This window comes from Ailuropoda melanoleuca, chromosome 18 (assembly GCF_002007445.2).
Source record: "Ailuropoda melanoleuca isolate Jingjing chromosome 18, ASM200744v2, whole genome shotgun sequence".
Classification (NCBI taxonomy): Eukaryota; Metazoa; Chordata; class Mammalia; order Carnivora; family Ursidae; genus Ailuropoda; species Ailuropoda melanoleuca.
In genome coordinates, this window is record NC_048235.1 from 7124702 (window position 1) to 7196790 (window position 72089).

Below are 72089 nucleotides of genomic sequence, written 5' to 3' on the forward strand. Positions count from 1 at the left end.
AGTATAAAATTAGAAATCTATGAAAACTGCCAATTTTAATTAGGTCTGTTCCAAAGACTCCAGAGGTCTGATGCAATAGTATCAGGCTAACATCAAGGTCCTTGTTCTTAGAATATAACCCTCCCCCCCTTTTAAGCATATTTTCTTCTTTCATTTTGACTCTTTTCCCAATATGACCAACCTGTCAATACAACGCTACAAGAACAAATTGCCAAGACATGCTTCAGTGTGTTTCCTGTTATAGTTAATTCTCATAACAGCATCATGAAACAGATGCCATATTTATCTCATCTTCTCAGATGAGGAAGACAAGCTGACTAAATTGTCCACGTTACATAAGCGGCAAGTGGGGAGGTCAGACCTGGGGACCCGACCTGAGCCAACCTAATTCCACAGTTTTTTAACTGCCGTTCAATATGGCTACTCCCTTCCCTGCCTCTTTGTGGATAAATCTTGAATTCACCTTGCATTTCCTTCTGAAGCCCCTTGCCTTTTGCCCCTCCAGAATTTTGCTGAAATTTTGTACCTTTCAAATTCTGATTATTATTTTATCAACTTAGCCTCATTCTTCGTGACTTCATTTTGACATTTGATTCAATGTCTCCTCCTTGATTTTTGTAGCAGCATGTTCTATGAGTCCTAATATTTCTTTTATCTCTTATTTACTGGATTCAACTACAGTATTTCTTGAAATTTTATCTTTAATCCTTCTTGGTCATCTATCTTGATAGCTACAGCTCTTGTTGCTATCATAATGCCTTTTTTTTTTTTGTCATGAGTCTTGAACTCTCCCTAGATGTCTGCTTTAATATTTTGAATTGTCAAATGTTTACTTTCAGTGGGGATGCTTATTCATCTATTCATTACAAGGCTTATCTAAAATCACAGTCTGACAAAAAGTAAAGCAATGGTTTCATCACTTCGTTGCTAGATGAGAAGGCCTCAAACAAAATTTCATATTATCACTGCCTTCTTAAGATAAAAGTAACACACACAGGAAATATCTACTCTTCTTTCAGTGTACTTGTCTGGATTTCTAGGCCTATCTTATTTTACGTTTTGCTTATCAATCCTTCTCCCCATTCCTCCCTCTTCCCTCTTAGGTTCTTGTGCCCAACCCCCAACTCCATATTCCTTCCATCTCCCTCCACTTTTCTTTCCTTTCATTCTCCAGAAGTCTATCCATTGTCCTTAATTTTATCTCTCTTTTTCATGGTTCTCAGCAAGCACACTTCTTAACTATTCAAGGGCTCATAAATCTTGATGGCAAAAATACCCTCGGTTAGGTGGACTCCGTCTTCTCCCTCTGCCATATTCACCTTCCTCTCCTTTAAATTGTTGAATTGTTTGACATAATTATTTAACCCTTAGTGTAATAGTACATTTTCATCTTACTGACTTGCACATGACAGCATTATTTTTCTTTCCCGTTCCCCGTACAGTGCAACCATGCGAAGCAAACAATAGACATTCAAGTAAGCGCTTAATTGGATGGATTGATTCTTGGTCATAGAATACATACTCCTACTTCTCAGAAAATTAAATGATGACTATTCCTCTTGTACGGGACACAGCAAAAAATCTTGTCTAAGATATGTTACCATGTTGTTACATAATAACTCCTAAAAGTACTTCCACTAATTCTAATGACGGATAACTTTCTAAAAATTAACAATGAATTGTTAGAATTATTCTCAGACTAGAGAAGAAATACATACAAATTCTGTTTCTCCACCGTAAATGAAAAAATCCACACATGTGAACTTGCCCATTGAACCAAACTTTTATGAAGGTCACTATTTGAGACTTTTTATTTGCTTGTGACTTTTACTACCTGATATTTACCATATAATAAACACACTGTCTCATTGTACCAGGTCTTTCACCCTTTATCTACCTTTGGTACCAGGCGCTTATTGTTCTATAGCTACAGTGACTTATTCATATAACTCTGTTACTCATGTCGTCTTTTTAAAAAATTTTTTTATTATGTTAGTTATCATACAGTACATCATTAGTTTTTGATTTAGTGTTCTATGGTTCATTATTTGCATATAACACTCAATGCTCATTACAACACGTCCCCTTCCTTAACACCCATCCCTGGGCTAACCCATCGCCTCACCGCCCCCCCCTTTGAAACCTTCAGTTTGTTTCCTGGAGTCCATAATCTCTCATGGTTCATCTCCCCCTCTGTTCCCACCCCCCCCTTCATTTTTCCCTTCCTTCTCCTGCCGATCTCCATGCTATTCCTTATGTTCCACAAATGAGCGAAACCATATGCTGTCTTTTTCTGCTTGACTTATTTCACTTAGCATAATCCCCTCTAGTTCCACCCAGGTCAGTGCAGATTGTGGGTATTCATCCTTTCTGATAGCTGAGTAATATTCCATTGTATATATGAACTATATCTTCTTTATCCATTCATCTGTTGAAGGGCATCTCGGCTCCTTCCACAGTTTGGCTATTGTGGACATTGCTGCTGTGAACACTGGGGGTGNTTATGTTCCACAAATGAGCGAAACCATACGCTGTCTTTTTCTGCTTGACTTATTTCACTTAGCATAATCCCCTCTAGTTCCACCCAGGTCAGTGCTGATTGTGGGTATTCATCCTTTCTGATAGCTGAGTAATATTCCATTGTATATATGAACTACATCTTCTTTATCCATTCGTCTGTTGAAGGGCATCTCGGCTCCTTCCACAGTTTGGCTATTGTGGACATTGCTGCTGTGAACACTGGGGGTGCATGTGCCCCTTCTTTTCACCACATCTGTGTCTGTGGGATAAATACCCAGTAGTGCAGTTGCTGGGTCATAAGTTAATTCTATTTCTATCTTTTTGAGGAACCTCCAAACTGTTTTCCAGAGTGGCTGTAACAACTTGCATTCCTACCAACAGTGTAAGAGGGTTCCCTTTTTCCACATCCTCTCCAACATTTGTTGTTTCCTGCCTTGTTAATTTTTGCCATTCTAACTGGTGTAAAGTGGTATCTTAATGTGGTTTTGATTTGAATTTCCCTGATGGCTAATGATGTTGAACATTTTTTCATGTGTCTGTTAGCCATTTATATGTCTTCTGTGGAGAAGTATCTCTTCGTGTTTTCTGTCCATTTGTTGACTGGTTTATTTGTTTTTTGGGTGTTGAGTTTAAGAAGTTCTTTATAGATCTTGGATACCAGCCCTTTATCTGTAATGNATCTCTTCGTGTTTTCTGTCCATTTGTTGACTGGATTATTTGTTTTTTGGGTGTTGAGTTTAAGAAGTTCTTTATAGATCTTGGATACCAGCCCTTTATCTGTAATGTCATTTGCAAATATCTTGTCCCATTCCCTGGGTTGCCTCTTTGTTTTGATGACTGTTTCCTTTGCTGTGCAGAAGCGTTTTATCTTGATGAAGTCCCAAAAGTTCATTTTTGCTTTTGTTTCCCTTGCCTTTGGAGACGTGTCATGAAAAATGTTGCTGTGGCTGATGTCGAAGGGGTTGCTGCCTATGTTCTACTCATGTCTTCTTATACTAAGTTGTGTTTCTTTTTGTCTTTAGAAAATGTTGCTGTGGCTGATATCGAAGGGGTTGCTGCCTATGTTCTACTCATGTCTTCTTATACTAAGTTGTGTTTCTTTTTGTCTTTAGGAAGATAATATAAGACAAAAATGTAGCTTTATGCTTTCCTCTAAATGCCCCGTGCATATACTGTGGTCCATCCAAAAGTGGTTTTGATTGTATAACTGCATTTACTGAATAAAACCTTAGCCTGACAGTGAAAGAGTGTTTTTACCATGTGCAGGAGGCCATTTGTCAAAACTGACCTTTTATGTGAAACAGCTACAGTTATTAGTTGATTCAAGTGTCAAAGCCCTGTTGTAAGATAAGGGAGTCTGCTAGGAAATTTTTTCTCATTTGATAATAGGTTGCAGAAAGAGTTATAGATGGATTTGATGTTTCTGTCTAAGGTTGAAAACTTAGCCTGAAATGTACCTAGAACAATTTAGATGACCACCTTTTGTTGGACTGAGTTATATCATAATTTTGGTTTCCTTGTAGATTGTTCATAAAATCATAATAACTGAGCAGTATCCTATTTTCATTTATCTTGTTTTAATGCTAGCACAAGCAAGGAACAACAATAGATTTATAAAATTCCCTATATATGGTGCATTTTAGGATTTATATATAGATAAATAGATGACATTAGAAGCTTTTTCTTTAAAAATGGAGGTTATTTAGCATAAATGCTTTAATGACAATGTGTAATTGATTATAAAATGAAGTGTCATTGTTTTGTAAACAAAAGGTAAAAGACACAAAATTTAAGAAACATGGGAAGTACAAAACCCATAAAAACTGTATCAGGAAAACTTTCAGTGGGATGAACAGGAAAAATTTCTCAATGCAAAAGACTATAGACTTGCTTCTACATATTAATACAATAGTTATTTTAAATGTACAAGGTATGCCAAAATTGTTAGGGCTTGCAGATTTCACAGAATTAAAACATAATCATAGAGAATAGAAGTGTTAAAGGAAAATACCCCAGAAATGTTTTCGATTAAAAATAGAAAGCATAAAAATAACACACTCTACTGCAAAAGATATGACAGTAAGAAAATAATGAAGCTGAAGAAAAGATTTTTTAAAAGGCAAAGAAAGGTATTTAACATTAAAATCATGGAGTGTGATAGGCCTCAAGCCTACTTCCATGATAAAAACACCCCGGCAAGAAACTAATGTGCCTTGTAATAGCTAGAGCAGCATTAAGTCAGCCATATGGAGACCTAAAGGTAAGCTTCTTGTTAAATCCATCTTTGGTGGTGAAGATGTCACCTTGAAGGATAGGATAGCAGAAACATGAACTTTATAGAAACATATTAATTATAACTTTGTCTACATGAAAGCATCAAGTGCTATGGAAATTAGTAAATTGGAACAAAATTGGTACGAATATTTCTTTGTGTCAAAAAATTCTTGATCCAATCTTCTTCCTTCAAGGTTTTGATTATCCTTGAATACACCCTCCCACATGCCTGCCCCCCCAACCACGTGCATATATGCACAGATACGTACATTGCTTTGAATGGTACTCTGGAACCATGAAAATTAGCGTGTAAACTGCAAAGTAATCTTACTAATCAATGGGGAAAGTTATGACTTTTCTATGACCTTTACAAACTTTAGACTAAATAAGAAATGATCCCATACTGTTATTTATAAATATACAGGAAAATGATAAATGGTAAAACATCTTTTTAGTTCACTGTAGTAGTTCACTGTAGTTTAACACATTGAAAACTGAGAATGTGTTTTTGTTTTTGCTTTCATTTTTAACAACAAACTACAATGAATCCTGAACGTTATTCTGATGGTCACCTCGATGTCTCCACACAGTGGAGTGGATGAAATCTTTTGGGTCCTACATACGCTTTCTGTGTATCCTATATCTGCCTGCCTCAGAATCAGGATTGCTATGGGAGGAATATATTTGGTTGCTACATTTAGGGTTGAATGGGACAGCCAACTCTTTGTAAAGGGCCTACCAAGAATAATTTTGAATAGTACATGTGTTTTCCTCATTGTATAGCTTATGAACTGAGCAAGTATCACTTCTGTGCCTAACTAATTGTCCTGCTCATTTCTGAGTTTGGATCAGTTTTTCAATATTTTATCTTTTTGCCTTTAATGTTTTAGAACACTGCTGAGTTTCTTGAATGTGAGATTTTTATCCACTTCTCTTCCTTTGGGACATCTTCGTCCTTTTCTCTATGTCAATGAGTTTACCTTCATCAAATTTCTCTGGCCCTATATCCAGAGTCTCTGAACCAGCAGCCATGACCATTTCTTATAGCCAAATCCTTCTGTGTCTCCATTTACATTTCATTCAAACTGCTAGGGTTATTGCTTGTTTCTTCTTTACTGCACTTCCATCTTTATCAGCTGATTCCTCCTTGAATTGTTCACTTTTGTAAAAATGTTACTTAGGTTTGTCACCGGGAGACAAAGAGGCAACACAACTACATGCTTTACTGTCTGTGCATGAACTGAGTAAAAGAAGCATGATGATGAATTGCCAGCCAACTTTGAGATAGTTGTGATAGGGCACTGATCATGATGAACTATTAGGTACATCACCATGCATCTGTTATTTACATAGGGGTTTGTAGACTGAAGAGCTAGCAGCTAAGTTGGTAATTAGTGCAATGACTCATAATTAATATAATGTGGTAACTGAAATTTGAACTATTGCAGGGGTGATGGTGTTATTTAATTAAACCATTACAACTGCAACCAAGCAACTTAGAGCCAAGCAAAGTAAAGGCAGTCTGTGTATGTGTGTGTTTGTGTATATAATTTTGTATGCTGTGTTCTACTGTTTGGTGCAAACATGTTTTTGCTATTGTATATGCCTGAAATGTTTTTCTCTTAGGATGTGACCTAAAAGTCAGCATAATTATTTTAAGAGATAATTAGAAATACCTTTGAAGCAGATTTTGCAATCTCAACACTGCTTAAGGTGTTATGATTTTTATGACTTTATTTTTTCTAACATCCTGAAAGTAATTTATGCCTGCATTCCCAAGAATACCTTCCACTGGAGAGGAGGATGTTGGAATTTGGGGTTAGGGCATGAAAGTCATTTGATCCTCGCATTTTTGGAGATACAGTTGACATGTAAACACTGTAAGTTTAAGGTGTACAATGCATTATTTTGATATATTCATACTCTGTAATATGATATCACCATAGCATTAGCTAATACCTCTATCACCTCACATAATTATTTCTTTGTTGTAGTGAGAACAGTTAAAAGTCTCTTAGCAACTTCGGGGTACGTAATGAAGTATTGTTGATGATAAGCACCATGTTGTGTGTTAAATCCCCAGAACTTCCTCATCTACTGGTTGCAAGTTGTACCCTTAAACAATATCTTTCCAATTCCCCATCCCCAGCTCCTGGTCACCACCATTGTACTCTGAGTTGGGCACTACGGCCTCAAATTAGGCTGTAACTTTGATTTAAATGACTCTATCAATACAGTCTGAATATATACGGATAAGTTTTAGAAAACATTTTTATTACTACTTACGTTGTTCAACCTGTTCCTTCTATTTTTGGGTAAAAAAAGGAAGAGATTGTAGGCTTCTTCCTCTCTGAAAGTTTCTCTTTACCAGAACATGCCACTTAATATCCTAAAACTTCAGAGCTGTAGGAGATCGTGGACTTCCCTTTCCCCTCACGGATGAGAAAATGGGAGGAATGACACAAAAGTGAAATAAATAGAAGTGGATTCGAAGTTTTTAATCACCTAGTACAGTTAAAATATTTCTGCGAAGTTGACAATCTAGAAAATATTCTTCTATATCTATTGTTGGACTTACACAACTATAGCCCTCCAGGTTGGCTAGCAGGAATTCACTTCACTGTACTAACAGAAAACAGGCGGAGAGGGGTTCAGTGTCTCTGTGAAGTGACACACTCCTGATAGGAGCTCATCTCCTCATCTTGGTGCCCAGGCTCTGTGCCCTACCTGTTGCCTTTGTGTGGAACTGGAAACCCCTTCCACGCATGTGTAGACCCTCATTTACAGAAACAACTAAATCATGCTTCGAGTGACTTTCCACGCATGGGTCCTTCGGAATCTTGGTCTCTTTTCAAAGGTTTACAGGTATTACTCTACACCTGCTGGAACTATTAACTCAGGGTCAAACAGAAAGCTTTCTCTAGCCACATACAGAAGGAAAGTGATGAAATGATTTACTCTAGGAAGGTGGACTGTGTTGCCGCTAAATCATATGCATGCTATTGATGCTTTGCTAATAGACAGGTCCAGGTTGTTTCAGAGGTTTGCTTTCATGAGTTTGCCATCCTTTCTACTGCTGTCTAACCTATGTGATGATGACTTCAGTTAATGCGTTGCCTTCTGCAAAGGGCTTCTAAACCTCTCAGACAAGTTTGTATTGTGTCACATACGCATATTCATAGTATCTTTTGCCGAAATGTTAATAATCAGGTGAGGAAGTTAAAGATAGATTAATACAAATTACATAAATTTATAAAGGAGTTAAGATGTTCGGCAAGTTTTAAGGAAGATGTCCCTTCTTATTTCAAGATATTGAGTTCTTGGTCCATGCTTTGTATGGAAAACAGTCATCCTAAAATAGGAGGAAGCTTACTATAGAAATGATGGTGACATTTTCAAAATCATCATAACTAGTATGTAACAATACACCTGTGATTTCTGCAGTGAATCTTTCATGCTCAACTTCTCTATATACAGGGTTTAAAGATGGCTAAAGTTTTCAAGCAGAAAATTGTATGTCCACAGCAAATTTGACGTGAACGCTAGATCAAAAATACCTTTGGGGAAAAAATACCTTTGAAACTTTTGTGTCAAAAAACGGCAGATACAATAAGAGTGGTAAATGTAATGGGGCAAACACTTTCAGGTATATTTGTGTGATTGAAACACTTGCATTGAGGATGTTACTGATGTAATATTTTCACTAGACATTTTTCTCAGTAGCATATAATCTACAATTTTCCCTTTGTCCTTCATGATTATAAAAAGTCAAATAATTGTTTCTGTAAATAGTAGTTAACATTGAATAATTGCACTAGAATTTGTATGTTTCGATTTTTATCAAACATGCTTTTTATAAAACATTGAGTTGTCATTTAAAATTCATTTAAATTTCTGAAACTTCGTCTCAGAGAATCCTAATTTATGAAGCAGTCCAGTGGGATAATATACATTTAACAGCCAGAGATTCTCCTTGGAGTTTTCTGTATGTAACAAGCAATTCGGTCAAGGTGAAGATTGTTAAGCACACGAGGTTTGCATATTTCCTAGAGGCTCACATTAAATCCATCCAACAGTCTGATGACCTTGCCACCAGCTTCCTCCCAGGAAAATGACACTTAACATTTGTAGGGTTAAACAAAATATATGATAGGAAAACCAAAAAAAGAAGAATGATTATGAATCAAAGCAACATATCTTAGATCTTCTCTTCAGTGATCATATAAATCTTTGTGTAATGATCACATCAAGAACAGTATCTGTTCTTGTGAGTTGTCTGTAGATTGGGCTTGACAATTGAAGTTCAGTGTGACAAACTGAAATAAATGTTTTACATCTGAGAAAGGGTTTAATAAATGAGTTTTTTCTGGGTCCTGGTCTTAAGAAGGGGGCTTTAGTCTCTTCCTGTCACCATAGATTCTTTGCCACATAAAGGCATCTGAAATATGCTGTGAGTAAAAGTAGGGTATCAAGTTGGTAGGATATTTTAGATAATAGTCACAATTCAAATGAAAAATAATTTATTTTTGAATTTGTCTTACAGCTGAGTACATTTAAAAATTTTTTTTTACAGATTGTGAATTATGTAAGTATTTTCACATGTTTTTTAAATTTAGAAATAATTTACATACAGTGAAATCTTCATATTTTAAGTACACGGTCAGATGAGTTTTGTCAAATGTGTATACCTGTTTATTTCACATTCTTGTCAAAACCTAGGCTATTCCCATCAATCTGGAAAATGTCTGCATTGCCATTTTTAGACAATCTTTGCTCCTCCAAAAAGCAACCATTGTTATGCTTTCTATCACCGTAGATTAGTTTTGTCTGTGAAAGAAATTCATATACATTGAAATACAATAGTTTCCCTTTTCTGACTGGCTTTATTTGCTCAATATAGAGGTTTCATGATTTAAACATGCATTACACATATTAGTATATTCTCCTGTTGTATGAATATATATAATTTATATATCAATTCCCAGTTTTTGATGTATTAGAAGAAATTTTTTGTGGTCCTTCTTGTATGTCTCCTTTCATTATAACTTTTGTTGAGATAGTTGTAGATCCCACATGCAGGTGCAAGAAATAATAATGCCTTGTGCACTTTGCCAAGCTTCCTCCAAGTTTTCTTCTATATTTGCAAAAATAGATAATAGTATCACAACCAGGGCATCCTGACATTGATACAATCTACCTGCCATACTCAAGTTTACTTGTACTCACATGTATGCATTCGTGTGTGTTAGGCGTAATTTAAAAACCTTTGTAGGTTAGTTATCTACCGCCACGTTCAAGATACTGAACAGTTCCAACACCACAAGCAATGCCTCCCATCTCCTTTCTTTTTGATGTAATTATCTAAAATAGAAATTAGTTAAAATTTGATTTATGACTTAAACAGATTTGTAAATACACTTCAACATGGCTGGTAAATTAAGAAAGATTAGAACACAAAATGATTAGTGATCATCCTTGATGATTTTTGAAAAAAAATTTGTAAAGGTTAGTTTTTTCTCCCTTAAATTTCCTTGACTCCCACAGACACCCCTCTCTCGATAGTGTTCCAGCTCTGTGCCTGGGCTTAAGTTTCTTCAGATTTCAATAGAACTGTTACTGAATCTCTTTAAGGTATTGGGCATTTAAATACATCTTCATTCTCTTTCATTAATTTGTATGTAGTGTTTCAATTTTTCTCTTTTGAATCATTGGATTCCTTGACAAATGTAAACAATTTGTTTTGTCTTAGTTACTCCCTAAGGAAAACAAGTAACAGTTTATTGTAGTTTTTATTCTGTTTTGTCCTTGTCAGTTTTTCATGTGTTTGACCAATGTGTCTGGATTTTCAGGTGTTTGATGTTGATACTAAGTTGGGTGCTATGATATTTTCTACAGCATGTTTTGTTCACTGTTTGCTGCTGTCTGACCCACAGTTCCATCCCCATCTCTGAGCCCTACTGACTATAGGGGAGAGTTGACTTGGCTGCACTGAAGTCCGTCTGGGAATTGGGTAAGAGTGTTGTCGCACATTAAAATTAGCAGTAGTATAAGCTGACTTATTTCCTGCTATGCAAAGCATTCTAACCGAATGAGTTCTGTCTAAGCTAAAGTCAGTAGTAAGAATGATTCCTAGAGAATCTCAAAAATTTTAATAAAATTGAGTGTATTCGTAGAAAGTTGGTACCTATTATATAAATGGCAAGGTTGTCAGCTCCTTTTGTCACAGGGTTGCATTTCTAGGTCAGCGGGTTATAAAACCTCAGAAGTTGGGGACAATGTTCTTGGCACTTTGCAGTATTGCACTATTCCTAGATACAGCAGGAGAGCCAAGGATGACAAATTGTTCTCTTCTTAATGGTGTTTATAGCTTTCAGCTGTATTATTACTTTTATCTCTCTTCAGATATCTGCTTATCCAGCTTCTAAGACGTTTCCTCATTAATCAGTTCTTCCATTCTTCAAGTAATTTTTAAACTCCTCAAATGATTTTCCTTAATTGTTTCTTATAATTTCAGGAGAACCTAATTTTCTCCTGGCATATTTCTCTAAACATATAGCAAAGACCTATAGTCTACTAGTTAACTATAGCCAAAAGAACATAATTTTTATCAAACGAACTTGGTTAAAAACCACAATAATATTTATGATCTTAAGTATGCATAGGTTTGATGGAATGTGAGTTGGCAGTTAAAATGTGGTGTCAGTGTAAGGAATTTTATTGAGTGGCGTCATGAGGATTGGTGTTTTGACCTATATATATTTAATAACTTTCTTGATTTAGAGTGAAAATGAAGCCTATTCTTAAAGAATATTTGAGGCATAAAAGTATGCAGTGGCACATCAGGGTAGTATAATGGAGAAATTGTTCTTATAAATTAGAAGTAAAAATTCTGCCAATATTGATCATGCAGGTTATAAACTACTTTGGCAAGGAAAAATATGAGAGAGTAAAAAAAAATACACAGATACAACTATACTTTCTAAAATCTTGAGTTTTGAAGAATCACCTCCCTAAAATATCTTAATATTTTTTAACCATAATTGTCTAGTTGTTAGGAATGAATAGTTAGGGGTCTGAATGCTGGGTGGTTTATCCTTTTTACCACTGGGCATGCTATTGGTAAGTTTATTTTATATACCTGTATGAAGATTTCTTCATTTAGAAAGTGGGATGATAACTCTATTTCATAGAGATGATATGGAAATTACATATGGGAACATAGATGTGAAATATCAACTAATGTAATATCGTGAGCTCCCAAAATGTTAACCAGTATTCCCTTTATTATTACTGTGTGCAAGTCACTGTGGGGAATTTAAAACTGAAAACAATATAGCAAGAATGAAAAGCACCCCTCACTTCCAAAAAAGGAAATTGCTTGTTTACAAATGATATAAGGTAGTAAACACAACAAAATGGATAGTGGCAGAGGTCTGACTCTCCTGCTTGGCTGTTACACAAACTTAGAGGTGATTGAAAGCTCTCAGATTACAACTTTACGGATTTATTTTCCAGTCTGGATATTTGATATTGCTTGAAGCAGTTGTTTTTGTGAATCATAATTTTCATTAAATCAAACTTTAATTAAAAAGTTTCTGCCTGGAGACACTTCCCTTGAAACACGAGGCAAGGCTCAGTAGAACTGTTTGCCTGTTTGTGACAATATTAAATGTCAGGCTGAAAAATGTCAGCTCAGCAGATGGATAATTGTATACTTTAAGACTTTAAATGGACAGATGTATTTCAGTATAAAATTTAATCTGTTAATTAAACCCCAGCTCATACAGGAATAATCTTATTTACATATGCTAATGTACATACATAGTACACACTTATCCAGTACCAGTTCAATAATGTCAGTATTGTAAATAAGTATGTATGAATCATTCTTGATATCCAGGAGATTTACAGAAAGGTATCTCAGTTGCATCTCTGAAAGTGAGTCTGAGATTGGGGCAGCGTGCTTGAGACTTCAACAAGTAGGAGTGAGGAAGCCAAGAGAAATGGACGAACAGACGGGCAGCAGTATATCAGTGTCATTGCTGCAGGCACTAGGACTGAATTCTGCAGGGACATCTGAGAAATACACAGTGCTTCCCATATTTGTCTGTAGGCTGCAGCCTCACGCACCAGCTCCCATCCTTAATTGGCTGAGGTACGGTGACTACCCTTAACTTCTGTAATGCACTTATCTAGGGCCTGTCAATCAGAACTTTGGACTCAGAAGAGGACCTTATGACAGAAGTCTAAACGGATTTGGAAAGGCAATGGAGGTGGAATGCTGTCAGTCTGAGGGTCAGTTTGCATGAAGTTGCCAAATCTGGCATCTCTGAAATGAGAGCTGGGCCAAGGAAATAAGGGGCAACAAAAGCATCTTCTATTCTGTGTCATGTCTGCCCTTTGTGCTGCTCAGACCCATCTTTTCGGTCACCAGCTCTGCATGGCATAGTCAGCCAGAGTTTCTTAAAAAGATTTAGGGGCACCTGGTGGCTCAGTTGGTTAAGCGTCTGCCTTTGGCTCAGGTCATGATCCTGGGGTCCTGGGATTGAGCCCCTTGTCGGGCTCCCTGCTCCATGGGGAGTCTGCTTCTCCCTCTGCCCCTCCCCCTACTCAAACCCTCTTTCTCCCCTCTCTCTCAAATAAATAAATAAAATCTTTAAAAGATTTCTTACAGCTAGTCAGTGGAACAAATTTGAGTCCCCATCACTGCATCTGGTTCAAGGGCAATAATGATTACTGATCTCCCTTTTCCATTATCCATGCTAGGTTTCCCTCACTCTTGGCCAACATGTCAGCTTGCTAATGGCAGCTGAGGGACAGAATTTCATCTCTGGAGGACTTGATCTTCTGTCAGGGCCTGAATGCTATGATCTCCAATTCACTTGTGTCAACAGGCATGGAAATAACAAGAGATGCCCTAGGGACCTCCCCAGGTTTTAGACTCCCTGTCCCAGTAGCTAAGAACAATCCTGGGTATTCATGATGCTCGTCAATTACTACCAGCAGTGTAATCTGTGCCGATGACAGGTGAAGTGTTTGGGAGTGAGCATACGCAGCACAACCTTGGTGGGAAGGAGCCTATGTAATTATGTGCATACGTAGTCTCTGTCCCAGCCCATCGCGCAAGTACTGGGGTGGCTGGGGACAGGGTCTGGCTCAAAGTGCCAGACAAATGATCTTGCCAACTAGGTTGCTGTGGAAGACCCTTTCTGGTGGACATTGACCGGAGACCCAAATATTCTCACATTTTATAGTTAATCTCAAATGCCCATTCACATATTTGTTGCCCAAGTCTCCTTGTTTACCATATTAATCTTGATTTTTAAGAACCAGGACCAAATAGCCAAGACCTTTGCCCCTGCCTAGGACTTCATATATTACCTTACTTTAGGCTAATTTACTCTCTTTATACAGACAGCAAAACTTACTTGAGATGCTTGGGTCCACCTCGGCTTGATCACCGACATACCATTTCCATTACATGGAGGATTTGTGCTAACTGCTCTTACAACTTGGAGATCTGAGGATATTCACCTCATGATGGGCAGCTCTGACTTTGTAGTTACTGATATCCCATGGTCAGATGCTCACTAATTATTGGGGTCCAGTAGCCTATTGGGAACTGTTTACTGAAGGTAAATTTCTCTGCTGCAAATTGTATGACTTTGCTCCAGAACCTGTGGGGTCTGTACTGTGACTCTCCTATGGGGGCTCGCCAGGCACTTCTCAGTGCATTTTGAGCTACTACTAAGAGTAGATACTTACAGTAGAATTGACTTCCCCATGTCATGCAGCTCTAGTGGTGGGGATTTAGCATTGTCTGGACCTGACCATGTCTCTTGCTCTGGGCCCCACTTGAAACCAAGGGCCTTTTGAATCCATAAATGAGTCCATAGTATTTACAAGAGTGGCATACGTCACCTTAAAAATCTTAAGGGGCCCATTGAGTTTTGAAACTTTTATTTTGTAGTAAGAGGTTCAAGGTGTACTAACTTATCTTTTTATGTTGGGAGTGCTGTCCTGGAATGTCTTGGATCACTGAACCCCTCAAAACGTCACCAATATAAAAGGGCTGTGAATATCTGTTTTTATTTCCACCTTCTAAAGCACTTGCCACTATATTCTGGTCTAGTTACCATATACTTGTAATAAGATTTCAAATCCTCACAGACTATATTTTTTGGAGAACAGTTAACATAATACTAAGGCAAGACTATATGTGTACTGCTTCCATTTCCATGTAAACATGAACTGTTCTTTGAGGATTGGAGAGACTCTATGCATTGGACCAATAGCCAAATACTGAGTTCCAGAGGTTGTGTTAGTTGATTTCAGGATATGTATCATTTGCATCTTAGCAGCCGTGATAAGGATTTCCACTTGGTTAAGCTTCTTCTAGCCCCCTATCATCCTCTACTGCCCATCTTGTTGATGAAGGAAACTTAAAAGTGAATTCAAAAATGATATGTTGGTAATCACAGTACTTCCGTGATTTAAGTCTGAGGCTGTTGCTAAGCTTTTCATACCCATCTGAGATGAAGCATTTCTCCTGATTTACTAATCAGGCAGTACAGAAGAATGGCAGATTCCAGGGCTGCTACTGGGTCCTTCTTGCCATGTTGACTCTTAATCCAGGTCAGTGTATCAACTGGTGGTTATGATAACTGTCATGTATATCCATCCTAATCAATCATTTGGGGCATGTTGTTCGTTTGGACCCATTGAACCTACAGCAAGATAGACTTGGGCTACTATTCCATTTATCTGGCCTCCATCAGACCCCACTCTACCAGGAGATCACCATTATGGCTTTTTTTTTGGTTTTGTACTAGTTTTCTATTGATGTGTACCAAACTTTCATGAACTTAGTGGCTTAAAAAAACACTGTCTTATCGCTGTCATGGTTACAAATCCAGACATGGCATGACTGCTTCCTCTGCTCAGAGTTTCACGAAACTGAAATCAAAACATTGGTTGGGCTGTGCTCTCCTCTGAGGTTGGGGGTGGTGTCTTTCAAGCTCACTTGTTATTGACAGAATCCATATTCTAATGGCTATGCAACAGAGATTAGTGTTCTTGCTGTCAGCTGGAGATAACTCTGTGTTCCTGGAAGACTTTCTGGTTTTTGCTGCATGTCCTCTGTGGGCCCTCGTGCAATGGCAATTTATTCCTTCGAAACTAGCAAAATTTGATTTCTTTCAAATCTTGTTTTCAGGAAGGACCTAGTCCTTTAGGGGCTCACCTGATTAGGACAGGTTCACTGTGGATAATTACCCTAGTGATTGATTTGGAAAACCTAATTATAGCTAAGATTTTTTTCAACTTGTCATATAATATAACCCCACTCTGAGAGTGAAATTCATATTTCCAGTCCTATCCACACTCATGGACAGGGGATTATATAAGACAAGAGTTTTGGATGTCCTAGAATTTTCTGTCTTCCACATCTAGTATTGCTGTCAACGGCATTGTGCAGCCTTCTGAAAGGTTTGGGTATTTCCTTTGCTCCAGAGTATAGTTACTTGTGAATGGCTGCAGTTCGCACTGGGAAAGGGTTTACATCCCTGATTACATCAGGAAGACCAGCTCCAAAGGAGTGTCTTCAATTGGGATGAATAGGAAAGCTATCAATGTTTTGGTCATGTTACTGCCCCTCTCACTGGTATTTTTTCTGCACAAATAACACAGTGGAAATGATTTGGAGGTTGTAATTGATATCAGTAGCACAGTGGGCAGCAGGTCATTGGTATTTCCAGTTCCTAGATAGAATAACAGAATGAACTATGGTTTAAAAGTAGAAGTCAAGGGGTGTGTGTGTGTGTGTGTGTGTGTGTGTGTGTGTACACGTGTGTACAGGTACCCATACGCTTATCTATACCTTATATTAGCTGTGTGATACTCAGTGATTTATTTGCCTTCCTAGGTAGTTTACCTGCAAAATCAAGTGGGTCCTTCAAATCCAGTGATTCCAACCTGGATGATATTTTCCCTTAACTTCTTGTAGGCACTCAATATGTTTAGTTTATGTATTTTCCTCCTTGATCTGAAGATGGAACCACCAGGACAGATTTAAAATCATAAAATTTTGAGCTCCATCAAGCCTATGGGGTAGGTATTTCCATTGTAGGAGGTCAACCTTCTTACTTTCACGTATGGAGAAAATAGACACCTACAGTGTGCATAACTACAGTGTACATCATTCCAGTGAGATGAGCTCTAAAGAGCTATAACCAACAGAAGGCCCCAGTCACCCTAAATGGAGAAGGATTGTATATATCAAGTCTTTGTGGATGGAGACTCAAGGAGTTACTGGAGATAGAAAAGGGAATAGTATGCATTTCAAATGCAAACTTTCATGGCATAAAACTGTATTTAACAACTTGCAATTATCTAGGAACTTAGTTGTCTGCAAAAATATTTATCTAATGTCCATGTTTACTTTTAGAGGGGTACAGGATAATATTTGTGAAATCACTTTTAACTGTGTAATTAATCATTTTTGTCTAAGGAAATCAGCTATTAAGCTAAGTTCTGGATCTCAAAATGAAGATTCTCAACTGGAGAGCTAGTTTACTAGGTTATTTTCAGAACAGATCTAATGCAACCAAGATTGTTGGTCATTTTGCTTTGTTCCATGACTAAGGTCTGCCTTTATCAGGTGCAGTAGAATCATCTAGGACATGACCTTCCCAGTGGTTTTAGGAAAATTCATCACTACCACCGTGAGTGGGAGAACAAAAACAAAAGACAAGAAGTTGTATTTCTAGTTGTTAATAGTGCCATTGCCTCAGTAAAAATGCACAATATTTTTTGTATTTTGATAAATAGAATTCTAAATACTTTGTTTATTTTCAAGCTATTCTATACTATACACTATAATTAACATAAACAGTATATTTTCCAGAAAAGTATTTGTATAAATCATATTACTTTATATGTCTGCATATTAAACTATATAAGTAAATTACTTTCTCAAACCTTACTCATTGCAAGGAATCTATTCTCTATATTTTTCATGTAATTTTGTATTGTCATTGAATTTGGACAACTTTAAGTGCACAGCTCAGGGATATTTTCACAAAGTAGCTCTAAAGCTCTGAGGGTGTTGGAGACCCCTTACCCTGTTTGCCTTCCCCCTCCATCTTGCTGTTGCCTTTAATTAAAGACCCATAGTAAGTTTACGTATCATTTTTAGTATGTTAATTTTTACTTCCAAACCAAGCCTTCTGGCTTGATAATTCAGTTTCTTACATGAAATTATATGTCATTTTTCTTGAAGTTATTATGATGATTACCTTTTCCTGAAATACATATATTACATGTAAGTTTTATTAGCCCAGGCACTGAAATCACCAAAGTATAGAGCTACGTTTAGAATCTCCTTGTAAATGACACATTTTTATAATAATGCAATGTCCTTTTGTGGTGTCAAATCTGGCCTTTCTGATCCCTGTGGGTCTACAGCTTTATATCTTATATTCATTCTTAAGCTGTGTATTGCACTGGGGTACCTTCCATTCTTTGCTGATCTTCTTGCCTAGTTCTCTATTAAGTATCTTTGCTAATAGTTGTCCAACTTCCTTTGTAGTTTCTCTTAAATTCTGAAAATTCCAAAATAATATTCTACTTAGCCTGGGTGATGAGGTACTCTGTATGGATCTCATGACCTGTCTATTCAGGATACAGAAGATTTAACATTTGATTGTCTTACCTTATATTTGCAATTTTAGGAAATGACCCTTTTCAAAATTCTTAATGGACAGTTATAAACTCAACCAGAATGTTGAAGAATAATAATCACAATCGTTATTACCATATTTGGTTTGGGGTCATGTTTCTCTTTACTCCTGCAAGCATACTGTGCAATTGTTCACGTTGTCTCTAGCCTTCAAGGTTAGAGGTGTATGACTGAATGATCACAAGCTCAGATGGAGAATCAGCCTTTTGTTGAGTGAGCATAGATACCATAAGGAACACTAGGACTAGGAGTAACAGGACTAGATTTAACCTGACTGGGTCATTTCTTGGCATACAGCACTGGGCAACTTAGTTTCCTCTAGCTCATTGTCTTGGTAACATAGGCTACTGTCTACCTTGATGGCTGCTGAGAAGATGAGAGGAGATTTTGTGTACCTAGCAGATTGTATCCTGCCCACCAACCACTGAGTAGGTACTTTGTAAATGATTGGTTTCCTTCCCTGTTCAATGCAGTCAAGTCTTGGAAGAGTTGGTCATTGATAGTGCTACAGGCTTATTCTGATAGAGGATAGTTGCACATGTAAATGAGAGCTGTGGATAGCAGTCAAAAAATGCTAGTTGCAAGTTTTATGTTGGTAATGTTTCTTACAACCACCTCTTTGGACTCCATGACTATAATCTAAGGCTCCCTCATATGTACATTTATGGCCCTCAAACCCCTCCTTTACTTTGTTTGTCTAACCCAACAGTATACAAAGTAAACTTTTCCCAAGAGTGGACAGAGTATTCAGTGTACCTCTTCTTTCCAAATGTATTTGAGATTATAGTGTTCCACTAGGAAAACTGATGAACTTGGCTGCCTTCAGGCTTTGTCTTCCAGAAATCCTTTATAGACCATGCACAAGGGAACATGTGTCAGATGGCACTGCCAATGAGAACTTATGCAAAAACCAGTCAATAGACTTCTGTACATTGGGCAGTTAGGCTGATTACACTGAAATTATGATTAAAGATCTTTGCTTTCGGGGCACCTGGGTGGCACAGCGGTTAAGCGTCTGCCTTTGGCTCAGGGCGTGATCCCGGCGTTATGGGATCGAGCCCCATGTCAGGCTCCTCCGCTATGAGCCTGCTTCTTCCTCCCCCGCTCCCCCTGCTTGTGTTCCCTCTCTCGCTGTCTGTCTCTATCTCAGTTGAATAAATAAATAAAATCTTTAAAAAAAAAAGATCTTTGCTTTCAATATAAGATGGACTTAGAGGCAACAGTATGGATGGAAGCATGAACTTCAAGACTTGTTTTGATGCTGTGTTTGCATGCCATCATCACTGCTGTATTTAGGTTATTTTTGTGGTATGCAGAGTATAGATTAAAGTTAAAACTTCCCTTATCAAGTCACCTCTTGGTGTGACCACTTGTCTTGGCAGTTGGCTCTACATTGTGTAGATTTAGTACTTAAAGTAAAGCAATTGAAGTATTCCTTATTCACGTAGATCTCATTTAGCGGATCAAAGCAGACTTTGGAATGATTTATGCATTGCCAGACAGGCACAGAACCTTGAAAGTCAGTGCTATTGCTTACATTTTGCTGTTTGGTAGTTAAAATGACTGTCATTGCTTGTCATGCTGGCTTTGAATTACGTTACTTTAATCTCTAAAACTATTTTTAGCTTTACTGTTTATTTCTTCACTTGTCACTCTTTTCTGGTCATATAGACATTTTACAAGGCACATACTGTCCATAATTAAGCTGTGTGTTTTTCACTTATGTATAGAAACTGATCTTATTTTTCATGAACACATTTTATACGCACTTTTATTATGCATATAAATCCACATCTGTGAAGCTATACTACTCAACAGCTGTGGCAGAACTTGCAGCTGAAAAGTTCCTTCTTTTCGGCAAAGATTATCACTAATTCTTAAGTATTTCTACATTGCTGATCATTTATTTTTTTCTTGAAATTGTGTTCATTGCCTCCCCCCGCCCCATGACCATAGAATTACATACTGAGTTGGAATACTACACACTACCAGCTCTACAAATATACCTCCAACCTCATTTCCACTTCTTAATGGACTCCAGTCCATGCCTTGGTACTAAAAGCCTTTCATTACTTACTTCACTCTGGCCTGCTTTTATACTTTATTTGCTCAGTCAGTTTTATAGTCGCTCTTTTTTGTCAAGTGGCTTATAACCTATTCTTCCGAGTACAATAGTTCCCCAACTAAAACATCTATAACTTCAATTCATAATGTCTTTCCACTACTATGTTTCTCATGTATTCCTTTTTGGAATAGCTAATAGAAATATGCATTCAACATAATTCCTCTTTTTTGCTAAACCAATGGGGACTGAAGCATGCCCCCCACCAATCTTACTATTATCCCTAGAGCTATCATAAAAAGAAGTGGTATTTGTGAACAATGGCTGTGACGGAAATTTGAGGAATGAAACATTTTTTTAAAACCATATTTTATAGCACCTCTACCATTTCTCTTTTCCCACCCAGCAGACAGGGCACTGCTCATTAATATATGTTCCAAAGCTGTAGTGAGCTTTTGACATGAGGTAAAATGTAGGTGCTCTGTCCTGAAAGTCCATGCTTTGGTTTGATAGCAATGTGTTTATATTGAAAGCATGACAACTTGAGTGGACCACGATGGGTTCACTTATTGAATATCCTAGAGACCTCCAGAGAGGATCAGCCATTTAAACAGTTTACGTAGAAGTTAGGTTGGTTCAGTGTCTGGTATAGTTCAAGAAAAAATGATGAATTCAGAATGTATATACTAAGTGTATTCTGTGTTCCAGATTCTAGGCCCATACCAATAAAACCCATCAGGCCTTCATGGCTACCAATTGATGTGCTAAATTCTATGGGTTTATGGAAGATTTTACCCAGTGTTTTTTAAAAAATAAGATGATTATTGCTATTATGGTGCTGTATCTTTAAAACAACTTCCATGTAGTTATCAACTATTTGATAGTACATGTGAAAGCTCTCTTTTTATTGTATGGCTACTTGGAAAAGCTGAAGCACTCAAGGGAAATGTTGCCTTATCTGTTAAGTTGAAATTTTATCATTAAAGTGCCCCACGTCAATTATTGAACACTTACACAGCCCTGCTACCATGACTTGACTTTAGCTCCTTCAAAGCTGCTTAGCTACCCTGGAGTTACTCCCTCTGTATAGTCATTTCCTTACTGAATTATGCCGCACAAAGCACAACAGTACTAGTGGATTGGCTAAACTACCAAAACTCAATGGGTTTCGTTTTTTTCCCACATTCTTTTGCTGTATCTGGTTGTTAGAAAAATACAGATAAACCAGTTCAGAAAGGTTCTGTATATGCCATTGATCAATATGAACATTTTGATAAAGCTTTTTTTGTGGACCAAATTATAACACTATTTGATACATATATACAATGGAATATTACTCAGCTGTCAGAAAGAACGAGTTCTCAACATTTGCTGCAACGTGGATGGCACTGGAGGAGATAATGCTAAGTGAAATAAGTCAAAACAGAGAAAGACAATTATCATATGATTTCTCTCATCTACGGAACATAAGAACTAGGAAGATCGGTAGGGGAAGAAAGGGATAAAGAAAGGGAGGGTAATCAGAAGGGGGAATGAAGCATGAGAGACTATGGACTCTGAGAAACAAACTGAGGGCTTCAGAGGGGAGGGGGTTGGGGGAATGGGATAGACTTGTGATGGGTAGTAAGGAGGGCACGTATTGCATGGTGCACTGGGTGTTACACGCAACTAATGAATCATCAAACTTTACATCAGAAACCAGGGATGTACTGTATGGTGACTAACATAATATAAAAAAACATTAAAAAAAAAAACCACTATTTGAGTGTAAGTACTATGAGGTTTCGGAATGGAAGACACATAAGCTACCTTTTGATTCTGCCTGGGTTTGCATATAGGGAATATATCCAAGCAGATTGCATTATTTGAGCTTTTTCCAGTCCCATCTTCATTGTTTACACAGTGTAAAGAAGACAGAAGCATAAAGCCCAGTCATCTCATCTAGGCATCATTGTCTTCATGGCAAAAATGTTTGGACTAGATCCTTTAGCAGAATATCAAAATGGTTAAAACACTGGAATTTTCCAAATGGGCATTGGAGTACTAAAGTAAAGGTGGAGAACGGATGAGGTGGGATATCTGATCTAAATATGTACCATATAAACAATTCTGGTCCTCTAAGATTCAAATGCTGTTAGGGAAATAGAACTAAATTGCCCATCTTTCTGCACTGATGCCTCATGTGGATGAAATCCCTTATCTTTCCAATTTAAATATATGTATTTCATTGAAATGTTCCAATGTGTTAATGTTTTGCTTTCCTCTTAGAAAATGTACCTCTCTGAAAGTTACTAGCTCCCAAACATCTGCTTAACCACACCATATATTTTAAGATCATGAGATTTTTTTTCTACAAAGTTTCTTTTTTGTGTACAATTCAGTATCAAAGTTCCGGGTTCTGTTCGTTTAGATTCGGATTTCAGGCATGCCTTAATTATAAAGAGCCAGAGCCACCCATTGAGTCTTTAATACTTTTTTTGATGTGTCAAGGTCAATTTTAAAAATTCCTATTTTCTTTTCTGGAGCCAACATGTATTAGTTGTTGCTAAATATTTTGTATAGCCATGAAAATATTCAATGCCTCACCTGCAGGAGAGTTAGAGGAATGAGTAGAGTCAGTTGGCTTAATGAAGAATTTAATAAAAACTTTCTCATATGCAGGTTATTCTAGATTCATTTTAAACATAGTGTTAGAAGCAAAATAATTTCTTAACAGATTCAGGTAGTTGCTTAATATAACCCATAGATTTGCTTTAACAATGACACACAAAATGTGGAACTTTAATAACTCATAAGTATTAATTTTGCTTCAATGGGTATTGTTTTCCAAGCCTATTTTATCAGAACCAGATTAACTTTCTTGTTTATGTGAAAGCCTTGAAACATTTACATTGTCCCAATTTTTTAAGTGCTATATATTTAAGTTTATGGAACCAATGTGTCAGAGCGCTACTACTGAATGCTTCTTAAGAGCACTGATAAAGTTTCATAATTCTTTGAGGCAGGAGAAATGCTTGCATTTGATAGCTTTACACAGAAATACTTGGAAGGCCTGACATTTGAAGTCAGAATCATTCTGAACCTTTTGCATTTGACTAGAATCAGTCAAATTGACACAGGGTCTTAAAATGAAAAATATATTCTCCTTTCTTCTATTCTCTGACAGATGCACATTCCCTTTTAAAATATAGTTGAACAACTAACTGAACAGATCTCAGAAAGGCTGCACCAATTTTTTTCATCTATTCTTCATTGTTGGCTCAATGGAGTGCAATAAATCAGAGGGAGGCTAAAAATCATGAAGAGCACTCAGTCAGCAAGGACTTATTGAAAGCCTTCAATGTAAAGAGTACTGAACTAGTCATCATAGGGATAAAAGAGAAATAAAGGCATGACTCTGGTCCTAGAGATTTACAGAATGGATGATTCAGTGTTGCAGAAAGACATCTCTTCCTATAAAACAATATTTAGTCTCTTTGCCTCCAAGTTGGGCTGCATAAAATAAATTGAAGATCATTGCCTGTGGATAACATCAGATATATGATTACCCATTTGGGTACCCAGAAGTATGGTCAGTCTGTTGACAAGTTTTCAATCTTTCCATACTGCCTATGGTATTATATACAAATTCCTCTTTCCAGTTACAGCTTTCAATAGAATAAAACTTCAGCTTAGATTTTTAATGTTATATTTTGTTATTCTAAAATGGAACCATCAACCAGTAGTACTAGTTATTCTTAATTTACTTGGTCCTAGACTTTGTGATAAGGGATGAAACAAAGCAATTCTTGCTTTGCATGGCACCATATTAACCAAAACTGAGACATTATGGAACCATGTCCTCCCTTTGCAGTTTACACTTGATTTCAAAAGTTTGGTTTATAGAAGAATCACAAAAATAGTACAGAATTCCTACATAACCCTCACATAGCTTACCCTAATGGTTTCATCTTCTATAACCATGGCCCACTTATCAAAACTATGATGGTCACACTGGTATACTTTTAACAAAACTACTTAGTGTTACTTGGATACCACTAGTTTTTCTATGAATCTCCTTTTTCTGTTCCAAGATCTAATTCAAGATTCTACAGTGCATTGAGTCTTCATGTCTCCATAGTCTAATCTATGAGAGATTTTTTTTTCCTTGTCTTTCATGACCTTGACACTTTCGTAGGCTGATGGTTAGATACTTTTGTCCAGCATCCCTTGACTTGGGTTTGTCTGATGTTTCTCATGATTAACCTGGTGCTATAGATTTTGTGGAAGAATACTATTGAGGTACTCTTAACTCATCCTATTGGGGTGCTATTAATATGATTTACTTTGGATCATGTTAACCTTGACTATTTAGTGAAGAAAGTGTCTTCCAGGGTTCTTAGTGTAAAGTTACTGTCTTTTCCTTTATATACTCTAATCAGTACAAGGAAGTAGCTAAATCCAGCCCATACTCAAGGGGTGATGGTGATTAAACTCCACCTCTTGAGGCAAGGGGTATCAAAGACTTGTGGACATATGTTAAAATTATTGCAATAATATTTTGGGGGTGTGTTAAATATTTGACTACATTTGTTGGTGTTATCTTGCCTGCATAAGTTACAACTGTGGTGTTCCTAGAAACAGTTGCGCTCTAATAGCGATAAGAAACCAAGATCTTGGTTTTCAGATGCCATTCCACAATGAAAGGAACCGTGTTCTTTGGAGGAATAATTGATTTTTAGGTTAGAGCAGGAAATACACAAAAATGAACCTAGAGAATCTTGCAGTGCTAGGAAATAAATAAGTGCTAAGAGGAAAACAAAGAATCAGGGCATTTTAAAAGGACGTGTTCAAATAAATTGTGACAGTAACAGATTATAACCCCCCAAACAAGACTTAAAACCCATGAGTCCATATTGATGATAATAATTGAATAAACGGGAGAAAAGGGACAAACATTTCTTATAGAAGAATTCCAGTTACTAAATGTAGAAACAGTGAAGGAAACAGGTCTTCTATTAATAATTTCCATCCAATTTAATATGTGGCAGAAATATATTTCATATAATTTTTGTCGAATATATGAATGTGCATAGTGCTCTTAGTAATCCAGATTCTTTTTTATGCCATAATACTCTTTTACAATAAAACTAACACTCATTAAAAATTTGAAAACTGTACATATTAAGAAGAAAAATGCAGTCAGGCCATAAATAAATCTGGCTTCTAGTATATATAGTCAGTATTTTTATTTGCATTTCTTTTTTGTGAGCATTTATGTATTCATCTTATATACAAGATTTGAATAATATTGCAGATGCTGTTTTGCTCCTTGAATTTTTTTTAATTTATTTTTGCAAACTGTAGGGTTTTTTTTTTTTTTCCAGTGTCAAGTATTTTGAAAATCAGGATTTTAATGACCAGGTTCTATTATCTAGGAAGCCCACATACATTTAGCTAAAAAATCACCTTTGGAAATTTTGCCTAATGGTATAATGCCCTTGTATGTAAGTCTTTGCCTATACATCATTATAGTTAAGGTTAACTTTTGGCAAGATTAATATTCAAAAATAAAAAAAACACTTAATGTTCTTCTTATGCACAAAACATTACTTTTCAATACTGCCATAAAACTGTAGTTTTAAACTGGACAATAACCATTGTAATATTTGGGATACTTAAATAATTCCAGGTGTGTTACACTATCATCGATGCTAAATGTATTTTTACCCAAATTATTGACTAAATTCTCAAGTGTCTTAAGCTACTAAGTGTTGCTAAGTTGATTTCCAACATAGATTGCACTATAGAAAATTCCCACCATCAGTGGTTCTTTGTTTTATATATCATTGTTAATGTTAACTATAATCATTTTGTTCAAAACCTTGCCAATTTTGTATGCATAAAAGTATCTATTAACTTTAATTTTTATGGAGTTTGAAAATGTAAGATTGAAAAGAATGAAGATGGGTTTGTATCATGACTACATGTGAGCTATATCTCATAGTTGAGCACACATTATTCAGTGGTCAGTAATTGCTAGATTAATTCAACATAACTTGAAAATGGAGTCAAAGTTTTTAATGGAAGCCTACTTTACTTTTCCAGCTTTTCTAAGGTATGATAGAAAAAAAATTGTATATATTTAGGTCCTCTATGAAGTATGCTTATTCTGATGGTGGACAAAGGGAATCTAGAAAACAAAATATAATTATCTTGAAATAGACTATGGAAACTAAGCTGAAAAATACACCCTATGAGATATTTGAGAAATTTAAAACATTTACAGGCACTTTTTAGTTCAAAAGCTTCTATTTTCATAAGGTTCTAATTACTTTATAAACAAATACTATAGAAGCATCAAGAATAATATTCTTAGAGCAGATAATGAAAATTCAGAATAATTTTGTCATTTTAACACAATCCCAATAATAAATGTAATGATTTCAATAAAAGATGATTGAGTAGCTTTTGAAATATGATCTATGTATATATCAGTAATTTGTTGGGGGCTTATAGATATAGGTCAGTTGAAATGTCAGTGCTGTAATGTCATGATCATTAGCCTGTTTAAGTTAGCAGATCTCTATGATCCAATAAAATACATACTTGGATATGTTCTATAGCCTTGTTTGCCAAGAAAAAAAAAAACTATTAAAATAAAATCTTTATTATCGAAGTACCTGAAGAGGCCAGAAGGGACTTTAAGTTCTTTCACCGAAGTGCAAGAAAATGCAAAAATTAAGGCAGAATGCACATTTTCATTGTGTTAATTTCTTTTATCAGCAAAAGTAGAAAAACCATCCATCTGTTGAATTAAAAAACATTTGCCAAGCACTTTTTTCCTTTTAATTTTAATCCTTGTGTATTTTAAGAGAAATGAAATCCATATGCTTGCTATTTTTACTTTCAAATTCTACCAAAGTTAAGCAAGTTTATTCAAGTTCATTCTATTTCCCCTTAATCTGTGTTTTATCAGTTTCAGATTAAATCTTTTAGGTAACGAGGTGGGTAAGTAGACCCTTTAGTGGTTGAATGGATTCTGTCTTTTAATCACTTATTACCCTAATGCTTTATTCATTGAAACATTGAAGTATAGGCTGTGTCACAGGTAACACTAAATCTTCATAAAACTTCAGTCATAGTGTCTGCCTTCAAGTTGCTTACACTCTAATCAAGGGAATAAAATGACACTGCCTTGCAAATCCCATTAAAAAAACAAACACATGAGGAGGGCTGTCTTTTCTTAATGAAATGTAAATAAAAGGATAGTTGACATCGAGAAAATATATAAAGTCACAGTTGTTAAATATATGATCCACAAAGGGCTGCCCTTAACTCTACACTTGACCTGCGGTGTTAGCATACCACATGATGTTACATACCACCATGCCCTTCCAATGACCATCAATATGGTTGCCTGGGCTTTGAGGTCTATGACACGATGACAAAAGAACACCACTGATGATAATGAAAAGGGCATGCAAACAAGAGTATGGCTGGGGGTGCCCAGGAGGCTTGGTCTGTTAAGCATCTGACTCTTGGTTTTGGCTCAGGTCATGATCTCAGGGTTGTGAGATTGAGCCACGAGTCGGACTCTATGCCCCATGCCACAAGTTCAGCATGGAGTCTGGTTGTCCCTCTCCCTCTGCCCCTCCTCCCTATTTTATTTTACTAAAATAAAAATATAAATTTTTTGTGTTGACCAGTGACATTTCTGTGACATAAGTGAATGTCTACTTAGTTTCCTGTTGTTTAGACAGTGAGGAAATGAGAAATGATACAGTAGAATAAAAAGAAATGTAGGATTGATACTGAAAATTAAGCCTTTTAGAATGCATACATGTATGGCATAATCATGCTAACTCTAATCTTCAAATAAAGAAATCCGAGGTAAGATTTAACGTAGGCAGTATTCAGTGTATTAACAAAATTATTAGAGAAACAAATGTTAGACCTGCTTACTTTTTGGTAACTTAAAATTCCAGGAAACAATACATAGGTATTTTAAAGGGAAAAGAGAATGAAGCAAGAATTTGCCATAACTGAACTGTTATCCATGTGTGAAAGCAGCATAAAAAATTCTCATAAGTGGAGGATCTCAGAAAATACACCAGTTTTTCACTAAAGAAATAAGATAATAGAAAGTTTGTCAAAATAACTATTTTTAAACAAATACAACCTTATTACTTAAAACATATTTTGAATGAAATACTTGAGCAGATATCTAAAATGTGCCCATTTTCATTTTAAAATTAAAAATGATAAATATTTGAATAGAACAATGCATGTTAAATTTACACTTTTGTAAAGCGTTCTCATAAAATTAAAGGCATGATATATACCTCAAAATAACTGGAAATGATCAACACAAACCAAGCACAATTAATTGTGATCACAACATATAAAACAAAGGATGAGCAAAGTGAGAAGACATAAAACACCATAAGCATGAAACAGGGACCAGAAAACCAACTACTCTTCTGAGAACACATTTTAATACTTCAAGTTATTGTATTGAAAGCTAGACATGGAAGTTCAGTTAAAAATACAATCCAGACACCTCAGAAGCAAAAATACTTTTAAAAATATAGAGATTAGACAACATTTTATTAAAGAATAAAAGTAAAGCCAGATTGATAGTAGTTTCAGGCAAATTTGAATTTTATATGCCTAAGAGTGTTTTATTTTACTGTGTTTGGAGTAAATCTCAGTGAAGATAGAGTGGTGATGAATCTGAAAACTTGTAACAAAACGTCACAACATAGAGTAAGGAAATGTTAACTTTGTCATTTGAAAATAAAAGTTAAATAAAAATAGTGATGGAAGGGAAACGAAATCCCTGTTTGTCAATCTCTGTCTGTGACAATCCCTAATTGTCACATTTCCAGTGTTAATTGCCTGTTCAGTGTGTCTTTTCCCTTTCTTTTTTGATAATAGATTTGATAGTTGATGTAATTTTTTTGCTATCAATAAAGCCAACCAAAGAACGCTGTTTTTCAGCCTGACTTGCAGTTGGTATGAACATAGAGCTAGGTTCTGACCAATGAGGTGGGAAGCTTATTTTGGATCTCTTTCAGCATAATGTTCTGAGAAGATTTATCAATGGAGCTGGCCGAGTCAGAAGTTGTGCGCCTTCTGCTTTATTCCTCTCCTTCCTTTCAGCTGTCTGGAACACGGATGTGCAGCTGGAATTCTGCGTCCACCTTAGATCAGGAAGAAATTTTGAGAAAGCCAGGCACTAAATAACCAGATAAAAAGAAGAAATTTGGGTTGCTGATGACAATGAACTGCCATTTGGGACTGGATTGCATACCTTCATTTTTTTTTTAAAATATATAGCCAAGAGCTCTCTTTCTAAATCCTCTGTATTTGGAATTTTCTGTTTCATGCATCAAATACAATTTCTAACTAAGACCCATAAAAGTTTTTAGTTCATATAACTAATGTTGAATCCATTTTTATGCTACGCAAAGGCTACATTTTTCTTTCCAACTACTGTAAAGTTTTTTTTTTGAGATGTAACTGACATCTTAGTTTTAGATGTATAGCGTAATGCTTTGATATATGTGTATATTGCAAAATGATCACTACAATAAAAGTTTAAAATCCATCACCACACAGTTACATATTTTTTTCTTGTGATGAAAACTTGTAATATCTACTCTCTTAACTTTCAAATGTAGAATTCAATATTACTAACTCCAGTAATGCTTGACTTTACATCCCTAGGATTTATTTTATTTTTTTAAATTTTTTTATTTTTTTAAAGATTTTATTTATTTATTTGACAGAGATAGAGACAGCCAGTGAGAGGGGGAACACAAGCAGGGGGAGTGGGAGAGGAAGAAGCAGGCTCATAGCAGAGGAGCCTGATGTGGGGCTCGAACTCACAACGCCGGGATCACGCCCTGAGCCGAAGGCAGGCGATTAACCACTGTGCCACCCAGGCGCCCCCCTAGGATTTATTTTAAAACAGAAGCTTGTATATTTTGATAGCTTTTACCCATCAGCCCAACCTCCCACCCTTGCATCTAACAACTACTAATCTGTTCTCAATGAGTTCTTGGGTTTTTTTTTTAATTCTACATATAAGTGAGATCATTCAGTATTTGTCTTTCTCTGTTGGACTTCACCTAGTATAATGTCCTCAAGATCTGTCCATGTTGTCAGAAATGGCAGGATTTCCTTTATTATGGCTGAATAATATTAATTGTATATAAGCATATATAAACATCACAATTCCTTTATCCATCCATCCATGGCCACTTTATGTTTCCTTATCTTGGCTATCATAAAAAATGCTGCAGTGAGCATGGTAGGTATCTGCTCAAATTAGTGTTTTCATTTTTGTCATATAAACACCCAGAAGTGGGATTGTTGGATCATATGCTAGTTCTATCTTTAGTTTTGGGAGGAAACTCCATATTATTTTCCATTCTGGCTGTACCAGTTTACATTCCCAACAGTGGACAGGAGTTCTCTGTTTTCCACATCCTCGCTGACACTTGTTATATCTTGTCTTTTTGATAATAGAAATCCTAACAGATATGTGGTTGATAGCTGATTGTGGTTTTGATTTGTATTTCCTGATTAATAATGTTGGACATCTTTTGATGTACCTGTTGACCAGTTGGATGTAGTCTTTGGGAAAGTGTCTACTGACGCCCTTTACCCATTTTTCATTTGGACTGCCTTTTTTGTTGTATGGGTTATGTATTTTGGATATTAACTCATGATTTGCAAATATATTCTTCCATTTGGTAGGTTGCCTTTTGTTGATGATTTCTTTTGCTGTGCAAGTTTTTTAGTTTGATGTAGTCCCACTCCTTTGTTTTTGCTTTTCTTGCTTTTGCTTTTGGTTTCAGGTCTAAAAGGTTACTGTTTAAGACTGATTTCAAAGAGTTTACTGTGTATGTTTTCTTCTGAGATTTCAGGTCTTAATTTGAGTTTTCAGTCTGTTTTGAGCTAATTTTTGTGTATGGTATAAGAAGGTGGTTCAGTTTGTGTCTTTGGCATGTGGCTGTCTGGATTTCCCAACACCATTTATTGAAGGGATTGTCCTTTCCCCATTGTATGTTCTTGCCTCTTTTGTCATAAATTGACTATATGTGTGTGAGTTTATTTCTGGGCTCTCCATTGTGTTCCTTTGATCTATATGTCTGTTTTCATGACAATACCATACTGTTTTGATGATTATAGCTTTGTAATATAGTTTAAAACCAGGGTGTGTGATGCCTCCAGCTTTTTTCTTTCAAGAGTGGTTTGGAACTTTGAAGTTTTCTGTGGTTCCATGCAAATTTTAGGAATCTTTGTTCTATAAAAAATGCCTTTGGAATTTTGGTGGGGATTGCATTGAATCTGCAGATTGCCTTGGGTAGTATGGACATTTTAATAACATTAATTCTTCTGATCTGTGAACATGAAATACCTTTCTACATATCTGTGTCATCTTTAATTTCTTTCGTGAGTGTTATATAGTTTTCAGTGTACAGGTCTTTAGCTTTCTTGGTACAGCTTATTTCTAGTATTATGCTGTTTTTGATGCTCTTGTAAATGGACTTTTTAATTTCTCTTTTGGATTGTTAGTTTTTAATATATAGAAACACAGCTTTTTTTTGTATATTGATTTTGTACCCTGTAACGTAATTTGTTCATTAATTGTAACAGCTATTTGGTAGAGATTTTAGGGTTTTTCATATATAGTATTATGCCATCTGCAAATAGTGACAGTTTACTTCTCCCTTTCCAGTTTGGATGCCTTTTATTTTTGTTGGCTAACTGCTCTACCTAGGACTTCCAATACTTTGCTGAATAAAAGTGTTGAGAGTGGGCATCCTTTTCTTGTTCCTGGTCTTAAGGATGAAGCTCTAAGCTTTTCATTGTTAGGTATGATGTAGCTACATCCTTATCCTATATGGCCTTTATTATGGTGAGGTATGTTCCCGCTACACCTACTCTATTGAGAGTTGTTATCATAAATGGATGTTGAAAAGTTTTTTTTTAAATAAATCTATACTTGAGTATAAGTTTGAACTTTTAGAAGCAGCAAATGAACATAGTGCAATCCTGAATAAGATCTATCAACTAATAATACATGCTTAACTGAGCTTCAAAAAGTTGCAGCTATTTAGCCAAAGAAATGGCAAAAATGAAAAAATGCTAACTAATTAAATATCAGTCTGAAAAGGGGAAATCCTATCTGCATTCATGACTATAAGCTCCCAGGATCAAGAGCCTTTATCTAGCTCCACAACCTGGGGTGGGAGGGACAGCAGTTCTAGACCCTCTGTCCTCATGACTCCCTGGGAATAGGTTAGAATCACCTTTAATTTTATGCATTGGGTCACGTTCTTAGGGGTGATTCATAGTGTAAGACAAGGTAACTCTACTTCCGGATGTATAATGTAAGAGAAGAAAAGTCAAGATGCAGACTAGGATTTGAGGCAAAGGATATTTATATAGACATGTTTTACAAACTTGTAAATAACCAAAATGTATAATAAGAGAAACACAATTAAATTCTGATAAATAGATTATTAACCAAACATAATGAACAATTTTAGTTGCCTTTAGTATTATAAATCTTAAATATATGGAAATTTGTATAGAATATAATATCTGAACAATGACAAAAAAGGAAGAACAACAAAAATATTATCAATGGTGACTTCTCTTTAGTAGGAAAATAGGTGATTCTTATTCTATTTATATGATTTTGTTTGCTGCTTGTTTTCTATGGGCATGAATTGTTTTTAGTTGCATAGAAAAATTAGAATTTTTGACATAGAACCATAGGCAAGCCAAAAATTAAAATAAGATACAAGAGCATGCTTGGTAAGATATAAAGTATTACATAAACATGAAATTATAACTCAGGGAACTTGATTCTTTGCACTGATTTTATTAACCATATACTATTAAACTTATGTTCTCATGATTAGAGAATTGTTTCACTATATTCTTTCAGCGTCTTCAGAGGGCACCCAACATCATTTCATATGCACTTGCCCATGAGTTGAGAAAGGTGTTTCATTCAAGGCTTACAAGTCCATTCTCCTGTTTTTTAGAAAAAATTTATGCAACCTAGAGAAATTTAGCAGTGTCTTGGTATGGATAAGAAGGACCAGATTCATGAAATAATAACCCAAGTCAAAAGGCAAATGAAATTTTCTGTTGAACTGTGCTTGACCAGAAACCCAACTCAGTCTTCCAAAAAAGACTGTGATTCTAATAACAGTATAATACTTAAAGTTTTCCTATAAAATTTCTCTGAAATTGCTCAAAACTGGAAAACTTCTCAAAGACAATCTAAATGAACAGTTTCCTTGTTTCAGAAAATCTATTGGAGGCAAGACAGTGGGAGTTTAATGGACTGCCTTACCAAGGGGACAGGTGTGGGATATTAGATGGTTTGATTCCTGTGAACTGAACTGAATGGAACTTGCAGTTGTATCTGCGAATCAGTTTGACTTAGAATACTAGAAGCTGTGCTGCTGGAAGAGGGATATTCCAATAGCAAAAGAAAAGAGCTACAGTGTAAGATTTCGCTATCAACATGTAATTGGGATACTATCTGGAGTTACTCTCTAATGGGTTTCTCTAATATTTTCTGTTATTTTGGTACCTCTCCCATTTGGGCTTCAGCATGTAAGCATCTGTTAGCTCGTGGGAGGTTTTCTATAGCAGAATAAAAAAGAATACAATCAAAATTTTGGATTTCTGAATTTCAAAAGGTTCAGTTATAAGAAGAAAAATAATGAAGGAATACACGATTAGATAGTTCCCTTTTCTCTCATCAGAAAACATTGCTGGGCAGGGTTGAGGTGGGAATGAGGCGAATCAGAACTCAAAGCAAGGTTATTCTAGCAGGTCTCATTGGTGGGATTTGAAGGGAAATATGATGCTGGGGAATCTGAGAACAGAGTTGACCTGTCGACCCAGTTTTGGGTTAGTCTTGGAAGGTGAAAAGATCCCACACTGCCAGGAAAGGCTGATGAGCATAGGCTAGGAGGGGCTGCACGTCGTTTTGAGGCAAAGGGACCTGGAACAACCTCCCAGTGTTTGCTTTAATGTAATGGAAATGCACCTGAGTTTTTCTTGTTATCCCCAAAGTAACCCAGATTGCCCAGTCATAGTAGAACTTAGAAAGGTCACAAGGTTGAGAGTATAAGACAATAATCTCCTTGACCCCAGAGATAGACACTTAAGTTCATACAAATTCTATACATCTCAACAGATACCACTGTGGTCCAACAAGGACTAAGGTCTGTATCTGTAGTGCCAATATGTGGCAATCTGAAAAAAAATCACTCAACCCCATAGAGGTCACCTTCAATTAAAGAAAAATAAAATGACATTACTTGATGAATTGAATTAGTGGCTTGACGTGTGTAACTTAGAATTGCAAAGTATGATTCACCATAAATGGCTTCTGGAAGTCTATATTTCTGACTGTATTTCTTATCCTTCTCCAATATTTTTTTGTTCTTTTAATGATAGGTAATGTTAAGAGAGTAATCATGAAAACATTGAAATAGACAACAGTGAAACAGTCTTAATAAAAATAAAAAGATTTTACATAAAATCAAAGTATCTACAGCATAAAGAGTTTAGAAAGAAATAGAATAGACAAATGACAAAGTATTATAGTACTGTTATACACACACACGTGTTACAAATTGATAGAATTCATAATCCCTTTGGTGTAATTTTATACAAATAAGTTTTCCCCTTTAATATCCATCCACTTATCCATCTATGCTTATTCTTATTTGGCCTCCTAAATATTTCTCCATATTCCCTTTTTCATCCCTTCTGCAACTGTAAATCCTTGCCAAGTACCTACTATATTCAGACATGGTGCTATGTGATGGGGAAATGCCGTGTGCATGGTTCCTGATCTTAAAAATACTACAGTATGATATAATGGGTGTTTCTTTGGAGAAATACAAGGGACGGAACAGAGGGTTCTTACATAGCCTATGGTTTCTATGGTTTCAGTGAAGCATTCCCTAAGGAAAGTGGGGCTGACAAGGCGTTTTTTGGGCAAAGGGTCTTTGCAGTGAGGATGGAAATGGCCTAAGAATGGGGACTAGTATGTGTTTAGTGCCTGAGGAAAAAAGATAACTGGGTACTGTCAAAACCTGGCCAGTGCTGTGGAGCAGAGGGGGAGGTCCCAGGAGATAAAGTGGGAGTGGCAGAGCAGCTGGACAAGGGAACAGGTAAGGGTTTGTCCTAATAGCACAGGGAAGCCATCAAGGGTGTTAAGCCCAGGATTGACATAATCTGATTTGTACTTTTAAAAGGGGTGCTGTTGTGAGGAGAATAGAGAGGAGGATGAGACAGGATAAGCTGCGTGAACAGAAGTCAGTTAAGAAGCAACCACAGGTGAGGGATAAGTGACCGGATGAATGTGATTCTATACATACCCATACATAGAGACATAATATACATGTGAATACATAGAAAATGTTTATATTTGTATATTAAGTTAATTTTGAATACCCATAGAACAGTTAAAAATGGCCATACATTAAACACCATTTTCCCGAAAATGTCAATATTATTTTTTGCAATTAATCTAACAGTGCAGATCAGAAATACTGTCTTTTGATCTCATGAGTTTCAAGATGCTCATTCAGGTTCATAGATTAGAGAGAAGATGGAATTCCTATTTTTAGTTAAGAGACCATGATTAGCTCTATTTCTAAGTGTCTTGGGTGTTTGCTGAAATGTCAACAAGGGGTTGCCCATTTCACTAATAGAAAGGACACGACATTTCTTGTAAACCAGTGTAGTATGCTGTGTGGAATCTTTAGTGATGTGGAAACCGTCTGTCACTGTGTCAAGATCTCTGGTGTCAGTGTAGAAATATGCACATTGTGAATTTACAGATGGAAGAATTGGCCACAGAACCTTCCTCAGTGCCTTGTGACCGAGGAGAACCTGAACTGTTAAAGGAGTTGTGGAGAAGACCATAAATGCTGGGCTCATTATGTAAATTAGCAGTCTTTAAATAACTCTATTTTAAGATGAGGGTAGTTGACACAAAAGAGGAGATACCAAAATTCAATATATTGTTGAAAAAGTGCTATGCCTCTGGTTAGATGAAGGGAAAGAAATGGAAAATAATTACTAATTTGGGAAAAATATCACAAAGGTGTTTGAATGTACTATGTTACTATAGAAAAACAACAAAACTATTGTAGTCCAGTCTGAATTATTAATCTATAATCTGTATATAAGAATACTAAATTGAGTAAAAGTATTGGTATTATGGTTACCATTCTTTTTCTGGCAGGACCAATGAAGGAAACAATATGCATGTCCACAGTTTGGTGGTAACCCACATCAGAGACCCACATCAATCAGTGATGGGTATAAAGCATCCACAGAAGGACTTGTGAAACCTGTGTGGAGATCCTTAAGTTATTCTCTCCATCCAGGGAGATGTTGGTAGCCAGATACCATTTGATGTTTATCTTACATCTAATAATCTACATTTTGGAATGTCCTCAGAACTAGTTGAGCTAAAATATATATTATCTATATAACTTTATTTTCTGTCAACTGTATATCTACTTTATATAAAATGTTCTATGAATATTTAGAAGATCCAACTACTCCAAAAAAGAGTACAATTTGAAATTAGCTTGATCCATTTTTGCATTCATTTAGTGTGCTGATGTGAGTCATTTTCAGAAGTCTGTGCCTCCACTGCATCTCCCTGCAAGCAAGTTGGGTTCAAAGTTCAATGGCTGGCTAGACTCCTAATCCTGTGTTTTTCCTGACCCCACCGTAAAGACATGTCGACCTGCCCCTGGCTCTCATGTAGCTTTTCCACACCTTATTGCTCACCTCCCTTTTCATGGAGCCAATTTTGACTTTAGGTTACTTTTTTTTTTTTTAAGGAACCTGATTTTCTTGGTTCAGATATTTCAACATTAAATATTTCTATTCTGAATGCTCACCTTAGAGTCGAATTCCTTGAACTGGTCATGTTGCCATGGTCTAAATGCCATCCTTGAATCAACTTCCCAAGTATTAGCACCTTTGATATCGGTTCTGTGGTATAATAACTTTAAAACTGGCATTTCTCCATGTGACCTGACTTCCAGCTATAAGGTTGTTAGATTCCATCAATTAAGAACCTACTTTGCGATATTTGTAAATTTTCAAGTTCCAATAATTTGAATGCTTCTAGATATTCCCATTTCCTGCCACTAGCTAGTAAGCAATGTTATCTTCTGTGAGTGAAAGCAAAAAGTGTCCGTCCAGGTACAACTCATAGAAAACTCTATGATTCTAGCTTTATGTTCTAAGTGGTGATGACCAGGGCAACACAGTCCAGGTGGTATGGTTGCAACCTGGTGGGGCCATGATCTATTTGGTTTGCAAGTACCTAAAGCAAAAATCCTTGTTGGAACGTATTTGCAGGTTTTGTTTGTAGGATTTGTGCATTAAACTGTTGAAACTTTGGGTTTGTTGCTGTAGCATTACTTTGCAAATGTTCATGGAAAAGAATGTTACATGCTCTTACACAGCCCATAGTGAAGGGGGTGGGAGAAATTTGGGGAGGGGATGGAGATGTTTGTGGCCTTCATGGTAGGGATGGTTTCACAGGTGTATGTATATGGACTCCAAATTCATCAGGTTATACACACTAAGTATGTCAGTCGTATCTTAAAGTGGTTTAAGGAATGGGAAATTTCCATTGTGTCTCTAGATTGCGTCCTGTTGAAGGAAAACACCGAAGGATGAGTAGTAGCTTAGAAGGAAAACACCGAAGGATGTAGTAGCTTAATAAGTGAACTAAGAGGGAGGTTGGATTCCAAGCAGAAGAAACAACAAACTTTAAGACCATTACAACAAAGTAAGAGTACAGTGTTTTAGAGATGAATTATGTCAGAATTATTCTCTCCTCTACTTTCCCACTGTGATCTACATCTCTATCATGGCTCTTTCCATCTAGAGTTAATTTTGTGTATATCTACTTTCTTACTAAATTATGAACTCCTTATGAGTAAGGACATTTTTAAAATTTTGTCTTGTATATTAACTAACTTACTATCTTGTATAAAACAGCTGTCTAATAAGCTCTTCTAAATTTTGGTTATCTAGAGTTAAAGGATTTATCAATTTTATTTCCCCTGAATATTTCACTCCTTTATTTTAGACGATCCTCAGTCAGATACATACTTCTGGGGGGCAGGGAAGTCTAACTCCAAGAAGGCACACAAGACTGTCATGTGCCTTGTGTAAACAAAGTGACTTCAAGCCATATTTTTCTAAAAAGACACATTTGGATTTTTGAGTAATTATAAGCATTGGTTTAAAATATCCTTAAAGTCCTTAAAAATGCTTATAACATTAACAGCTCCCTGTGATATGCATAAATACACACATTAGTAAAATATCACAGGTTAGAGTCCTTAAAAATGCTTAAAGCGTAACTGTTCACACAGCAGTATGCATAAATACACACATTAGGAAAATTTCACAGGATACAATTGTTAAAAACTGCTTATAACATTAGCAGGTCTTACTGTGAAGTGCAGGTAATAGAATTATCTAATCCGTTTTCATGCATAAGTCCTGGGCTTTGCCACAAATCATGTTGCAATCCGCAGCAGTAGACGTATTCGGAGAATTCGGTGGTGCCATATATGCTTCTAGTCTTTTCTTCCAGCTAAACTAGACCTCTTCCGACCTGAAAGCAATCTAAATTACATATATATTTTTGCTACAAATTTCTTTGATCCTGGAACATTTTATCTTTCTTGCCTCCATAGTCTGTTTCTTGAATCCCTTAATGGTTTTAAAGGACTTACATTTATTTTTCATTAAAAACGTTTTCTCTTTATTCTTGGAGGTTCTACCCCTATTGTTTATGTTGGCAAAGAGGGACTTGTGGGTGATTCTCTTTATCCTGGGCATGTGAGAGCTGGCAAACCAGGAACTGAAATTTATTAAATCTTGAATCGATGTGCACAGGCTTTTAAAACTCAAGATAGAGTAACAGGATTATATTTGGACAGTCCTCAGGGCTCTAGAACTAGCCATCAAATTGCAAAGACCTCGATAGCTAGCAAGGAGTGTAACTTTCCCTGCATAGGAGTCCACTAGTATGACCTCTGTTTTCAGCTGTTTTGAGATTGCCTCTAGCCAAGAATCTTTCACACTTAACGTTTCTGTGCTAATTATTTGGTATTTCTTTTAACAAAGAGTGGTGGATTTCTTCTTCCATTCCTCCTTATAATTCAAATATTTTTGTGAAGCTTATTAACAATTTGGGGTAAGTTGTAATAACATAACCTCTGTCTAGGACAAGAGGGACTAGCATACTATAATAGGGAAAGTTGGGTGTTAAGTGCCACAACCAGAGTTGGAAAACCACTGAAAATGTTTTAAATCAGTGATAGATGAAAACCAGATGACCTGTTACCAGGAAAAAGTCGTTGTGGTAAAGTCTTAGCAGAGGTCACAGAGGAAAATTTAGACAGGTTGGAGTGCTCGCTTCACCAAATAATGCTGACCCCACAGGAACCTGGCATGATGGTAGTAGGAGGTGGGACCTTTGTGAGATGATTAGCTCTGCCTCATGAATGAGATCATTGCGCTTCTAAAATATGGTCAGAGAAAGCTCCTTTGTTGTCTCTTTCACTATGTGAGGTCACAGCAAAATGATAGTTTCTGAACAAGGAAGTAAGTTTTCACCAGATACCAAATCTAACAGCATCTCGATCTTTGGCTTCCTGGTGCCAGGACTGGGAGAAATAAATTTGTTGCTTACAAGCTACCCAGTTTCTGGTATTTTCTTACAGCAGCCTGAAAGAACCAAGACAGATGTCTACCATCAGTAATTTCTGATGGCTACTCACTGACTACAGAAAAAGCTCGAAACTTAGCATGATTTGATCTAAGTTCAACCCTTGTGTTCACAATTTGACCCTGTGTTGTAAGATTACTGCCAATATCTGCCTTCCATTTTAGCTCTCAGGCTCTCAAAACTGCAATTTTCCAGGCACATGCGTTTTTATAAAAACTTTCTGTACATGCACTTCCTCTTGCTAGGAATGTGCTGGTTTTCACCAGGTAAACTCCCCTCCAGCCTTCTCAGATAACCAGATGGATGTTGTAATTTTTTGTGTAGATACTGTTAGATGTACAGACCCTTGAGGAAACTGACTATGCCTTATAGAAACCCAATATGTAGCTGAATATGTAGTTGAATAAAGTAATGAAGGAGCTAATACGCTTGAGATCACATTACTCTAGAGAAATAATCTTGATACACATTTAAGAACATCTTTCCTCTTTGTAAGAGGTATATCAGAGTTAATAGAAATACTCTTTGTTTCCTTTTCTTTAGTGGATTTGGGTCATAATTCTTCATGTGTATACATTTCAAAATTAAATAAGTACTGATAAGTATGGGTAGAACTGAATGACAAGTGAAAAATTTGAAATGATTAAATGATAGAATATTTTCTTTTTGGGACTTTCTGTAAAAGATCTAGTTTCAGCTGGAGTAATATTTTCATTTCTATTTCTAAATATTATTTACCTTAGCTTATAATTTTCCTTTGTGATTTCAATGTCACATGGAATTATAACAATGATTAGGTTTCATTAGAAATTTGGAGACCAAGCTATAAAAAAAGGCTGATGATAATAGAGGATTTTCTTGAAACATGTAATCTAGAGTTTTTTTGCAGGAGCCCTTCATGATTGAATTTGGCTGCCTTCTTAAGAGACATTATTATCATAAATATTTTTCATTATTTGTTGAGTAACCACATTTCCCATGTTTCTTGGTCACAGTCTGTTTTTATTCTGCAGAAAAGATTAGGCTCATTATTTGATTGCAGCATATTTTTTTTTTAAATCAGAAACCTGGACTGTGTGACTAAAATAGGTAGCTTTTTTCAAAGCTCCTGTTTTGTGATCATTATGTGAATAATGTCTCCCAAACACTTTTGTTGTTAATATGTCCAATGTACAAAACTTGGTTTGCATATAGGCATAAATATTTGTTCTTCCCTGTGTGATGCGAGTGCAGGGACCCCATGTAAGTAATAATACAGATTTCATTATTTCCCTGGAGCCTCTGAACACAGAAGTATAACTATATCAACCCCATGCAAACGCTAGAAATGGTGGTGGTGGTTAGAGACAAACAGATGGGAGCAGGAGAGACTGAGGAGACAGGGTATTGATTCTGAGGATTCTATTAGTAAGAAGCTCATTGATTTATTCAACAGGTACCTGTTTCCTTACTATTACTGAACCATGAGTTCATGAATTTGGGGGTATATGCCACAAAAATAATGGTTGTACTACTGAGTTTTGCTCTCAAGAACCTTTTCAACTGGATGGCAAGCTAAAGAACTGTATCTTATGACCTCATGGACAAGGATTCAGGAATCTTCCGATATAAATACAATACAGTTAACATGATAAGTACTGTGCAGCCCAGTTTTCTTTCTTGAAGGAGCTCATTCACCATAGCAGCTATTCATGATTCTTCATAAATCTTTCATATTTGGAAACTCAGATCCAGGGCATTTGAACCTCAGCATGTTGGCCTTTATTTCATTTTTGTTGCCTCTACAACTGATAGAATTTGTGTCCCATCACTGTAGATTCTCATTCAACTCCGTAGCTTGGTGAATTCAGCACTTCTCAGTCTCTGATCTGTTTGCCTTTCAACTTCTCAATTCTGACTTCTGCCAACCCTAGGATCTTTTCCTTGCATGAATTCCTGGAAAGATCATTTTCATTCTGGTTTGTTTTTTGGGTAGTTTCTAGATAATGATTTTAAACAAGAAAACTTAATTGCTTTTCCAGTTGCCTCAAGAAAAATCAGATCCAGCGTTTTGTACAATATACAAAATCTTTCCCATTCATGCCCCAGTCCATCGTTCTAAATTTGTTTGCTTTTCTTCAGAAACATGAAATAATTTAACCATTTTCAAATATACCCTTCCATATTTAGTGCAGTCAATTCTCATTATGGTAATTTTCTGTAAGTTGATGTGAGTACTGACTTAGCAAATACTGTACCATTTGTTCTAGGGGAAGTACAGGGTTGGGCTCCTGCAAGCCTGTGGTCACACTATTTTTAACTGATTAATATGTACCTTGTTTTACGTGTTTCTGTTTGAAGACATCTTAGTAATATGTAGTTGATTCATTAACATTGAATTCAGAAGCAACAACACCAAAACACATGCCTGAACAAAGTTTATCTAATAATGTATTCTTTCTGTAACACAATCAGTCTTCTTGTGCTTAGAAAGACCAGACAGCCCTTTAGCACTGACTGTGTTTGGGAGTAATTTTATTTTTATTTATTTAAATATTTTTTAAAATTTATTTATTCGACAGAGATAGAGACAGCCAGCGAGAGAGGGAACACAAGCAGGGGGAGTGGGAGAGGAAGAAGGCAGGCTCATAGCGGAGGAGCGTGATGTGGGGCTCGATCCCACACCGCCAGGATCACGCCCTGAGCCGAAGGCAGACGCTTAACCGCTGTGCCACCCAGGTGCCCCTGGGAGTAATTTTAAATGGGGAAAATCACCAACAAAAATCACAAAAGTGAGAAACGCACACTACAAATGTCAGTAGAAAAAGGCCACTTGTGAACAATATGAAAACTGAAACAAGAAGGCAGAGCGTCACCTTGTTTGACCTCCACTGGTGTTGGTTTGAAAGCTCAGGAGCTTCCCAGGTGTAATTTTAAACTGTCCTCCCAACTCAGGGCAGCGGGGGACAGGAGAAAGAGGCCACTGCAGGTTGGTAGGTGGGTTTAATAAGGAAGGGAACTTAACATATGATGCTTGTTTTGGGTAGTAGCATGACACGTTGATCCCCCTCACCCCCATTAAGTCTTCAGTCTTAATACCACATCGCTATTGCAAGGCTGGGTCTTTGGGGCAGCCTCTGGGAGTGGGGAAAGGCTAGTGGAACCCATAGCCAAGGACAGCAGAGGGGATGAGCAGTCTTTGATTGTCAGGGTCCAGCTCATGGGTCAACTGGTGGCCATATTCTCTCCATGACCTCCCCCAACAGCTAGGAATGAATGTGTCTGGCAACGCAAATGTTTTACCACTCTGCATGTCTCTGAATGACTGTTAAAGCACCACAAGTACTAATTTTGGGGTTTCAAATAAATTTCTACAAATTGGTGCATTTACAAAATACCACATCCACAAATGAGAATTGACTATACTTCTAAGTGATGTATAAGCAGAAAGTTGGAGATGGACTAAAAAAGATGGTATTTTGGGGGTGCCTGGGTGGCACAGCGGTTAAGCGTCTGCCTTCAGCTCAGGGCGTGATCCCGGCATTATGCGATCGAGCCCCACGTCAGGCTCCTCCGCTATGAGCCCGCTTCTTCCTCTCCCACTCCCCCTGCTTGTGTTCCCTCTCTCGCTAGCTGTCTCTATGTCTGTCAAATAAATAAATAAAATCTTAAAAAAAAGATAGTATTTTGGCAGAAATTTTAGATTTCTTACACTTCAGAGTATTCAGACATTCTTACCACAAGGTGAGAGTTTTTGGCCAACATACACTGAATTCGTATGTAACCAGGTTGTGTACCAGCTACTTCATGTGTGTAAGTTCATTTAAGCCTAACCCTAGGCATGAGTTGTAGAAGAAAAGTCACATCTTACTGGATTATGTGTTATGTGTACAGGGAAAAGCAAATAATTTGCTCGCCAAGCAGGTGCCATAAAGGTGAGCTGAAGTAGAATGTGTGACCCCAGTGGGTTCACCAGGATCCCCCCCAGCAGAGCAGATTGGATCAGAACCTCAGGGTGTATCAAGAGCAAACAGTTACAGGACCTGTCGACAGCACTGCACATAGTCTCACACTGTAAACTCAAGAATTATGAGTAGACCCTTGAATATGACAAAAGCATTACCTTCTTTGCAAAAGAATTGTCTGCTCTGAGCTTTTAAGGAAGGATTGCCCCCAAGAAGTCTACATTATATACACGCTAAATATCAACTTCTGCGAAAATAAGTTAATCTTTTGTAGGATTTTTTTTTTTTGTCTCCATTTTTCTGCATGTGGTATAACAGCCTTTTCCACTGTGTGGGAATGGGTGAAATGTGAGGCATTCATCTACATGAAACAAAATGAATATAAAACTTTTATCTTGATTATATCTTGACTAGCATTTTTCTGAGAAATGTTAAGTGCAGGCCTGGCCTTGTATCCTTCACCCAGGATTCCAGGAAAATTAAAAAAAATTGCATGGATTACCAATGCATTTAAAGTATGGCCTTTTAAAGATAACTCCAAGTAGAATATTTTTTTAAGAAATGTATTTTTCTTATTTTTCCAAAGTAGAATATTTTTATTAACTAGATGTAGTTAGGTAATCAAGAACATTTCACCTAGAAACTCATTTTTTTTTAACTACTATAGTATAGGGCTAACTTTCTTTTGACCTCAGAGGTGTAATAGTTTCATATCTTAAAGCTCCCACTCAGATGTACTTTTATTTCCAGTGCTGTATTTTATCTTCACACCATTGCCGCTTCCCTTAAAGAGAGTCATTATACTCTTGACCTGATTTTATCAGGTGCGCTGTTGTAAACCACCTTATTCCATTAACAAGTCTATGAAAATAGGGGCGAGGAGGGCAATTCTCTTAATTAGCAAGTTTCTTTTGTACCACAATATAATGGGACTACCTTGAAAGCAAAATTAACAGCTCTAAGTAGGTTACCTATGAAATGCTTAGAAAAAAGAGGGAAAGAATGAAACAATACAAAAGTGAGTGGGCTTCCTCCTCAAAGGAAGGTTCCTGTATGTCTATCACTTGCAGTGAAGCTCTCCCAGTGTACCCAAATATTTCATCCAGTACAGCAAATAGAGGTGAGGTCTTAAAAAGATGAAAAAAAAAATCCAACCGTGACCCATTCCACAACTTTTATTTCATCCCTTAGTCTCATATGTTTTCCCCACCTTTTTCCTACCCTGCATTTTGCATGTTACATCACTTCCTATGCTTTCTTTGCCATTCTCTGCAGAACAGGTTTCCAAAAAGAAACCTTACAATTGTTAACTGTGGTTAACAAGTTTAGTCCTCCCAATTCTTTTTTTTTTTAAAGATTTTATTTATTTATTCGACAGAGATAGAGACAGCCAGGGAGAGAGGGAACACAAGCAGGGGGAGTGGGAGAGGAAGAAGCAGGCTCATAGCGGAAGAGCCTGATGTGGGGCTCGATCCCATAACGCTGGGATCACGCCCTGAGCCGAAGACAGACGCTTAACAGCTGTGCCACCCAGGCGCCCCAGTCCTCCCAATTCTTAATTCCACTTCATTCAATTGATTTGGTGTTTTGTTTTGTTTATTTTACCTTTTTTCCCCCCTAATCACAAAACTATCTTCTTTAGTAACTATTAAAACAAACCCCTGGTCTCAGTATACATGCAAATTTTGACGGTTGATTCACTCATGCATTCACCAGTAAATATTTAAGGAATGCCTACAATGCTTCAGAAACTGCTAAGTTCCAATTGGGTACTAGTAAGGAGATAAAAAAACAGGTGTGTCCTGTCTAGGGGAGGACATATACCTAAGAAGACAATCACACAAAGAAGTGTATCATTACAAACTGTGATGACTGCCCTGAAGGTTATATAGGCCTGTAAGTCACAGGGAGAAGCCCTGGGTCAGGAATGGTTTCCTTGAGGAGGTAACACTTGAAATCTAAACATAGGCAGGGGATGTGGTGACTAGCTGCATATCATAAAAAAAATACATTAAAAGACCCACAAAAGGAATGGGTGAGAACTTCTGAGGAAGTGAGAGATGACCAGGAGGTTGGAGGGAATCTGACAGAAGATGGGACTAATGGAGTTGAGGCATCCCCAGGCTACTAGCACGTCCGAGCCCCAGCCTTAGCCTTAAATGCCCTCCTGCAATGCAAAGCCATAGAGCTTCAAGATGTGTGGCTAGAGGGGGTGAATGGCAAAGACCGCAGCTGCCCTTTGAAAGTCTACTGTAATGAAAACCACCTGATTTTTAAGGAAAATTAGTAAATATAAAAATTACAAGTGATAGGATTTAAGAATAGACTTTTTTTTTGCTTTTGATCTCATGAATACATCCATCCCATCTTTTGATTTTGATCATTTGGTTCTTAAACATTATTTGCTGTCATTTTTGAACTGTGTTGTTTGATGAGTTTCACATATAGTTGAAATAATTGAAGCAGATTGTATCCCCTAGGTATAGGGTAAGTCATAATTATCTGATATAGAAGAATTATTTTTTACCTGAAATTATTTCTTCATTATGGATCATATAACAGTTTCCCAAGAGGTTTGTGAGTCACAAGTTAGGACATCACTGTCATAGTGCATCAGGTGGCGTGATCACTGTCGTAGTGCATCAGGTGGCGTGATCACTGTCGTAGTGCATCAGGTGGCGTGTTGGTTCGTAAGCTCTTTGGGAGCTTTGCAGGTGTAATCTGAAACTGGCCCTCATCCACGGAGGTCAGGGAGAGAGCAGGAGAAAGAGGCAGATGGGGTTTGTAGGTGGTGGGTTGAATAAGCAGGTAAACTTACATATGAGTCTTGTCTTAGGTGGCAGCAGGATGGATGGATCCCCGTACCTGCCCAGCCACCAAACCTTAATAGAGGTTTTAACTGGCTTCAGTCACGTATATTGTCCAGATGGCCTCAGAACCACATCATTGTCTCAAGGCTATGTCCTTGGAGCAGCCTCTGGGAGCAGGGAAGACAAGTGGAAGGACGGAGGAGGGGTGGGGAGCCTCTGAGTGTTTGGGTCTGGCTGTCAGGTCAGCGGTTGTCACTTCCCCTCAATGACCTCACCCAACATCTTTTCCTTCATTTCTATGGGAAGAGAAGACCACACAATTTGATTGTGTTCCTTCTTTCTGTTTGCAGCTAACTTCCTGTTTTGGGCTTGATTATTCTATGTTATGTCCTTGAGCAGTGTTCTGAGTTTGTAATTACTGCTTATGAATTTTCCCATTCAGAAATACTTTTGCTGTATCTTGGACCTGACACTGTGGACCCTTATTTTCAAACGATTCGCCTTTTTGAATAGTATACAGATGAGAGCTCAAATACTGGCACATATAATATTTTGAAAAATAATAGATTTAAGAAAGTAATATTCTTTATAGCAAAATAAGCAGTATGACACCTTCTCAATAAACTTATAGTTCGTCTCAAGCCATTTGGGTTTGTGATCTTTGATGCAGTTTTAATTACTATACACTGGGCTGTCTCTGGAACAACTCCTACTCTCTGTACCATCCACAAGTAAAAAGCCATAAACGAGATTTTATCCCCATCCTGTTCTTCCCATGGTTATCTTCATATATTTTAGTCATAGACCCAGTACTGTGTTCCATGTATTATCCATTTATTAGATAATTGATAATCAATTGCTTATTAACAATTGATAAGTAAGCAATTAGCCCTCTGCAAGGTGTTGGGGTTACAAAAGAGAACAAATACAGTCCTTGCCTTCAGAGTCCTGTCTGTGCTGTAGGGGAGAATTGCATATAAACAGCTACTCACTAGAGCATGCCAAATTCCTCATGAGGGTTGTCCGAAATGCCCTTTAGGTATGGAAATAAAAGCTATTTGGAAAATTGTGGATTCTAAAATGACTTTAATTTTGCTAGATTTGACAGGGAACTACCTATCTTTATCGATTTTCAGAAATGATCTAATCATGATTGTACCAAAGTTTTATAGAAAAGATGCTGGTTTACATTTTCTCAAGGCTCACAGCAGTTGACTATAATTTTTATCATACCATTGTGCTTTAACACTCCCTTTCAGGTCCGAATGAATCTCTGTTTCCTGAAAAGACTCCATGGCTTGCATGGGCTGTTCTGGAATGAATCCTTCCTGCAGCCTCAGTACTTGGTGCCTCATCATTGGCCATGTTATGCTCAATAACAGCAAGAGAAGACAAACGTGAGGATTTTTCCCCACTGTGTCACATAACTCAGAGTCTGATTAGGCGTCCTTATCAAAACATGTACTGATAAGACAGCTGTGCTCTTTTTTTGCTTTACCAAACCTAGCAAGTATTTTATTTGCAATAAAGAGACTGAAGGGCCATCAAAGTTGTGTGGAGCCATCTGCTTCTGAAATTAGTTTCATACAGGGAGTTTAATCCACAGTAATTGTCATCTACTTATGATCCTGGAGATGCATTGTGTTTAGTCTATAGTTGAGTTAACTACACACATCTAATTCCACTCTGTCACCTTATATCAAGTGTGTGAGCACCATTTTCCAAATGGCAAAGACACGGTAATAACCCAGGACTTATGCATGGTAATGAATCATATCACAGGGCTCGGTCTGTCTAAAAAAGTACTAAGAACTCTGTGCCTGCTAAGAAGCATATGGAGAAACATGACATATGATTCAGTTTATAAAAGCACAACTTAAAAATTTAATGTAGTTAAGAGCAGGTGGGAATTCTGTAAGTAATGGGTAAGACTTGATTTTGTCAACCTCTCAATGGGGGCTGAGTCATGTCTTACCACAGCTTAATTTTCTTCAGTCTTGGACTATAGGAGACTCATTAGTCATATGCCATTCATTCTTGTGTTCCTCAAGGCATCTTTGACCTATTCTTCACAAAATATATACAATTTGTGGGCAAAGTTGAATACATGTGTGTTAAAATGTGTTCTAGGATATTTAAACAGGCCTAAGTTCATTTTAACAAGAGGCAATAAACTGGGAAGACACCCTCTCCCACCCCATCCCCATCAATGGGGCTCTATGTTCATCTCTGTAGGGTCTTTTCTTATGTGATCCGTAAATAATCTATCAAATGACTAGTAAATTGTCTGGCTTCCCACCCCACCCGCCATCTGTCTTAAGGCTTGATATGCTGTTTTTCTTCACTAACTTGAAAGCGTTAACACATTTTAATGTGCACTGACCCAAACAATGAGCAAAGCTTCTGGTTCACTATCAGAATTGCATTTTGCCAGACTGTGTCTAATAGTCCACTATTAGATATGAACCTTCATTCCTTTGGGTTTAGTAGTCTAAAAATAAAAATTCCGGAGTACAATGAAACATTTTTTGTATTTTTGAGAACAGAAAATAGTTTTTTTATCCATTTATCTCTTAATGGACACTTGGATTACTTCCATATTTTGGCTATTATAGCGAATGCTGAAATAGACATAGAGGTGCATGTATTTTTCAAATTAGTGTTTTTGTTTTCTTTGGGTCATTTCCCAGCAGTGGAATTACAGGATTGTATAGTAATTCTATTTTTAATTTTTTGAGGAACTGCTATACTGTTTTCCACAGTGGCTGCACCAGTTTGCATTCTCACCAAGAGCGCATGAGGGTGCCTTTTTCTCCACATCCTCAGCAACACTCGTTTCTTGTCTTTGTAAGCTTAGTCATTCTTTCAGGTGTGAGGTGATAACTTGCTTTGATTTTGATTTACATTTCCCTGATGATGAGTGAGGCTTAGCATTTTTATATGTGCCTGTTGGCCATCTGTATTTTTTTTTTTGAAAAATCTCTATTCAGGTCCTCTGCACATTTTTAACTGGATTGTGGGGTTTTGTTTTGTTTTGTTGTTTTTTTTTTTTGGTGTTGAGTTGTAGACATTCTTTATATAGGTTGGATATTAACCTCTTATTGAATATATTATTTGCAAATATCTTCTTCCATTCAGTAGATTGCCTTTTTGCTTTGTTGTTGGGTTCCTTTGTTGTGCAAAAAGTTTTTTATTTTGAGGTAGTTCCAATAGTTTAATTTTGCTTTGGTGTCCCTTGCCAGGGGACACATATCTGTAAAAATATTTCTATGGCTGATATCAAAGAGATTACCGTCTATGGTTTCTTCGAGGAATTTTATGGTTTCAGATCATATATACCTATACATACACTCATGCACGTACATGCATACACACAAATACACATGTGCATACACATTCATATGTGCATGCATATACATATATGCGCACCCCCACAATCCCACATTCACAAATACATATAAACACACATACATGTGCACATGCATACATACACATATGCACACATGCTTATATATATATATGTGTGTGTGTGTATATGTACACACACACACACTCTCTCAATGGAATATTACTTAGCCATAAAACAATGAAGTATAGCCACTTGCAACAACATGAATGAATCTAGAGGATATAATGCAAAGTAAAATAAGTCAGAGAAAACAAATACCACATGATTTCACTCCTGTGTGGAAGGAACAAAAAATAAAAGAGACAAGCAGAAAGCCAGATTCTTAAATAGAGAATAAATTGATGGTTGCCAGAGGGGAAGTGGGTGGGGAATGGGTGAAATAGCTAAAGGGGATTAAGAGGCCCCTTATTGTGATTAACTTAGAATTGTTGAATCGTTATATTGTACACCTGAAATGGATATAACACTGTCGATTATGCTTCAGTTAACAAAATTTAAGAGTTAACCCTTAGGAGAAACTATGAAAACATGTTTGAAAAAATTTATGGATTATTTTCATTTTTGACTTTTGGTTTTTCTTCATTTATATGTCATCCTTAGCATGTATCCTTTTCACAAAATATGCAACATGAAGAAAAAAACAACAACATTGCTTTATATAGCAGAGAAAGGTAAAATATGCTGTAAGTTGAAAAGGAGATATTTGTATTATTTGTATCACTCTTGATCTTTATTGAATCATTTTTTTTGAAAAATAGATATATATATAAAATGGATCTTTATACTTCCAAAAAGTACATTTGTCATTCTAGGAGATTTATTTGCTCACATATTATGTATTTGACATACATTTACATTGTAGGCAAAGATACCAACAACATGTAAACTAATGAATATACTTTGAAAAACTAATGAGATACCCTTCAAAATCCTAGTAAATTTGTATCAAATTTAACTTATTAATATCCATTACATACTTTTGAAAATATTAAACACTTCACAATAAGTCCTAGGGCCCATATTTCCTAATGTAGCTGTGAATGTCCATTGATTTATTCTTTCAATTCACTTAAACAATATCTATTAACTAATAGATACGCATCAGAAGTGGGGATGCATATCTGTGACCAAATCAGACATGATTTTCTCCCCTTTAGGGAGATTAGATTATACGTTAAAGCAGAAGATGTGTACTGTACGGTGACTAACATAATATAATAAAAAAAAATTAAAAAAATGCACGGTAAACAAGCAACAACAAACAAATATGTAGAAATTATGATAAGTACCATAAAAGAAAGAAATCAATCACTATGTAAATGAAAATAAGTTGAGTTCTGTAGGTCTGGGTAAAAGATTCTCGGCGAGGACAATTACAGGCTTAGATCTATGTTCTGATGTTTGGGGCTTGGGCTTATTCAGTGCTGACAAAAGAAAAACTACCACTGACATAGAACATAATGCTTTTTACATAGAGAAAACTGCCCTTGTCTGGACCACTCTAATATATTTTATGAAATAAATCACCTTTTCTGGTTGTAATAGAGATAAGAACATTATTATATCTCATGGGTGATGCAGTGTTCATTTTACAGTATTTTTACCCCACTTAAAATGCTTTATGATTGTAATTTTTTCCTCCAAATAAAGTTAATTCTGTTTATTTTGATAATTCTGTATAATTAACTGGAGACACAAAATTAACTCACTTTCAACACATGTCGGGGATTAAAAGGAGGCTGGGAATTACTGGTATAAAATTGTGTTTCCAATACGATGTGAAATACATTCTTCGATTTAGCTTGTCACTGTCTTCCTTGGTTTTTTGGCTTAGGAAACATTATCTATTACATAAAAAATAGCAGCTATAGTATGCTATATTTAAATACATACTGATAAAATAAGTGTGCGCTGATAAGATAAAATGTACTCAATTTATACTGAAAAGATACCCTTAGTATAGGGACTCTTGACTATCACTATTGCTTCTCAGAGTTAAATATTTAAGTACAATGATTTAGGGACTTCATGTGGTAGGTTCTTGGTAAGTTTGGGTATTTCTTCTACAGTATTTCTCTGAAGATAGTTGGAATGAACAGATGAACACGTCGATGTGCTCATGTTCTTATTTCTTAAGATAAGCATGTTCTTTGAAATTATTCATGGTATAATTTTATTCTCTAAACAATTGTAGGGATCTTATTGCATAAAGACATAGTAGACTTTGACTTAAGAAATACTTGAAATATATTTAAGAGCCCAGAGTTAAGTGGTTACAGATAAGCTCTATAGATGTTTTACCCGACGTACTTCTTTCTCACTTAATTTGAATACGCATACAGATTTGCTGTTGTATTTACTTCAACTCTTGTACTTCATGGATAGGAATGGATAGGACAAAATTTGGAGTACTGATCCCATTTTGAGAGTAACATGCAGGACCAGGAGTCTTAATTTCCTCCATTTATAATCAAATTGCAGTGGAAGACGCAAGAGCAGCTCGCACTGTGCTGTTTCTGCACATTGCAGCCATAAGTGGAAAGTTCCAAATGTCCTAATGATCCACTTTTCATCTCTGTGAGGAAGTCTAGACTTCAAGAGAAGCGTCACGTTCTGCCTCGATGCACGTGTGGAGACTAAAAACAGCTTGAAAAGGAATGAAGTATGTAGTAGGCAGCTACAGAAACATCTCTTGTGGAAACAAACTTTTCTGGTTCCTAGTTAAATGAGAGAGTAAGGGAATCCACTCCTGAGAGCTCATCCAGCTCCAAACTCTCAATATCAAGATCAAGTCACTGTAGTTGCCTAATAATATGTAGGCCTATTATTATGACTTTACGATCCCATTGCTGAAATAATTTTACAAATTATGCTGACCGTAAACTATAAATGCATTCAAAATTCAATACAATTGAAACCAATATTAAGCTTTTCCTCAAAACAGTATATATTTCTTTGTTGTGACCATTCTTCGGGGCAAATTAAATACTGCAAACAATCATAAATAGGATGTCCAGCTTCAAGAACTGCTTAACTAAATGATTCTCGGGACTTCCCTCATTCTTGAAGATTTTTTTTTCTTTTTCTTTTTTTCCTTTTTCTTTTCTTTTTATTAACTTATTCTTTGGTAAAGTGGAAGGTAAAGAACATAAAGAATAGGAGAAATGAAGAAGTAGCTGCAAGTCGAATCCAAACCCAAGGAGCCACAGCTCCAGAGGATTCCAGTCCGGGAATTTCCCTTCCGAGTGACAGAGCTGTAGGTGTCAACTGCTTAATCAGCTCTAGGACGGGGTAGCAGTTAATTAGCATAATTGATTTTTTCCCTCAATAGAAAACTGCATTCTCGTTATGTACAACTGTATTATATGGAGAGTTAAGTTGTTATGTACAATTGTATCATATGGAGAGTTAAGTTTAGACAATTGAGCAAGATGTAATTATCAATTATGGGCACCTTTGGGTCCACGGACATTAGTATCTTTTAGTGACTCTGTTTCTTTTCAAGGTGCTTGTTTGGAAATTATATAGTCCTAGGTCCTCCTAGTGAATTACAAATTACATTCTACTGCAATGTTATATAATTAAAAAAAAAAAAAGGTCAGATAATCCTATCATTCTTTGTATATTTTGGCAAAGTCAAAGTTAAAAAAATATTCCTATAGGGAACAGTGGAAATGACAAAAAGTCCCACAAGAATATTTCCTTCGTGCTATCTATCCCCTGTTAATATTTTTACGGACCTTGGGAGTTTATCTAAGGTTTTTAATGCAACAGGCTTTGTTATTAAGGATCTATCTTTCTATATTTTGCACAATATCATGCATTTCAGTCTTTATCACAATGGGAACGATAAAGTAACAGACTGCAATGCATTAGCATCAAAAGAAAATGTAATAAATGACTTTATAACTGTAGTAAAAGTTGCATGAGCACCAGCAGCTGTACAAGGGATGTTGCTACGGCGGCTCTTTATGACCTAATGGCACTCTGTGGGCTGATAATATTATGTGTGTCTGTGTGTGTGTGTGTAATGCCAGCACTTTCCAAGGCCTAGATTTCAATTCAATAAATAATTGAAAGCACTTTTAGACTTTTCCATAAAATGTTTAATAAGAGATCAGACCCTCCCTGCCTGTAGTTGAAAATTAAATAGTTTTTACGGGAGTATTTTATGATGAAATTCTAACTACTAACTGTGAGAAAAGTGGCGTTTTTAAGCACAGCTGATGAAAATAAAGAATGCTTCAAGGAGTTTGTATTATCTTGAATTTGAGTCAGAGTGTCTTAGACTTAAATTTTCCTTCTTTGCTTAAGTTTCTGGCTTTTGGATTTGAAGACTGACTGAAATATGATTTATTGAAATAAATACGTAGGGTATGGCATCATTGTGAAGCTATATGGATATGTGTGGAATTCAAAGGAGAAGAGCCCTACAGTGAGTCAATACTCTGAAAATGACAGAATGGATTGTCCTGTATGGTAAATGCACAATTCACCATGGATTCTTTATGCTGTTCGTGGGGAAGAAAAAAAAAAGTGAGCATGATTTTCCCATCTCATTCACAGAACAGATGAGATGTGAAATGAGTGCTCTCTGAGTGGATGAAAATTTCATAAAATGCACAATCTGGGAGATAGGGATTTTATTTAAATAGAGAAAACAAAAGAATATATTCCCCCCCCAGGAGAAATTTTAATGGTAATTTCTGCTACCACATGTGACTATTTTCTGTTTTAAGAGCAGTGAATACTCAACTTCTGCTCTTTTGTTAAATGCCTTCCTTTTATTTGGCAGTTCAGAGCCAAAAGGGAATTAATGATTCACTACATCAATTGAAGTGAGCTTACTAATCAATTATAAACATTGGCCGTCAATTTCTTCCATATGGTACATGTTTTTAGTTAATCAAATAGGCGTCATTAGTAGGCTGTCATCTTAATGTGATATGAAAAGGTGGAAAGTTAGATCAAATAGTGGAATCTCCCTAAGACAAACATGTCTGAAACGGTCTCTTGAGAAAGATTGAACAGAAAATAGCAAAAACTCAACTGAAAAACATAATAAAAAGAAAATCCTATTTCAAATAATGGTTAGACAGTATATGCTAAAATGCCACCTCCTGAATTGGGGGACAGCAAGAGTTGACACTGATCTGGGTGCAAATTCATACCTTTCTGGACAAAATCATACAGTCTCAAGTAGAAAACTTGTCTTTTGGCTTTGTTTGTAATAGCTTACTTGCTGTCATAGCATATATGTTGGGAAACAGAAAGCTGTTACTGTTTGCCATCAGGGTGAAAAATGTAGATGACAGATGAGTATTCTCATCTTAAGACACCATAGTAAAAAAGAGCAAGAAGTCTAGGAGAACACAAGATGGGCTTGCCATCTGCCTGATTTAATGGAAAGATCATGACTCCAGGTTTGAATTTTAGCTCTACCAGTCAGTGGCTGTGATTTCTTCTTAAAACAATTCTGTGGGTTGGTGTTTTAAACGTATTTAGTCATGGGACTGGGTGATGCTTATGGGAGTTACTGAAATGCCAGCACATAGCTTAGGAAAAATCAGACCTCAGTCTTTCACAGATGTTGCTTGCTTTTCATTTTCTTTTCCCCCTCTTCCTTTCCTTTTCTTGTTCTTTTTCTAATAGTTCACTAGGGTTTGAAATTCTAGAAACTGTGGGATAACGTTTCCACTAGCACTCAGTTTCGTAGCATCTCTGTTTTCCTCATATTTGCCCACGTCAATTGCATAAACTTCAGTATTCTCATTTACACCATTCCAAATCTTTTCTCGTACAGAGAGGACTACAGAATTGTTAGAAGGAAAAGAAAAATCTATACTTCTCCTAACAATGCCTGGGTGAGGTCACTCTCCGTAGCTGTGCACAGGGGTCTTACATTCCGCCCTGACTAAAATAGCTATTTCCCCATCTCCTCAACACAACTGTGTGGAGGCTTGGAGGGGCCCAGTAAATCAGTGCACTTCTTCACCTACCATGTTCAGAACCAAGAGAATTGAAAATGGGAGTCAGATGGGAAAAAAAAAATCACTTTCATTACTTGGTAATGTTAGGTTGGGCATATGGCAACAGTGGGCTGCCTGAGACAGAACATCAAATAAGAGAGACTTTCCCAACTAGTCTGACTGTGCTACATACTCCATCCCTAGCAATGGCAGATCCCATGGCCACAAAACTAAAGGCAGGGGACAGCACAGAATCAGCCTATTCTCCCAAAACAAGGTAGAGAAATAATTGAACCGCATGCATCCAAGTCATCTGAATTCACCCAAATGTATCACCCTTTCTTTTATGGAAAGGAGCATAAGCACAGGGAGAATACAAATGGACCTTCTTCTTTCTTCCAGACATGGACTTGTCTGGAAGTGAGTTCCTCTCACTTTTGTTTTCTTTGCCAACCTTTGTTTTCTTAAACCATGGTCAGCCACAGGGTGCTGCCTCTCTTTGTGAGAGGACATAGCTGGCCCGTAAGTGTAGCTGTGCTTCCACTTTTGTGAGGCTGCTCCCTGCATACCAACAGTCTCTCCTGTGGGTCTTCCTGATACCATGGGTATGCAGTGCTGTGGGTCTTCCTGATACCATGGGTATGCAGTGCTGTGGGTCTTCCTGATACCATGGGTATGCAGTGCGGAGGGTCTTCCTGATACCATGGGTATGCAGTGCTGTGGGTCTTCCTGATACCATGGGTATGCAGTGCTGTGGGTCTTCCTGATACCATGGGTATGCAGTGCGGAGGGTCTTCCTGATACCATGGGTATGCAGTGCTGTGGGTCTTCCTGATACCATGGGTATGCAGTGCTGTGGGTCTTCCTGATACCATGGGTATGCAGTGCGGAGGGTCTTCCTGATACCATGGGTATGCAGTGCTGTGGGTCTTCCTGATACCATGGGTATGCAGTGCTGTGGGTCTTCCTGATACCATGGGTATGCAGTGCGGAGGGTCTTCCTGATACCATGGGTATGCAGTGCTGTGGGTCTTCCTGATACCATGGGTATGCAGTGCTGTGGGTCTTCCTGATACCATGGGTATGCAGTGCGGAGGGTCTTCCTGATACCATGGGTATGCAGTGCTGTGGGTCTTCCTGATACCATGGGTATGCAGTGCTGTGGGTCTTCCTGATACCATGGGTATGCAGTGCGGAGGGTCTTCCTGATACCATGGGTATGCAGTGCTGTGGGTCTTCCTGATACCATGGGTATGCAGTGCTGTGGGTCTTCCTGATACCATGGGTATGCAGTGCGGAGGGTCTTCCTGATACCATGGGTATGCAGTGCGGATTTTTTTTTTTTTTACAAGATCCTGAAATGTGTCAGAATGGTTCATGATGATCTCCAAGGCCTCTCTGCACCCTAGATTGAAAAAATCCTTGTACATGTTTCCCACCTACATTTTGTGTAGCTGCATTGTCTGACAGGCTCATCACTTCTGCAGCAAGATGAAATCGACTGTTAAGTTCTTACATGTTAAAGTCAAAAGATCACAAACTTAATGTTTAGAATCACCCTTCTCCAATTCCAGTGTCGTATTCTGCTTGGTCTTATCCTGAAGGATTCAGCTGGGGAGTCATCCTGTAGCCAAATCCCAGTCTGAATATCGGGGAAATGTGTGTTGTTCCTTCAGCTTTCAGAAGATGAGGTCAACACTAAATATCTCTTCATCCTCAATTTTAAGGAGGACGAGGAGTTAATAGAAAACAGTAACCCTATTAGCACCCAGTGGCAAAAGTTAGAAAACAAAATTAGTCACCAAAAGTGAAATGATTTACCTAAACCCTGCTCCATAGGATGGCTGAAGACCACCTCAGACTCAGTTACGGAAAGGAGTTGGAAGGAAATGCCTTTTTGGCGAGGATGCTAGTCAGTCTATGTCATGTGTCCAGAGTCCATGAAGTGAGAACTCAAATAACTCCTTACCTAACGTTTACTTTTCATACCATAGATTTATTATATTTGGAATAAAATTCATCTATTCCATGCTATCTCTTCTCTCAGGGACTGGTATCAGAGACATGGCTGACATCTTGCAATGTTTATAATTTGAAATGCTGGGTTTTATTGGGTTTTGAAACCTGGGTTTTATTGCATGCCCTCCTCTCACTCATGAAGCATATTGAAATCTCTCACTTTGCATTTCCTCACTGAGTCCTTGGTTTCTGGATCCCACAGCTATGACAGCGGGTGCCATTGCTTCTTGCTATAGAATTAGAGGTCTTGGAAACCTAACTTCTAGAGAAAGATGTCTCCATGTCCATAGAATTGTTAACTGCCACATCACCATCAGTAGACTCCCAAGCTTCCAGTGACTTTTCTGAAACTGAACTATACCCACCACAACTTGCAGGGTGATCTGTTCTTACCAGTTTTCTCTGATGTTGCATTACTACTTTCCACAAAGTTCCACTAACCTGATTCTGAACTTGGTCCACCTCCTTCACTGCTCTGGAGAGGATTGATAAGACTTCTGGATTGGAGTCTCACCTTTTCTATTTCTTTTCCTTTTTTTCTGTCACAGTAATGCAATTTACAGTATTACGTTTTACAGGGATACTCACTACTGATTTCAAAACCAGTGAATTCTGAGCATGCCAAAACCATTCACTGTTCAAACACCTCTTCCATCTTTGCATCCTAGAGATGGATAACCCCATGGATCAAACTGTTCCTCGACACACCAATAAAACCAGGGCTGGACTGTTATTTTCCTGCCTGGCTCACCTTTCATAGCCCTTATATATTTTGTTTTCTGTTAGAGGCCTTATTCCTTAAATTTCTCAGGATATTCTCATAGGACACAGGCAAAAATAGCATGTCCACCTTCAATTGTTATGCTACTTTCAAACTTAATAATTTTTGATAAATTTGGTGACTCTCCTAAAATATGTACAATTTATTTGTAAACACTTTGTAGAGATGTCCAGATTATAAGGTATGTCTTTCCAATTCCTGTAAGTATCATTCCCTCTTTGAAACATTAGGATCCTGTCTTCTGGATTCCTCTGAATGAGTCACTGTGGTCTGTTCTCTAAGTATTATGTTAAATTTCTGGGGGCCCTACTCACTTTGATCGGGGAAGAACTAAAAAACCTTGTTTTTCAATATTCTTTTCAAAAGTCTGGCTTCTCTTTTTCTGTATCTAATTTGAACCTCAAGATTGGTATTTCTTTATTACCCTGTAAAGTCCCAACATTTCTTCTAAGAAATATCTTCCCATTGTCCTGCTTAATCATCTTTTGTTTTTCATATTTCCACCAGACCCAGTTCCTCCTTGATTTCCTAAGTAAACCTAAATATGATAGACACAATTTTTGAGCAACTGCTTTTAAAAATAGAATTCTTGGCCGCCAGGTTTACAGTCAATGTATTGACTGACTTAACTGCCTCAATTCAAGAGAAAAGGTATATGTATTTGCTTTATAATGAGCTACTATTTTGAATTTTTTATTTGAGATAGGACTTAAAGTGAAAAGTACAATCCTTAAAAGTAAACTCTTGGTAAATTTGGGAAAGGTATACACTGTGTAATTCTCACCTGAAACAATATAGATTATTTCTATCACCTCAAGGTCCACTATGCTCCTTTCTGATCAATCTCAAATGCTCTAAAGTTAACTAGTGGCTCTGATTTAAGTCACAAAACATTGTTTTCCCTGTTCCTAAACTTTCAGATAAATCAAGCAGTAAGTACTTTGTCATGTCAACTCTACTTTGCTCAGTGTAATATTTGCGACTTTGATCCCTCTTTTTTTCCCTTTCCTTTCTTTTTCTGAGTGGTATTCTCTCAGGTTTGTTCTAATTAATTATATATAGTGAATAATATAACTGTATATTTTACTATGTGTATCTGTAGGTGTCTGAAGATTTTCTCTATAATTTCAATTGAAATTCTGTTCCAGTGCTAGTTTGCTGAGAGTTTTTAAAAATCACAAATGGCTACTGAATTTATCAAATATTTCCCGCATCTGTTGACATGGTCATATGGTTTTCTTCCATAAAGGGTAGTATATTGCCTTGAGCAATTTGTAATTATTTTAATGATTTATATTATTTTGAATATATTTTCGCCTTTGATTTGCTAATATTTTAGATAGAAAGTTTCTGTATTTGTGAATATTTTTTTTCTTCTTATAATGTTCTTGTCAGCTTTTGGAAGTTATTTATTCAATATCTTTAGTAAATATAGTACAATTAAGATCTTGTCTTTCTTCAGGTCAGTTTGGTAATTTGTGCCTTTCTATGACTTTTGTTCCTTTTATTGACTTTTGTTCTTTTATTTATTTTATTTACTGGTAAAAACTTTGTACCATTCCCTCTTTATTAGATTCATGTACCCAGGGTTTGAAGTGATGTATTTTCTTCCATTCTCAGAATTGGTAATTTGTATTTTCTCCTTTTGTGCATCATCCAATTGTGACAAGCATTTATCAGTTTTATAAGTTGATACATTTTATTTTTTAAAGAATCAAATTTTATTATGTTTTCATTTTTCTGTGTTCTGTTTCATGGATTTTTTTTTCTTTTATCCTTTCCTTCCTTCTACCAACCTTTGCTGTTCTTCAGTTCTAAGATAGAAGCTTTGGTTTTTGATTTTTGTAGTAATGTAAGCATTTAAAGTTACTAATTTTTCTCTAAGGACCACTTTACTTGCATCCCACAAATATTGACATACTGTGTTTAGGTTATCAGTCAGTTTGACACTCTTTCATTTTCCTTTTGAGCTCTTTGAACTAGGAAGTTATTTAGAAGATCGTGGTTATACTTTTCATTTAGGTGGAGGGGGTTATTTTATTTTTTTGCTCTTGATTTCTAATTAAATTCTTTCTTGATCAGAGAACATACTCAATATGATTTGAATTCTTTTAAATTTATTGAGATTTATTTTAAGGCCTGGAATTTCTTTTCTCTTTGTGAATATCACATGCACTTATCCGAATGTTCTGAAATTGATTATAGAGTTCAGTATAAATACATAGGTTAGGTTGGTTAGCAGTAGTCTATAAATGTTACAAATGCTCCCCCGTATTTCAAATATTGTGAAAAACAGTCAAAATCTATAATTATAACTGAGTTTTTGTCTAATTGTCTTTTTTAAATCCATATTTAGGATTTTTCTTTCTAATATTGGCATTTTTAGCCATTGAAATGTCCTTCATGTCCAGTAAACATATCTCTCCTGCCTTAGTCTACTATCAACATATTCCCAGCCATCTTCTTGTAGTTGTGTCTATGTTGGTAAAGTTCATATTATGTATACAGCATGTCAATGGGTTTTCCCATTTTCAGCATCAATTTTTTTTTTTTTTTTTTTTTGGTGGTGGTCTACTGGTCCCAGTTGATCTCAGCTTCCATTTGTCTTCACTTTTGCGTGGTAATTTGACTGTATGTAGAATTTTATTCTGCCTTTTTTATTTCTCCCTACCCCTCTTTTTTTAAATTTTGGTTTGGTTTTTGGGTTTTGATGGTGTTTGCTGCTTAGCACATGAATGATTTAGGTCCTTGTTCTATGGCTAGATTGTTTTTGGATGAGAAGCCAGCCATTCTTTTACTTACTGTTCCATTAAATATATTGTGTCTGTCTTATGTTGCTGCTTATAAAATATGAGCTTATCTTTCCTTTTCAACAATTTAATTGTGATCCGTCTTCGTGTGCTTTTATTTTTATTTATCCTTGTGGAGTTGTCTATGATTCTTGAATATGAGATTCAAGAATTTGACATTTTCTTCAGGTAAGTTTTATCATTCTTTTTTTTTTTTTTAAGATTTTATTTATTTATTCGACAGAGATAGAGACAGCCAGCGAGAGAAGGAACACAAGCAGGGGGAGTGGGAGAGGAAGAAGCAGGCTCATAGCGGAGGAGCCTGATGTGGGGCTCGATCCCGCAACGCCGGGATCACGCCCTGAGCCGAAGGCAGACGCTTAACCGCTGTGCTACCCAGGCGCCCCATCATTCTTTTTCAAATATATTTTCTGCCCATTCTTTCACTCCTGTCACTTGAGAACTACAAATATTCACGGGTTAGATGATATTTCTCACAGATATGAGACACCATTAATTTTTTAAAAAATCTTCTTCTGTGATTAACTTAATTTCTGTTTACCTGTTACCAAGTTAATTTAGCCTTAGTTCTGTAATATCTAATTTGTTGAAATTCACCCAGTAAATTTTTATATTTTTTCATTTCCATTAATTCATTCTTGTTTTTATTTCAGAATAGAAATGGAGGATCTGTCTCCTCAACCATTTACATCTATCTTTTCCTATAAATTCTTTAAAATATTTGTAGTGCTTTTTTTTTAAGTTCTTGTCTATTGATTCCCATTATTTGGTCATCTGCAGTTTTGCTTCTAGTTTTCCCCCCTAATTATGGGACATATTGTCCAGCTTCTCTTCAAATCTCTTAATTTTTTGTAGTCTGCTTCGTATATAATGGAGCAGTAAGAATTAAGCGTTTACGTTTGTCTCATTTTGTTACTTTCCCAGAGTACAATTTTTTTTCTGTATACTGTCTGGTATTTACTGTGAGTAGAGTAGTTTGTGTCTTTAATTAGATTGAGTTCACCTGTGATTAGCTCAGTGTCTACTCTTCTCAGCCTTCATATTTTTTTAATGTATCCATGTTTAAACAGAGATGGGTTGTCTACTGTTTCAGATATTTTTGTTTCACTTTCAGATTTTATTCTGACCAGGTCCCTGGATTCAATCACTGTGGGAATGTTCATCAAATCTTTGCTGTCAACCTAGCATTTATTCTCCACACCTGTTTTCTTGTCAGATTTTTAGCCATGGTGGGGGGGTTGTTGGACTGACTTTATTGTTTTTGTATTTATATCTCTGCAAGAGTCTAGTCCATCCTGCTATCCCATCTTGTTTTCTAAGACTTGGTTCATTTTATATCATTGCTGTTATCTTAGTGTCTATGACAGGCACAACCATTCCCAGACATGTACACTTACCTCCAGGTGTGGAAATGTCACTGGCTCTCTGCTTACCAGTGAAGGAATTCTTCTTTCTTGAATTCAGTGCATCAGACTTACCTATCACCTTTTTACTAGCCCCATAAAAAGTATGAATTTAATTTTGTCTAGGGTTTGCTTTGTAAATAACATGGGAATGGTGTTCCTGCAGATACATCTACAGCCTCACTAGAACTAGATAACTCCTCTTTTTTTAATTAATAAGACCACTAATTAATTTGGATGAATTTTGGGTCTTTGAAATCTTAACCCATGAGTAGAACTAGGTGAATTAGCAAATTGAAGGCTAACTCAACACCGCTTGTAAGATGATGACTAAAAAATATTGCACTTGAATTTCAGTTGGCTTTCTGCTGGCCCTGAGGGCAATTCTGAATGGCCTTAAAAAATAATGGAAATAGTCCTATATCATCAATAACTGTGTAGGTTTTTTTTGTTGGAGTATAATTGACAAACAATATTGTGTTAGTTTCATGTGTACAACATAGTGATTGGACATTTGTATACATGCAAACTGATCACCACAAGTTTGCGTGTATACAAATGACAGTTATCATCTGTCACCAAAGTTAGTAAAATACTATATGTGGTGTTCACCGTGCTATATATTACATCCCCATGACTTACTATTTTGTAAGTGGAGGCACGTACTTCTTGAACACCCTTCAACTGTTTTGCTGCGAACTCTTCCCTTCTGGCAACCACCATTCTGTTCTTTTTATGTATGAGTCTTGGTTTAGTTTTTTGTTTATTTTGTTTTGTAGATTCCACCTCCAAGTGAAATCATGTGGCATTGATTTCAGTTAGCGTAATACATCAAGGTCCATCCATGTCGTTGCACACGGCGAGACTGCATTTCTTTTACGGCAGAGTAGTAGTTAGTGTGTGTGTATACACATACATGCACCACGTTTGTTTTGATCCAGTCATCTATTCATGGGCACTTAGGTTGCTTCCATATTTTGACTATTCTAAATAATTCAACAAAGAACATAAGGGTGCATATATCTCTTTGAATTAGTGTTTTTGTTTTCTTCAATAGATACCCAGAAGTGGAATCACTGGATCATATGGTAGTTTTATTTTCAGTTTCCTTAGTAATCTCTGTACTATTTTCCATAGTGGTTGCACAAATTTAGATTCCCACTGATGGTGCATGAAGATTCTCTTTTCCACATCCTCTCCAACCCTTGTTATTTCTTGCTTTTGGTACTAGCCATTCTGACAATTGTGAGGTGATAGCACACTGTGGTTTTCCCTGATGATGTGTACTCCCCTGATGATGAGTGATGTTGAGCATCTTTACATGTACCTGTTGGTCATCTGCATGTCTTCTTCTGGAAAATGTCTATTCAGATCCTCTTCCCATTTTGAAAATCAGATTGCTTTTTGTTTTGAGTTGAGTTTATGTATATATTGGCTATTAACCCCTTGTCAGATACATGATTTGCAAATATTTCCTCCCTTTACTAGTTTATCTTTTTGTTGATGTTTCCTTTGCTGTGCAAAAGTTTTTTAGTTTGATGTGTTCCAATTTTTTTTTTAAATTTTTGCTTTTGTTGCTCCTGCCTTTGGAGTCAGATCAAAAACAACAACAACAACAAAAACACAAAAACATGGCTAGGACTGACATTGAGGAGCTCACCACTTAATCTTCTCCTGGGAGTTTTATAGTTTTAGGTCTTACATTCAAATCTTTACTCCATTTTGAGTTAATTTCAGTATATGGAATAAGATAGTTGTCCAGTTTTTTTTTTCATGTAGCTGTCCAGTTTCCAACACCATTTAATGAAGAGACTGTCCTTTTTCCATTGTATATTCTTGTCTCCTTTGTTGTAAAGTAATTGACTACACGTGCATGGGTTTATTTATGGGGTCTGTCTTTTGTTCTATTGATCTGTATGTCTGTTGCGCCATCTGAGTGCCAAAATGGTGCTCACCAGGACTTCTGTTCTTAGAGGGAGTTCCAACAGGTTCCTGCCCCACCAGTAGTTGCTTTTAGATCAATAAGAGGGTCTCCACATATATATGGTCTAGCTGCTTTTCAAAGTGTGGCTCTTGCTCTAGATTCTGGGGTAAATGTCTGTGCACAAGCCTTTAAAGAGTGGGTTCTCTGTAAGCTATAGTTTTGTCATCTCCTGGATGTACTCCCTGCCAATTTTAGGGACCAAACCCAAAGCCAAATATTTTTGGGATTTGTCTCTGGTGTTAGAGCCAAGGGTTGTTGTGCATAATGTGGGGAACAAACCCCTCACTCCTCAGAGAAAAATTCCATGTTTCTGACATTGCTTCTGATTGTGAGTCACCATGCCTGGAGTGGGGTTTTTGGCAAGAGCCTGCCTCTCTGTGCCTTGTCTCCTTGGTCTCGATGAAATCTTTTATCCTTCATTGTAGAGGTGTTATCTAGATTTTAGGACTTTTACAGTGGATGATAATCCATATATAGCTGTAGATTTTTGGGGTCCTTGGGAGGAGATAAGTTCAGGATTTTCCAATGCTGCCATTTTGAACCAACTCCCTGTATAGTTTTTCTTCATGTGAATAGTTAAACTAAAACTTTATTTTTCTCTAGCTTAAGTAGAATGGTAATAGCTAGTGCTTGGCTATTTGTGACTTTTTAAAGTGCATCTGTAGCTTAACTCCTCTCCAAGCAGCCCTAAGAAGTATTTAATATTGTTATCATAATTTCTATTTTAAAGATGAGAAAAATAACATGTCTTTACAGTTTGCCCAAGGTCACAGTTCAAAATGACAGAACTGGAATTTGAACTCAGGCTATCTCTCTCCAAAGACCATCATTTAAATAGCCCAACTTCCAGAATTTACCCACAAGACTGAAAAACACAGTGAAATAAGGAAGTATCATCATCTATTTTTTTTTAAGAAGAGCCGTTAATGAGACTGAAATGTTTATTTCCATTTAAATGTAATCTTCCTGAAGCTTCAGTTTTTAGTAAAACTCTGCTCAAGAATTTCAAGGTGAGCTCCGGAGTGTATAGTGTAAAAGCAGCAGGTACTTGTATTACCAAGGCCACCTTTTCCTAGGTGTCAAAATCGTTATTCCTGCTTATATAAAAATAGCCATTCACCTGTGAAAACACAGGCTTTTACCTTGGGTGACCACATTCTGCAATAACTGCAAGTTGAAATGTCTGCTGCTAAAGCTGATGTTGACAAGTCCTGGACCTACTCAAGGCCCCTCCCTTATTTTGATTCCCGCTTTCACTCACTGTCTGATACTAAGGGGTCCCAGCCCATGACTGAGATGTGTGGGTTTGATGCCTGTATTTCCTGCACAAATTTGGATCAACTAAGAAATGGACAAGGATCCAAAAAATGACCATATTACTGTTTAAGTCTGGGTTGACAGATGATCCTCATGTGCTTAGAATTAATGGGTTTCCTAGTTTATAATCATGGTAATACAGGGAATTGCCCTCCAGTGTCAGGAAGTCCTGGAAAATGACAGGGATCCCTTACCCAACCCTGTATGCAAAGGCTGGCCCTGAAAAGCATGCGCAAAACAGCAGTGTGGAGTGGGGGCTACCTCAGCAGGATCATCCAAATAACGAGAGGAAAAGATGGATTACGTAAGTAATTCTTCCTCTCATGAGAAAAGAAGAATTAAGGTCAGGAAGAGTAGGTGTGTTATTCTTTTTTTTTTTTTTAAAGATTTTATTTATTTATTCGACAGAGATAGAGACAGCCAGCGAGAGAGGGAACACAAGCAGAGGGAGTGGGAGAGGAAGAAGCAGGCTCATAGCGGAGGAGCCTGATGTGGGGCTCAATCCCAGAACGCCGGGATCACGCCCTGAGCCGAAGGCAGACGCTTAACCACTGTGCCACCCAGGCACCCCTAGATGTGTTATTCTAATGGGAACTCCTCCACCTAAAAACAGTAAGAGTTAGGCATAATTCACAGTAATCTTATTATGTCTGCTTCACGTTTGGCCTGCTTGGTTCTCTCAGAAACTTTCCTTTGGAAAAGCTTTAAAAAGATATATTCATTTATTCCACTGGTATAATACAAATACATCGTTAGAACAAACCTAAAATATATACCATGTGAGAATTATGTCTTATTTAAGAACTTAGAAGATTTTCTTTTTTTAATTCTTTGAGATCCTAATCTTTTCAATTCCTACCTTGCTTCAAATTTGACCTCAGGGATTTTAAACAAAATTACCAAGCACTGCATTTCATGGTGAATATTTGCAGGTTTCCTAATTCGAACACTTGGAACTTGTATGTATCCTCAGATTACAAGTCCCTTCTCTTCCCCAATTATTTCCTTTTAGAAAAGGATAAAAAAAAAAAAAACCCATATTAGGCTTATTGTCTAATGCCATCTGAAAGTGTTAATCTTCTTAGATTAATTTGAATTTTAAAAGAAGAGATTGATAGAAAATGGCATTAATTTGGAATTTTCAGGCATCAACTAGTGAATGAAAATGGGGTCTTCTTTTCTAATTATTTTTTATATGAGTATAATAGACACACAGTGTCATATTCATTTCAGTTGTACAACATAGTGATTCAGCATTTCCATACATTACATTATTCTCATCACAAGTATAGCTATCATCTGTCAGCATACAACACAATTACAATGTCACTGACTATGTTACCTATGCTGTACATTTCTTCCAATGCCTGAAACATTTCATAGCTGGAAGCCCATATCTCCCACTCTCCTTCACCCATTTTACCCATTACCCTCCTCCCCTCCCTTTTGGCAATCATCCTAAAGTATGGAAACAATCGAAGTGTCCATCCATAGATGAATGGATAAAGATGATGTATGTGAGGTATACAATGGAATATTATGTGGCCTTAAAAAAGGATGAAACTGGTTTTCTTGATCTCATTTAAATCTGTATCCTCTCCTCTGCCCTCTCATAGCTTTTGCTTTGCCCTCAGGTAATGCTAGTTTAAGAAAAGCCATATGGGTTTTACCCTTTTAACTCAGAAGTCCAAAGTTTAGGTCTTACAAAAATTCTTATGGAGCATTACTTGGGTAACTATTAGCAGATTAGACTATTAATTAAATCGTATTAAATTTCAAGACATCACATATTTCGATGCAATAATCTAAGATATAACTCTTATTTATCTTATTTTTTAAAGCTGTAGTTTAAGGTACAAATAGCTAAAAATCAGAGTAACTGTACCGCTTATTATTCTTTTATAGATGATTTGTGTAAGAGCCGTCTGGATGAACAGTGTTTTGTTTTTTTTGCTATGCTGTTATAAATATTTTGTAAAAATATTTGTGGTAGGATTCTCACTCTCTCTTTTTATGTAATTATCCATGGGATAATTTCTTGTTGGATTGTAGCTAAGCTTTTTTTGGCAGATCAATATGTATGATTTCTATTTATGGAAAATAATATGTAACATCTGACGTCTTTCTTTTATAATGTCAGAAAATTTAAGATTTTTATTTTTTTTAAAAAATAATCTCCACACCCAACATGGGGCTTGAACTTACAACCCTGAGATCAAGAGTCGCATGCTCCACCAGCCCAGACACCCAGGCGTCCCCAGAAAATTTAGATCTACAAATTCCCAAAAACTCTGGTGTTTAAGCAAATGTACTTTGTGTGTGTGTGTGTGTGTGTGTGTGTGTGTGTTGTGTGTTATGTGTGTTTGTGGGTCCATTACATGGACTTTGTTCTATTTTACTTATTTAAACCTACATACATTCTTGCATTGTTTTAATCTGTATACTTACCTTCCACCTTTTTGGAAGACCTATGTCTACAAATTAAGTAAAATAATAAAATAAGGGAAAGAATATAAAAATTTAACTTCTGAAATTTACAGAATTTCTAACGACTTGTGAATTATTAGATAAAAATCAGTTCACTTTTGCACTACTAAATCTTGAGACTATCAGATTTAAGTGAATGTCTCTAAGAGATTATTATATGTAGCCCTTCAAAATGATTCTTTGTCCCTGGATTAAAAGCCTACCTGATTTTATGAATATGCAATAAATTTGATTTAAAAAATACTGCATCTTCCTCTGAAGGCCTACCCTTTACCTTACAGCTTATTTCAAAAAGCAAAACAATTTCTGTATTTCAAATGACTTGTTATTTCCGACATATGTGGTAATATGCTTTTAGGTTTTTGAGTAATTTTTGCCATTTTTTTCAATAGATGCTCTGGGTAAATTCATATGATGATTGTTTTGACTTAAGCAGTTCAATTTTTAAGGCCTTCAGCACTCACCTTGACATTTCCTAGAATAATGCACAGATATGTGCAGAGAATCCTTCCTTCTCTGAGTTTTTGAATAAAGCAGCCATCAAACTTGTACTTAGTCCTTGCCCTATAGCACCGAGAGCTTCTAAAACATTGCTTCCATTGCTTTGTGACCTAGAAACCTGAACTAAAATAAAGTTGTAAAATGTTTCTACATAAATCAGAGGTAATTACATCGAACATAATGAACTAAAAAACATGAACATATTGGATTCTGTGATTCCTTGACCTGAACTTATGTTTAAGTTCACCGCACAAAATGTGTAGTTGAGAGATTTATATAACCAAGAACATGAGAAGCATCATCCATTGTTTGTTACTTATTTACCTAAAAGATTAAGGATGGTGGAGGTGTGGAGAAGTTTGCATCTTTAGAATTCTTTCTTTAGAACTAGAGACAAAATTTATATTCTTGTTTCCTTTCTTGTTTAACTTTCATGTAATTTACCATAGTGCTTTGTAAATGGTGACTTGAGAAAACATTTGTGCATGATAAAATCAATCTATTAGGCTGGCAGGACATTTTAAAAATGAAACAAAATGAAACCCAAATAGAGTAGACTAGAATAAAATACAGGACAAAAGGTAGAAATACATGAAACCTAGAATAAATATTTGGTAACCAACTTATGTGTGTTGATATAAACTTATGCAATGATCATGTACTGAAAAAATATTTCTGTATATGGAATAGAACATGAGTTAGAGAGTGAGTGATTTACTACATAATGACACATCATTATATTAGATACTCAACCAGTAGTTCAAGGTCTTCAGAAGATATTGATCTACAGAATATATTAGCATTATCAGGATTATTTATCCATAGTGTCAGAAATGCATCTAGTTTTATATAATATCATTCATGTTCTTAGCTCTAACACTAAGCTATAATCTTAAATACTTCAGATTTTAAAATTAGCCAGGCTGGGTCTCTAAGTATTGCAATGTGAGGCTCTAGCAGGATGGCTGGAGTAAGCCCCAAGTTTGTGTCAATGTTCCTTTGAAAAATATTGATTGAAAATATTCTCTTTTCAGGTACAACTTTAGATACTTAATGTATAACTGTAAATAAATCCTTGTCTTTTGTGAATTTATATTCTAGTGAAGAAGACAGTCAATAAATAACACCAACAAAACTAATTCTGATATATATATATAGTGATATAAAGAATAAAGGTAATATATAAATATGCTACAAAGCAAGGTCATAGAAATAAGGGCAATAACTATGGCAAGTATTTTATTTATTTTTAAAATATTTAATTTTTAAATTTCAGTATAATTAACATACTGTGTTATATTTTAAGTATACACTATAGTGAGTCAGCAATTCCATATATTACTCAGGGCTCATGGACAAGCATTTTAGATGGGATACTCCCTGAATGTTCCTCTACAAAGGTAACATTAAGGTGAAAATATGGTATCAGATACAAGAAACCATACGTGCAAATGTCAAGATTGAAGCGACGTTGGTGTGTTTAGGACAGATAAAAATGTAGAGAGAACCCACAGCAAGTACAGTTTGCTCTAACTTGGTAAGAGTTTGGAATATGGTTTTGCAAACAATAAGATTTTGGAGATTTTGAGCATGCTAGTAATGTGCTCTGCATACTCAAAAGATCTTTATGACTGTGTGAAGAACACACCACAGGAGAGCAAATGTTGGAACAAGAAGACTAGTAAGGAGTCTATATGAACTGTCCAGGAGTGAGTAGAAAATGCTTTAGATTAGGGTGAGAAAATGTTAGCTTGAAGCTATAGAAGTTGGAAGAAATGCTCAGATTTGACATCTATTGTGTGGGTGGAGCTAACAGTACTGTTTGATTTGGGATGAGAGAGAAGAATAGAAGACAAGAATGTTTTGTGTATCTTGGTGATTTCATATAGATTGTGAAATGATTCCCACCATCTATTTAATTAAAAAATCCATCACCTTTCTCTTTGTCTTTTTGTGAGGGCATTTAAGTTCTCAGCAAATTTCAGTTATATAGTGCACTTACTAATTATAGTCACAATGTTTTCCATTAGATTCTCAGATCTTAGTCATTTTATAGCTGAAAGTTTGTACATTTTTATCAAAGTGTGTCTGTTTCCCGCCAACCCATGGCAACCACTTTTCTACTATTTCTATGGGTTTGAGTATTTGTTTAGTTCTTTGATTTCATGTATAAATGATGTCAAGCAGTATTTTCCTTTCTCTGTTTGGCTGATTTCACTTAGCATATGATCTCAAGATTCTTCCATGTTGT